Source organism: Scomber japonicus, chromosome 12 (genome assembly GCF_027409825.1).
Source record: "Scomber japonicus isolate fScoJap1 chromosome 12, fScoJap1.pri, whole genome shotgun sequence".
In the NCBI taxonomy this organism is placed as follows: Eukaryota; Metazoa; Chordata; class Actinopteri; order Scombriformes; family Scombridae; genus Scomber; species Scomber japonicus.
In genome coordinates this window covers 31,759,016-31,819,963 of record NC_070589.1, presented here as the reverse complement: position 1 = coordinate 31,819,963, position 60,948 = coordinate 31,759,016, and the positions used below count along the sequence as shown (strand labels likewise).

Below are 60,948 nucleotides of genomic sequence, written 5' to 3'. Positions count from 1 at the left end.
ACAAAAAGGCAAATTATTGACTGACTTCCTCATTAGAATTAGTTTGTTTGATGCATTTTCAACAGATACACCATCTGCAAAGTAGCAGTGGAAATCAATCACACCTGTTGATACAACCAGAAATACTGATGTTGTTTTGTCTTTTTTTATTACTTTAAGTTTTCATTCCTTTGCAAAACTAAAATAGCTGAATCATCAGTATATAAAAATCACATTTAAACAGATATCAATGCAAGTCATTCACATATATTAAGAATATATAATCGCACTGCAGCAGTGAAACATATTGTGTTAAAACTTTTTCACTAAGTCAGAAAGTACATTAACAAATTTAACAGCTTCTATCATACCCCTAATTAACCACTGTATTAATGAGGGGCTTTCCTCAGCTTCTCGTCTGGCCTGCTCTTCCTGTTTTTTTTTTGTTTTTTTTTTTTCTTCCTCCTTTTCTCTTTCATGAGCTTCCCTCAACTTTTTCTCCCTGTCTCTGTCAGCCTTCTCCTCCCTTATCTGTCGCTCATACTTTTCCTCTAGATTCTTTATAAGTTCTTCCAGCTCTTTGTGGTTTTGCTCTTCTTTTTCTTTGAGAATTCTTTGTTTCTCCATTTCAATCACTCTCTCTGCCTCTTCGAACATTTCAGTGGTGTAGTAGCTTCCTCCATTCTGCACATTTATTTTTTTAATCTTTTCGAGCAGCTTGCTGACCTGAGAACGATCCTCCATCTCATTATTGAACACGTGGTACTGGCCGTTACATTTGGCAACAAGTTCCTTCAGATCTTTACTGTCCTCCAAGAACTCCTCAATAGATTTCCCTTTGAGCCGGTCACCATGGGTAAAGAGAACCATGCTGTATTTGTAGGCTTCCTCACCAAAGATTTTCTGAATCTTGTGCACTGTTTGCGTTTCTTCCTCTGTGAATCTGCCAAGTTTGATGACGATTAGGAAGATATGAGGTCCAGGAGAAGCATAAGCAATGCTTTGGGAAATGTCTTTAACTGTTTTCTCTTCAGTGTTCCTGGTATCAAACAGACCTGGAGTGTCAATAACAGCAACCAATTGTCCATCCATCGCACCAAAAGCCTTTTCACACTGTGTAGTCAAAGATTTAGGGGAGAATTCAGATTTAAAACACTTTTGTCCCAGAATGGTGTTTCCTGAGGCACTCTTCCCGACTCCAGTCTTCCCCACCATCACAATCCTGATCACCTCATCATTGTTGTTGATTGTGGGACGGGTACACCTGAGGGCCAAAAAACAAGGACAAACTTCACTCAGCTGTTGTTGATACTTTTCCTCTATTTCCTTCCTCAGTTCCTCCCGTTCTTTGCGATTTTGCTCTTCTTTTTCTTTCAGGACTCGTTGCATCTCTTCTTCAATCACTCTCTCTGCCTTTTGGAACATTTCAGTGGTGTAGTAGCTTCCTCCATTCTGCCCATTTATATTTCTGATCTTCTCGAGCAGCTCGCTGACCTGAGAACGATCCTTCACCTCATTATTGAACACGTGATACTGGCCGTTACATTTGGCCACAAGTTCCTGCAGATCTTCACTTTCCTTCAAGAACTCCTCGATAGGTTTCCCTTTGAGCTGGTCACCATGGGTAAAGAGAATCATGCTGTATTTGTCGGCTTCCTCACCAAAGATTTTCTGAATCTTGAGCACTGATAGCTTTTCTTCCTCTGTGAATCTGCCCAGTTTGATGACGACCAGGAAGATATGAGGTCCAGGAGAAGCATAAGAAATGCACTGGGAAATATCTTTAAGTGTTTTCTCTTCAGCGTTGTTGGTGTCAAACAGGCATGGAGTGTCAACAACTGCAATGCTTTGTCCATCCACCTCACCAACAGCCTTTTCACAGTGTTGTGTCAAAGATTTAGGGGAGAGCTCAGATTTAAAGCACTTATGTCCCAGAATGGTGTTTCCTGAGGCGCTCCTACCAGCTCCAGTCTTCCCAACCATCACAATCCTGATCACCTCATCATTGTTGAAGACTGTGGGAGGTGTAGACCTGAAGGCTGAAAAAAAGGACAATCAATGTATATTAAAAAAATTGCTAAATGAATCCACATCAGGGATGGTACTATGACTGGGAAGGCTCAAGTTGTGCCTACACAGTACACAGTTTTAGGGTACATGAGTGTTTAATCCCTTAGTTGCTGAATATTCTCAATTCATTTTTCATCTTTATTTTTGGTATGTGGTTTCTTTGAGAATGGGTACCAAATCTTATGAAAATGTCTCAAAGAGACTTGTAAGAACTATGGTGGTTTATTATTAGTACTATTTTAATGTTCTTTTAATTCATCTTTGATGTTGTGAGTCTTTATGGTTCTAGTACTGAATCATTTATCAACACACCCAACTTATTCTGTATGTACAATGTGGAAATTTTGGTGTGTATGTTCATGATTATGAAGAAAACTGTACACACTGGTCCTTCTAGGTATTAAACACAGTGGATTTGTTTGGACTTACTGTGTATTATCTGTTATCTACAAAAGGTTTGGTAGATACAACTTGCTGCTACAAAGTAAGTATAAATATGGCTGAATTGTGATTTATAGGATAATCTATAGGATTATATTTAAACTCTGTAATTGTACTCTGGATATTTGAAAGTCATAATTAGTAGCATATAAGATTTTGATGCAGGCCAAACAAGTTATGGATGGATGGTGTTGGTAAGAATCTTCCTTAGAAATTGTGTTTTGATGAGAAAAAACATGTAGCAAACTGAGAGACTAAATTTAACAAAACTAATCGACTGTGTGTGTCCCTGCCTCTACCAAATGAAGCCATGAAAATAGCTCTGTGTCTGCATGTGTGAGAAAAGGTGGTCTGAGCAGGTTAAATAGCTCCATTTATATAGTTTGGAGCTATAAAAAATCTTGTTCAGCATTTGGTTGTAATTGTTGTGGTAACAATTTACGTTCAGTCCAGTTTGGTTTTCCAGTAAGTGCATGTTCTTTCAATACCAAACAATATGGGGTACATTATCTTGCCCAGAGAGACTTTGACTTGAAGACAGGAAGAGTTGGGGATTGAACTGCCACTTTCTAATTATACATAATACTTACACATAAATATGATGATCATCATGAATACAATGCATGCAACAGTCACACTCCACCTGCAAGGAAGAAATTCAAATTAGATTTGAATGTTGAATATGTGAAGTTGAATTCGAGCATTGACCACCTCACACATCAACTCTGTATCTTTTCCATGTTGAATTGACGTTGTTTCTGATCTCCTGGTTGGTTTTTAGTACGAAAGATCAAACGTTAATTAACTTTATCTGCAGCAGTTCATCTGACAGCCACTACAAGACAAAAGCAAACTCTGACTATTGAAACGAAAAACACAAACTGTCAGTTGTAAGCATAAAAGTAATTCCCATAGAGGTTCGGCTCTTAATGGCTAATTAGATGAATTTATAGATGTAGACACAACTGCCATTACTACTACTACTTCTACTACTAGTGCTAATTATAAGAATAATAACAATAATACCATAAATATATATTGATGTTTATAACAATAATAATGGTGAACTCTGAAATATGAACATAAACATGTCAGAGACAAACTGCAAAACTTTCTGATTAGTGGATGATCTGCTCTACCTCCTGAACCACAGTCACCTCCAAGGTTTTTATCACAAATGCAATTTCACTAACTGATCCAGGACCTGGGATAATTGACTCATTTACCTCCACCCCCACACTCCCCCGTAGGTCTTACCTTGTTTTGTTGTCACTGGAGTCATTCGTTGTATTTATGGAGTTCGTTGATGTCCCTTCTTTTGAGACCTTTCGCTGCCTCGTGTGTTGATCCATTTAGCTTAATGAATAATTCGCAGCTTGTTGTCTTGGATTTTGTTTTGTTTTTTATATGTGCTCTTCTTGTGATGTCCTCGTTCTTTTTATATTCACTGATGTACACAATGGCACCCTTTAGTTTCCTTCCTTGTCTGAAACGTATGCGCTTCCTTTCTCTTGGTGAAGCGGATAATTATGGCTGGTGGTGCTCTCTGTTTTTATTGGGAAAGGTGTGCCAAGTTTCGATGTCACTGTTGTGCCTGGTAGGCTGGGGTCATGAACCCTGCAGTTGTGAAGAAACAAAGACGCACAAAATCTGAGTTTGCATTTAACTCCACTGCAGGAATTATTCTGCAGCCCTTGAGTTAAAGGGTTTTAAATTTCTCCTAAGTGCTTTGTGCCATCTAGTGATGTGTTTGAGTATTGCACTAACAAGTAGATTGCAATGAAATAAGTATTTCTACACACAATAAAATAAAAACAAGGGTGTCTAACATATTTAACTAATTGTTTAAGAAATTACCTGTACCATAGTCCCATAATGAACTGTACAATAGACCCACTTTTCAACATCTATTTACGCCATTTGTAATAATTAGTACAGTGCCTGTTCAAAACGTTTGGAATGGGCTGATTTCTTATTATTTCTAAAGAACCACATATGTTTATCAATTAGTTTATCATTTAGCCATGCCCACACTGAAACAGAAGAAACTCAATGCAACCATAAATAACAGCAAAATGTTGTAGAGACTGTTTATTTATGTTATTCAAACAGTTTATGTGCACTCAGTTCATTTCAGATTAGTGTGAGTGTCCATTTCATTTTGCTGTTATGTATATGGGTGGCACTGAGCGCTCTGTGTTTGCTCTGGTGTGTCACAAAGCCTACATGACCTTATCTGCTCCCTATAGTTATCACTGGTAATAATTGGACTGTAACTAGGTAAATGGGAGCTTTTCTAGTAAGAGTTCTATTGCAAAAATGTAGTTGTAGATATCTGAAACTGCAAGACCAATATACATAAATGACAAAACTGATGTAATTTGTCCTAGGAAGAATGTAATCATAGCCATTTATACATCTGGCCTCTGGACCTAAAAGTGAAAGAAAATAATATAACTTTTACCATTCATTTTTATGCATTCACAATTTAGTCTTTAGCCTAGTGTCATTGCTGACTTGTGCCTGAAGTCAGTCATAACATAACATCTATTCCACGAGATCAATCAGTATTATGAGAATAATTATATATTGACTTACCTTGTTTTAATATGTTGTTTATTTTTGTTTTAAACAGGGAAGAGCAGATCTTTGACACTGCCTCTTTCTAACTTCATGCAAGAAAACCACACCCACATTTTCAGTTGTTATGCACCACAACACCAAGGCAACAGAGGCTACCAACAGAGCACAGCCTGTGGGGACACTCAGACTATCTGACGTCATCATAAGGAGCAAGTACAGGTAACTGTTCAAACTGAACTCCTGGATATAGACTCACAGGGAGCATTTGCTCATATGTTTACCTTTTTGGCCATTTTAACATAAACATCCAACACAAGGACTGCATGAAATTACAGAAAATCACACTTATGTTACCTTAAAAACTGTTGCCATTGACTCTAATGCCAGGTTGTAAAGAATTGCTTTTGGCCAGGTAGATTTACACTCAAACAAACAAGGCTGGGTGGAACATTTTAAATACAGTTTGTTTATATAGATATTAATAGAAATAAAGATGGAGTGAGAGGAGGAATTTAAAAAAAAAGTTATAATTTGCACAGAAAATCAATGGACAAGTAATAGGAAATCAATTATTGTACAAGAAAATTCACCTCCTGGAATTGTCTGAAAGCATTTTGTCTGTTGATGAAAAACTTCATCTCAGCAACGTGATCTCTTTATTATCACACTCCTCCATCTGAACCCAGACAAAAAAATGTAGAGAAAATAGTTTACTGACCTCTTGGAGAATTCATTGACTTACCATGTTTGGTTTCTTTGGTATTTCTGTTTGGTTCACAGAGGCAGGACAGGAGTGCAAATACACTACACCTCTTTAAAAAAGAAGGCTTTATTTACCAAAGCACACCCACTAGCACAGTGAAATCTAGGTGTGTATAGTTTGCTTATAGATCAGATCTAAAAGCCAGTAAAAGGGCATCCATATTAATTACACATTTACTGTATTTATAGTTTGAAAACTACATTACTGTAAAACCGCTTTGGTAGTATTATTGCACATAGATTACTGCAGGCACACATAAATATTGTAGTAGTAGTACTGTGCTTTATTTTATATATCATATATCACACTGCAGCAGGGTCTGTCTCTGTCTGTCTCCAGCACAATATCTGTAGTGTTTTGTTGTTGTTGTGTGTATTAAAATAATTTAGCAAAAATTAACTAAATACTAATGTAAATAAAATAAAATGTACACCAAATGTATGCCTCCACAATTAACTCGAAATTAATAATCACAGGAAAAATAAAATAAATAAATTCTAAATTAATTTATCAATTTAATTTACAAACATAAACATCCCTTCACAAGGAAAAATAAAAAGGTAAACCAAATATAGACCAAAACAATGTGCCTATTTCCTGCCATTAAACTACTCATTTAATGTCACCCCTCTATAAAAGTGCATAAAACATTACAAAAAAAATATTATCAAAATATCTTCATATCAAAACGCACCTATAGGAGCAGCACAGGACACAGTCAGCACACACACACACACACACACACACACACACACGCCGCAGCGGGGTCTGTCTCTGTCTCCGGCAGCGAGTCACACAATATGCAATGAGAAGGACCGTCGTTAAATTTAAATAGTTACAGCCGTTTTTGGCGAGAAAATACTAAATGGCAAAACACATTAATGTGTTAATAAAGGTCTACTGTTATGTTACATGCAGATTCGGCCAGAATAACTGACTCTTAAAGTGCTAGTTTAATAGAGAGCATCACAATACACGTCTTATCAGCGCTATAGCTGTTGTGGTTTTGCCGGGATTTTGGACCCCCCCCCCCCCCCCCCATGCTACAACAGGTGAACCGGAACTTTAAAAACTCTCAACAACTCACAACTCAACTAAAGCAATGCACAAAAATTTAAACTCTACATTAATGAAACACCACACCAAACAGATAGTGATATCAGCACAGAGGAAAGTAATGCACACGATCTTGCTCTTTGTCACCATCTGGTGGTTAAAAAATGTTACTGCTCAGCTGTCATTGCGAAAAGAAAGAAATAATTACTTCCTGCTCAATTCAAACCGATTACACCCAGATTGGGGCAAAAAACTCTTCACTGAAATGTTTTGACAAGCTCCTTTCAGCATGCTACAATACACAAAACTGGTGATAACCCCTGTAGCACTTTGTTGCAGATACATCTCAGCAGCGGCAGACGTTAAGTTAGACGGCTTCAGGATCGTATCTGCCGTTTCATGTCAGGCTTTTTTCTAATATCAGCACAAAGGAAAGTAATGAACACGGTCTTGCTCTTTGTCACCATCTGGTGGTTAAAAAATGTTACTGCTCAGCTTTCGTTGCGAAAAAGAAATAAATAATGGTTCCTCACTTCCTGCTCAATTCAAACAGATTACACCCAGAACTCAGGTTTTAATTTAGCTTGAGCAAAATTTATTTTCTTGCAAATATCTTGTTTAATTTTCCTCATTAAATTTAATGTATGGATCAAATATTCTTCTTCATGTAGCTCTTTATTGTTTGTTTGTTTGTAAGGGACATATCAACAGCAAACTAAGAGGTTGTTAGTATAAAAAGTCACAATGGCTGAAGAGAGAAAGAAAGTGCTGCCTGCAGAAACATTATGTCCTCTGACAGAAAGGGAAGGCAGGACAGTCCCGCCCACACAGTTTGATTGAGGTGTGATCTCTGAAAGACGTGCAGTGTAGAAACATGAATGTAAAAATCATGTAAACAAATTTGTGCATCAGAACTTTCTTCTTTTAGATATTTCAGCTCCACCTCCAGCACCTCGAATAGTAACATGCTGCTCTAACACTGATGCTTCTCTATAATAATCTAATGATGTCATATATAATAATACATCACTATTTTTCTACAAGACAAGCAACTTTCATTTTTACCACTTTTTGTAGATATAGCTGATAATACATCTGTACTTTTACTTAATTATGAACGCAGGACTTTTACTTTTAATTGAGTATTTTGTTGCATTGGTACTTTTATTAAGTAAAGGATTAGACTACTTCTTTCCAAAAGTGAGATTAGGTAAATGCTGCTTCTGCTATAAGATCACACAAGTTGCTTTGAGGAATTTGAGAAAAATACACAATAAATTGAAATAAATGTAATTAATGATTCTATTTTGTTATTGTGACTTTAAATCATGCTTGTATTCATACTTTGTCATAGATTAGATAGAGCTGTTTAATTTAACTTTCATTTATTTGCTTCGTGAATTAGTAATTTGTTTTCTACTGGATAATTTACAGGTCATAGTGATTCCTGGCCAGTAGAGGGGGCAATTGTACAATGTAGGAGTACATCCTGGTGGCAGCCAGGAACAGCGCCTCCCTCTCCTTTCTATTCAACCTCTGGTTCATAGGAGAATATTAGTTTTGTAATACTGACATTCCCCTAAAAGACACTTGTCATTACCTTCACTATAATTAATGGCCACTTGAATCACAGATCTAGGGACCTGCCTTGTATGAGGAAAAATAAATCTGGTAAATCAAGCAAAGTATCAGTGTGGCTCTATAACTATCTGCACCTACTGTAATGTTTTTAAAAGTTTTCATTCTAATGCAGAGCCAAAATTGCTGAATCTGTTGTGCATAAAAATAAATTTTCAACACAACTAAATCCAAGTCATTCACATTTATTAAAAATAATAAGGACCTAAAACATTTCCCTGTGATATCTTACAGTACATGTTACTTACAGTAGATATTCAGTATACCCCAACCTCAATGATACCCTACATCAAATACGATTTATTAAACACATCAGTATAACATCAGCCAATGAAATACATTTGATGTCAAACACACTTCAATAATACATTCTCCAAATAATCTTTAAAAAAGTATTATGACCTGAAGCACTACTAAGATTCAACATCTAAGAAAACTACAGTTTATTCAAATCATCTCCTACAATAAAATGCTCATCCTTTCCAAAGAGAAATACAAAAAGACAGAATGAAAATATCACAATCACTACAGTTCATTTTCCTGCTGTAGTGCATCGCAAATTCAAAATGATTATTTATAAAAGAAATATTCTATCGCTTTTTGGACAACATACTTAACACCATTAATAATTATAGTTTGGATGATGGTTCCATTTTCCTCAGCTTGTCGTCTGGCCTGCTCTTCCTGTTTTTCTATGAGTTTTTTAATTTGTTCCTCCTTTTGTCTTTCACGAGCATCCCTCAACTCATTCTCCCTCTTTCTGTCAGCCTTCTCCTTCCTCATCTGTAGCTCATACTTTTCCTGTATTTCCTTCCTCAGTTTCTCCTGCTCTTTGCGGTTTTCCTCTTCTTTCTCTTTCAGGATTCGTTGTTTCTCCTCTTCAATCGCTCTCTCTGCGTTTTGGAACATTTCAGTGGTGTAATGGTGTCCTCCATTCTGTTCATTTATTTGTTTTATCTTCTTGAGCAGCTCGCTGACCTGAGAAGGATCTTCCATGTCATTATTGAACACGTGGTACTGGTTGTTACATTTGGCCACAAGTCCCTGCAGATCTTCGCTTTCCTCCAGGAACTTATTGATAGGTTTCCCTTTGAGCTGGTCACCATGGGTAAAGAGAACCATGCTGTATTTGTTGGCTTCCTCACCAAAGATTTTCTGAATCTTCTGCACTGCTTGCTTTCCTTCCTCTGTGTGTCTGCCCAGTCTGATGACGACCAGGAAGATATGAGGTCCAGGAGATGCATAAGCAATGCTCTGGGCAATATCTGTACATGTTTTCTCTTCAGTGTACCTGGTGTCAAACAGGCCTGGAGAATCGATAACAGCAATTTTTTGTCCATCCACCTCACCAAATTCCTTTTTACAGAGTGTAGTCAAAGATTTAGCGGAGAACTCAGATTTAAAGCACTTCTGTCCCAGAATGGTGTTTCCTGAAGCGCTCTTCCCAGCTCCAGTCTTCCCCACCATCACAATCCTTATCTGCTCATCATTTATGTAGACTGTTGAAGTCGTAGACTTGGAGGCTGGAAAAAAGCACAAATAGATAATGTCTATTCATAAAATGTGTTCAATTAGTCCACATCAGCAATGAGGACCAAGTTGTGCCTACACGGTGCACAGTTTTAGTGTACATAAGTGTTTGCTGAAGATTATTCATTCTTTCTTTTATCTTCATTCTTCGGTATGTGGTTTCTCTGAGTATGCCAAAAGTTTTTGTTTTAAGAACCATGTACCATGAACCATTATAATATTTTTATATTTTTAATTGATGATTTTTGTTGTTGTACCAAAAGATTAATAAACACACTCAACTTATTCTGTTTAATGTGGGAGTTTCCGTGTGTATGTCTGTGAATTTGCAGAAAACTCTACATACAGATGGTCCTTCCTCTAGGTGTAAATGTAGCACATTCATTTAGACATACTGTATATCAGTGGTGATTTTAGACCCTTTTTAGGGGTGCTCAAACACTCCTAAAAATAAATAAATTATTATTGTATTTTTTTCTAAAAATTATTTTATTAATCAGTGAAATTACTAATTTAGCAGGGGGTTTGAACAGTTGCAGGGCATTAGGCTATATGTCAAATTCTCATTAGAAGCTGAGCTTCCCTAAAGGTCTGATCCTAGAATCGCCCCTGCTGTATATTATATATGATCCTCAAAATATTTGGGAAAGAATTGAAACCTTACTGAGACTAAATGAGTCTAAATATGGCTGAATTGCGGGTTATAAATGCAAACTGGCAATTTAACATAATGACTGTTGGTTTTTTTTATTGTAAAATGTAAAATTCGTGTTAACAGACGGAGGCACAATGACAGAATACGAAGAGAACGGATATTCTCCCCGTGGAATATTTGTGGTTTTACAGACAGCATTGACTTTGTCACAGATACTCTCCCATATAGCGTTTTTTTCCAGTAATATTCAGATATTTTTTGCTGTAACTCAATATATTTGTTAACCTCTTCCACCTCCATTCCATGTGAAATTTCATTTTGCGCTAGCGGGCTTTCTGCTCGTCCAAACTCTCCAAACAAAACTCTCATTTAAAAACTGCTGTCTGCACCTGTTGTCATCTACGTATTTAGTCTTTGTACATCACCAGTAAAACGAACGCTAACCAAACGCGCAATCCTATCGTTATTAGATCAGCTTGTACATTTTTTCCGGGTGATTTTAAGTTTAAACACGTTTTTAAACACGGAAACTTTAATAAATAAAATCCAGTATGTCAATTAATTTTCATGTTTTAATTATATTTTATTTATTTTTATAAATACCACGTTATGTTTAGGAAGTGTGAAACTGAGAGATATTATTATTTTTTCACTGACTTCTATATATTTTTGACTTATGCCTGATATCAGTCAAAACATTGTGAATACAGTTATATATTCGCTTACCTAGTTTAGATGTTTTGTTGTCCATGCTTTTAAGGAGAGAAGAGCAGATGTGCTGCTGAAGTGAATCTACTTTCAAAGTCTACTTGACAGCAAAACTCTTTATATAACTTCATGCAACAAACCACACCCATAAACACCGTTGACACCAAAGTACAATGTCATTCCTCCTTCATAAATAAAACTTTCTCACTATAACTACCACATACGATCTGACCTGTAGATATGATCACTATATCTGCAGATATGATCTGTGTGCTACAGAGTTGTTCATAAATATTTTAATTGTATTTTCCTTTTGTTTTTTTGCCATCACAAACACCCAAAAATGACAATAAAATGATGCATTTTGACAAACACTGACAGAAAAAGCATTTCAAATTGAATTTACATTTAACATTGGTCAACTTTGTAATAGCTTTTTGCACTAAGTTTCATATGTTTTAATTCAATCCTTAAATGATTCACTGTAATCTAGATAGTTTAACCATCCAGTCGGGATTTCTTCTTCCGTGAGTGATTTCACACCCATCACACTGTTGACAACTATCACAGTGGAAATCTAGGTGTGTGTAGTTTGTTTATAGATCAGGTCTAAAAGCTAAACTCTCAAAAAGGCAGTTCATTACACTAGTTACTGTATTCAGAGGTTGAAGACTAAAATACTGTAAAACCACTTGAGTAGTATTTACGGTACAAAGATTACTGCAGGTAAGTATTTTACCTGCATTAAATAGGATTAATATTTTAGTATTTGTGGATCCTTCACAAAATACATATAATGTTATATAAAATTGAGTCAAAGTGTACTCTTTTACTTTTACCTCAGGAATATTATTACAGTTCAATGTTGTATTCTGAAGTATAAGATGATATGATATGGTGGCTTCAGATTTTCCACATTTTAGTGTTTTAGAGATACATTAAAATATTTGACATTAAGGTTTTTACAAACAATTTTCTTGGGCTTCAGCATTTTGCCCAACTTGACCTGACACTCTCATCTTAGTTAACTGGTTGAGTTTCTTTTCTCACTCCCATGTATAATTCAGCTGTTAAATGAAAAATTGTGATTCAAACATATGAATGCACCATTTTATTTTTAGCACAGCTTGAATATCCAGTATTTCTGGTTCAGCTCTTCCAGATAAATGGTGCATCTTGTTCATTTCTACCCTCTGCATTTACAAGAAATGACACACCTTCTTTTAACTGCCAATGTACACAAAAATGGTGTGGCTGGCCTTTTCAACTTTACCATTTAGCAAGATATGCCAGGAGACCCCTATTAATAGGGGCCCCAAACAGCTGTACAGTAGATCTATTATGATGTGAAACTGTGGTGGCAGTTTCTGTAATAAAATACTCACAAACCAGAGAATGTGTTTCTAGTATCACACTTTAAGTGGGTACCAAAATCTCAACAGTCAGTCACCCTGTATGTGCACATGCAGGGTGAGGCCAGCCAACAGTCAGCTATCATAACTTCAGCAAATAGCTATGACTGGCCTCCTCCTGCATTTTTAGATATTATCAACCTCCTTAATACATATGGTGAAAGGTATCAGAGTACATTTACTCAAGTATTGTGTCTGCAGTTATGAGGTACATGTACTATACTAATATTTCCATTTGATATAAATCTTTACTTCTACTCAGTTTCTTCTGTTTCAGAGGGAAACACTGTACTAGTCATTCTACTACATTTTTCTGATAGTTTCTTATGGTTATTTTACAGATTGAAATTTTACAAATGAAATATATGATCAACAATTAAAATGTGATGCATTTTTATAGTGTAAAACTATCCAACAGTAAAGGAATTAAAACAAGCTTTATCTTGAACAGATGATCAAGATAAAGGTACTTTGTTGGTACATTGTACATTATAATCTAAGCAGGTCGGTACTGGCTTCCTCTTCAGTTATCTGTACACACACACAGTTTGCCATTGTTCGCTCTACATACAGGGAAACTGGACTTATTTTCATATCTCTACACACACACACTGTCACTGTCATTTCAACAGACAGGTGTGCCTGGCCTCTGCTATTTCTGTAAAGCAGTTGCACCATCTACAATCATAGAATATCACCAAAGGAAGTGTAAGTAGCAAAGTATAAGAATAAGTATAACATTTTGCATTTAAATACACATTCTATATTTTTTCATTACAGAAACATATACAATTATGTTGTATTTTAAATCATTACACAGAAATGATTTACAAAAGGCCAGGAGACCGGAAATCAGCTTGGCTTATGTGAGTTAAAAAACATCTTTTTCTGTTTACTTGTTGGATTTGAAGGTTGGAATGTACTTTACAGTTCCCATAATATCATTATACTGTATTAATTTTGTAATGACATTACATTTCATTAACCTGGACATGCACATTTTTCCGTACTGACCACTGAAAAAAAATGCAATGCATCCTCCGACCATTAGAGGTCTTTTATGCTGGCGTAAGGTGTCTCTACAAGCGAAGGGACCCAGCAGAGAGCTCTGAGGAGGAAGGCACTCAGGAAAAGAGATTTGAAAGTGGGGACACCCGAGGACATAGACCAAAGATGCTGTATTTGGATGCATTTGTGCTGTCTTTGTTTCCTTTATTTTCTTCTCCAGTCTCTTTTGCATTTTGCACCTTTGCTCTTCTTTCTCGCTTAGGATTTGTCTTTTCTTCTCTTTGATCGCCCTCTCTGCCATCTGCAACATTTTTTTTGTGTAATGACTTCCTCCATTCTTTTTCTTTTATATTCATGATCTAATGCACATGGTGTTACTCTTTGTCACCATCTGATGGTTAATACATGTCACTGTTTAGCGTCCATGGTCCTTCACTTCCTGGTCAATTCAAATAGATTACACCCAGAACAGGTTTAAATTTAGGCTAGTGTAAATTGTCTTTCTTTGCAAATATCTTTCCCCCATTCAATTTAATTAATGGGTTAAATATTGTTTACATGTAGCTCTTTTTGTTTGTTTGTAAGGAATACATAAACAGCAAACTAAGAGGTTGTTAGCATAAAAAGTCACCATGGCTGAAGAGACCGAGTGCTGCTGCAGAAACTTAACGTCCTCTGACAGAAAGGGACAGAAAGGGCAGCACACTTAGTTAAAAAATGCAGTTTTTCAAAAACTTTCACTTTTAACACTTTAAATAGATTAAGCTGATAATACCTCATTTTGGATCACTTATTGAGTATTGTTACATTGCTGTTTTGTTACTTTTACTAAAGTAAAGGATCTGAGTACTTCTACAAAAACTGCAGTTCAGGTAAATGCTGCTTCTGCTATAAGATCACACAAGTACACTGTTCACCGACAGACCTGAGAATAAATGTAATACTGTGTTTGCTACAGCTGTTTGTCACCAATTTGCCATGTGTGTAATGGCCCACAAGGTGTTGTCGTTGGCTCAGTTTATTTTTATTTACTCCTACAATGAAGAGTGATCTTTATCACCTGTTCAATTTCCTGTTTGTTCAGTTCAATCCATCCAAGTTTTCAGACGTGTGGTTACACATCTTATGTATTACATTACATTACATTCACTCTTTGCAACTTCCTCATAGTAATTTTATTTGTTGCGGTTGTTGTTTCTCATTATCTCCAGAAGCTCTGATACAATTTCTGAAATAAACACTGCACACTTTTTAATCTGTACAAAAGCTGATTTTATTAATTTTGCAAACATGCATCAACATTCAGAAAAACACTCCTGATCAAAGTTTTCATCTACAGATTCATTTCTATCACTCTGTTAAACTAGCATGTCAGCTCTTTGGAAGAAAATGATTAACGCTTTACTGACTTTAGCATTTAGCACATTTCTTAAGATTTAAAAAGTGGTGTACAAAGATTAAACATATTATCAGATGTGATGGAATAACAACTAGCCTCCATTTTGCTGTAATTAATCACACGTGTTGATACCACCAGTAATACTAATGTCTATTTTATATTACTTAAAGTTTTCATTCTTCTGCAAAGCTAAAATGGCTAAATCATCAATAAATAAAAATCTATTTTCAACACACGTGAATTCAAGTCATTCACATATATTAAAAATATATGTCATTGCACTGCGGCAGTGAAACAGTTTGTATTACAGATTTTTCAAAAAGTCTTTCACAAATTTAACAAAACCGTTAATTAACCTTTGAATTAAAAAGGGGCTTTTTTCAGCTTGTCGTCTGACCTGCTCTTCCAGTTTTTTTTTGATTTTTTTAATTTCTTCCGCATTCAGGTTCTCCAGCATTTTGCGGTGTTCCTCTTCTTTTTCTTTTAGAATTCGTTGTTTCTCCTCTTCAATCGCTCTCTCTGCGTTTTGGAACATTTCAGTGGTGTAGTAGCTTCCTCCATTCTGTTCATTTATTTGTTTTATCATCTTTAGCAGCTTCGTGACCTGAGAACGATCTTTCAGCTCATTGTTGAACACGTGGTACTGGTTGTTACATTTGGCCACAAGTTCTTTCAGATCTTCGCTTTCCTCTAGGAACTCCTCAATAGGTTTCCCTTTGAGCAGGTCACCATGGGTAAAGAGAACCATGCTGTATTTGTTGGCTTCCTCACCAAAGATTTTCTGAATATTCTGCACAGCTTGCTTTTCTTCCTCTGTGTATCTGCCCAGTTTGATGACGACCAGGAAGATATGAGGTCCAGGGGAAGCAAAAGCAATGCTCTGGGCAATATCTTTAACTGTTTCGCTTTCAGTGTACCTGGTGTCAAACAGGCCTGGAGAGTCGATAACAGCTATTTTTTCTCCATCCACCACACCATATTCCTTTTTGCAGAGTGTAGTCAAAGATTTAGGGGAGAAGTCAGATTTAAAGCATTTTTGTTGCAGAATGGTGTTTCCTGTGGCACTCTTCCCAGCTCCAGTCTTCCCCATCATCACAATCCTGATCAGCTCATCATTGTTGTAGACTGTGGAAGTCGTAGACATGGAAGCTGGAAAAAAGCACAAACAGATAATATGTATTCATAAAATGTGTTCAATTAGTCCACATCAGCAATGAGGACCAAGTTGTGCCTACAGAGTACAGAGTTTTAATGTACATAAGTGTTTGCTGAAGATTATTAATTATTTCTTTCATCTGTATTCTTCAGTATGTGGTTTCTTTGAGTACGGTTACAATATCATGTAAAAATGGCCCAAAGTTTTGTGTTTTAGGATAATTAAAAGAACCACCCTAGATTATTTATAACATTTCAATATTTTTTAATTGATTTTTGTTGCTGTCTATGGTATCTATGGTTGTTGTACCAAAAGATTAATAAACACACCCAACTTTTTATGTACAATGTGGGAGTTTCAGAGTTTAAAAATGCATCAATTATTATAATTTTTTTTTTTTGCAAAAAAATATTTAATACAACTTTAATTATTTTGCAAGCCCGTTTGTTAGAGGTGGGACAAACAATTGTGCTACAGGTGCAAATGGTTTTATTTTGGTTAACAGGTTTAATGTACTTTGGATCGTTCTGTCCTTGTCTTTCCACTTTGAGTCTGGTTCTGAAGTTTCTTCCTGTTAAAAGGGAGTTTTTTCTTGCCACTGTCACCAAGTGCTGCTCATGTGGGAATGTTGAGTCTCTTTAAAATTAAAACCTGATGAGTACGGTTTAGACCTGCTCTATGTGTAAAGAGCCTTGAGATAACTTTGCTGTGATTTGGCGCTATACAAATAAAGATTGATTGATTTCCCAGGGTTCATTAACTATCTTCGGCTCCTCTCTGTAGAAATCTGTGATGTTTTATTCTCAACCATTATTATTATACACTATAGTAGACCACTCTACTATGTATTGATGTAATTTACGTTATCCAGTGAAATTAGTAATTTAGCAGGGGTTTTGAACACTTGCAGGGCATTGTATGTCAAATTCTCATTAGGAGCTGACCCCCCCTAAAGGTCTGATAGAATCGCCCCTGCTGTATATTATATGCGATCTTCAAAAGATTTGGGAAAGAATTGAAACCTTACTGCGACAAAATGAGTCTAAATATGGCTGAATTGCGGTTTATAACTGCAAACTGGCTATTTTAACATAATGACGGTTGGTTTATTGTATTGTAAAATGTAAAATTCGTGTCAACAGACGGAGGCTCAATGACAGAATACTTTCAGAGTCTACTTGACAGCAAAACTCTTTATATAACTTCATGCAACAAACCACACCCATAAACATGGTAAGTACAATGTCATTCCTCCCTTACAAATGAAACTTTCTCACTATAACTACCATATACGTTCTGACCTGTAGATATGATCACTATATCTACAGATATGATCTGTGTGCCACAGAGTTGTTCATATGTTACATAAATATTTTAATTGTATTTTTTTTTTGCCATCACAATCACCAATAAATGACAATAAAATGATGCATTTTGACAAACACTGACAGAAAAAGAATTTCTAAATTAATTACTACATTTAACATTGGTCAACTTTGTAAGTTTTCATATGTTTTAATTCGATCCTTAAATGATTCACTGTAATCTAGATAGTTTAACCATCCAGTCGGGATTTCTTCTTCCGTGAGTGATTTCACACCCATCACACTGTTGACAACTATCACAGTGGAAATCTAGGTGTGTGTAGTTTGTTTATAGATCAGGTCTAAAAGCTAAACTCTCAAAAAGGCAGTTCATTACACTAGTTACTGTATTCAGAGGTTGAAGACTAAAATACTGTAAAACCACTTGAGTAGTACTTAAGGTACACAGATTACTGCAGGTACATAAGAATATTGAAATTACATTATATTGTCCTACTTTTGGGGGCTAGAATTGTACTCTATTTTGAAAAAGTATTTTACCTGTAGTAAAGAGTATCAATATTTTAGTATTTGTGGATCCTTCACAAAATATATATAACGTTATATACAATTGAGTCAAAGTGTACTCTTTTACTTTTACCTCAGGAATATTATTACAGTTCAATGTTGTATTCTGTCGTATAAGATGAGGGTCACATAGTAGGGTCACCTATGTGTACATAGAGTGCTGAACAACAAGTAAGGAAATGTTTAAGTGTAACTGTTTTAAAAAAAATACAGCTTACATGTCGTTACACATAAAAAATATGACATTATATAATAGTCACAGTATGGCAGCATCATCAGGGCATTTGTAGTTTGTGGTAATGGGTGGAGGGTTTGCCATGATGGTTTTTTCCATGGATTTTCCACATTTTAGTGTTTTAGAATTACAATAAAATAGTTGAAATTAAGATTTTGACAAAAACAATTTTGTGCTTCAGCCTTTTGCTCATGTTTGACCTGACACTCTCGTCTTAGTTAACTGGTTCACTTTACTTTTTTTCTCACTCTGATGTTTCATTTAACTGTTAAAAGACCTGTAGACTGAAAAAACAGGACAAACAATCAATGCCTTCTGTATTCATAAAATGTTTTTAATTAGTCCACATCAGGTATGAATAACTATAGCTGGAGAGGCTCAAGTTGTGCTCACACAGTTTTAGGCTACGTGAGTGTTTTGTCTCAGTGAAGTTGCAAAAGATTTTTAATACAATTCCTGTACAAGAATTTAAGGTTTCTTCTTTCTTTTTTCTACCTTAATAAAATATTGAACATAGGTGATGTAGATTCTGATATTAGTGTAGCTTTCAAATGGTTAACCATACCTGCCTGTCAGCCTATTGGTGTACATGATGTATAATACGGGGGGCATTTTCCAATTTTTTAAACATTCTGACCAACAGGCTTGGAGTGTTGCTATCATAAAACTTTTGTGGCATGGAGAAAGTGTGCAGGCTTTAACTGTTTGGTTAGACCACAACTGCAGGGACAGACCTATAAATGCCAATGTTTGTCCCTGACTGACTGATTGACTGAAGAAGTCATTGAGGTTCTCAAAATGCGGTCAGTTTATCTAAATAATGGCTGTTTAGAAATTACCACCAACATTTTCAGGGATGTGAGGAGCTGCTGGCCATATGAGACTTATGATTAGGATTCACATGGACATACAAGAAAATAAACAATGGAAATATAATAATAGGGTCAAATACATGATGTCAAATAAATACAAAATAGCAAAGATACATTAATAAAAACAATGAGTAGGATGGTAAAACAGACCATTTAAAAGACTAATACAAATGACTGCAAATGAGGCTCTGATTCGCATATTATGTGAAGAGCCGATATATGATTAAAATTATAAATGCAGTCAGACTTACCAGGCGTGGAAACTAGGCTTCCCATGTTTGAGTTACAGAGAGCAGATGTGCAGCTGAAGTCAAAAGGTGAGGTTTAGCCTGTCTGCGACAATGCCTCTTGATTAAAACAATATTTTCGCAACACACCACGCCCACAAAGACTAGATGTGTTTATGTCTGTAGTTCAGCTGGCTGTTGGAAAGTACTGAGAGCACAGTTTGTGTTCTCAAACTTTGTTCTATAAAATATATTAAATCCTGTCCTACAACAATAGAACAACAAAAGGACATTCATTTTCATAGTCTGTGCATTTTCCACATAGAAACATACAGATAACCACATAAAATCATACCAATATACACACATAACATTCATGCCCCCTCCTGTATCCCAAAACATATATTGTTCCTGTATATGCACACACAAATGATAAGTCTGACCCTATATTAGGTCAGTGAATCAGTTGGTTCAGTGCTGGCTGTAGGGAAGTAGATTATTTTAGAGGCAGCATGTGTGAGCCTGCTGAGTTTGTTTTTGTTGGAGATGGCTAACATGTTAAAGAAACAGGGGGAACAGAAGTATGGGTTTGGTAGTTCTTTTGTAAAACAACAACAGGAGAGAAAGTGCTCTGAGTTTGTGGGTGATGTTGAGTCAGCATTATTTTTGGATATCAGTAGTGTCTTAATCAAAGCTGACTTTATTGTCTTATTGAGAGCATTTAGGGTTATGGTTAGGGCTGATGATTTGCCTTTATGGCTTGTGACATGATGGCTTGAGATTTTCCACATTAAAATGGTTTAAGTTCAAGTTTTTACAAATAATTTTCTTTTTGCCCAACTGTGTTTGAGCTGAAACTCTCCTCTTAACTGGCTAAATTTACAAATGTCTTTTCCCACAAAGTTGTCGCTTTCATTTGTTCAAATCAACATTAAGATTTACATACAATAGCTGTAACTTTTTATTTTAGCACAGCATCTAACACAAGTCGAATATCCAGTCCACCCAGATATTCAGAGCTCTTCCAGATGAACAATGTATCTAGTTCACTTCAACCATCAGCATTTACAAGAAATGGCACACCTTCTTTTAACTTCAGTTATGCACATGAAGGGTGTGGCAGGCTGGCCTATTCAACTGGAGTGCAGCCAGCCTCATCAACAAAGCCCAGGGTCTGGAGCTGAACTTCATCATTAGCCAAGGTAGGCTGGGGACTCCTACTAATAGGGGCCCCAAACAGATTTATTATGATGTGTAGATATGAAACTGTGGTGGCAGTTTCTGTAATAACAAACCAGAGAATGTGTTTCTGGGTGTATTATCACACTATAAGCAGGTACAATACCAAGAACAGATACATATCTGAACAATCAGCTATTATAATCTCAACAGATAGGTACGATTGGTTTCCTCTTCAGTTATCTCTACGCACAATTCGCTATTCTAACAACCGTTGGACTCATTTTCCTATCTCTACACATTCACAGTCAGTCACTGTCGTTTCAATAGACAGGTGTGTATGGCCTCTGCTATGTCTGCAAAGTAGTTTCACTATCTACAATCATAGTACATCACCAAAGTATAAGTGTAAGTAGCAATGTATCAGAATAACTATAACATATTGTATTTAAATATACATGCTGTATTTCCCCATTACTGAAACATATGAAATCATGTATTCTAACTCATTATACCCAGAAATGTCTTTACTATTCACTTACTGGTTCAGTGAATCAAAGAAAAGCCTGATCAGTGACTGCATTTATAGATATATTATCAACCTCCTCAATACATATGCTGAAAGGTAACAAAGTACATTTAATCAAATATTATTTTTGCAGTTATGAGGTACATGTACTATACATTAATATTTCCATTTAATGCAAATGTTTACTTTTACTCTACTTCTACTAGGATGATTAAGTTCCTATAGTTGCGTCATGTCACCAATATAGTAGTTCCTATTGCTGGATCCTCACTGACAAAGACTCTAGACCACACGTTGACATCACATCACATCTTATATTATCATAAAAATGTTTAATGTTTTTAAGCAGCTCTATGAACACATCACATCTATCATGGAGGATAACATTAACACAAATATTGTTGTTGTTATTATTATACTGTAAATATTTTAACATTTATGGTCATCTTGTAAATAATTAATTTACATATTCTCTAATGCACAGTTATATTTACGTATTTATATCAAAAGTCTTTTGTGGTAGTTATATGTTAATACTTTGTACTTGTTTTAATACACAATCATACATTTCATATTCATATCAATTTGTATACTAACAGCTTTGTTCCTGTCTGTGACACTGCTGAATATTGGTTATCTTGCACAGTCATTGACGCCCATGAGTTTAATGTCATGACAATTATGTGACAAGCACAGCCTGAATATCCAGTCCTTCCACGTGTTCAGAGATCTTTCAGATAAACAGAACAACCTGCTCATTGTTCACTTCACCATCAGCATTTACAAGAAATTGGACATAATGTTTTAATTGCCAATGTGCACATACAGGGTGAAGCCGGCCAACTGTAGTTCCATTTGTCATAGTTCATAACATGATGACAAATAAACATGGGATCTACAAACTCAGGTAACAAAAGCTGCTTTCACAAGACTGTATGATTTTAAAACACTTTTTAAAACAGCTGAACAAGAACACATTGTTTAAAGGAATATTAAACTAAAAACTCTCTGTACCTTGAAATGGGTGGAAGGTTTGTAGCTGGGAACAGTCCAAAAGACAGTGTTGGTTTCTATTAATCAAAGATCTCTCCTGTAGCAGTTTTTAATCTTTCCTCCAAATATTGTTTGTGCCTACACCTAACCAAACTTTAACCTTACTGGAGAACTCAAAGCATTTATCAATCATTATGTAAAAAGGGTGATTAGAAATGATACTTTCCTGCTGAGAGAAGCATCAGATCTGCTTATGTGTGTAAAAACCAACATGTTTCTTTGTTTGTTTTTGTTTACTTGTTGGATTTGAAGGTTGGAATGTACTTTACAGTTCCCATAATATCATTATACTTTATCAGTTTTGTAATGACATTACATTTCATTAACCTGGACATGCACATTTTTCTGTACTGGCCACTGAAAGAAAATGCAATGCATCCTCCGACCATTAGAGGTCGTTTATGCTGGCGTAAAGTGTCTCTACAAGCGAAGGGACCCAGGAGAGAGCTCTGAGGAGGAAGGCACTCAGGAAAAGAGATTTGATAATGGGGGCACCCGAGGACAGAGACCAAAGATGCTGTATTTGGATGCATTTGTGCTGTCTTTGTTTCCTTTAGTTTCTTCTCCAGTCTTTCCTGCATTTTGCACCTTTGCTCTTCTTTCTCCCTCATGATTTGTCTTTTCTTCTCTTTCATCGCCCTCTCTGCCATCTGCAACATTTTTTTTGTGTAATGACTTCCTCCATTCTTCTCTTTTATATTCATGATCTTCATGAGCAGCTCAGTCACCTGAGAACGATCCTCCAGCTCATTATTGAACACGTGATACTGGCCGTTACAATTCGCTACAACTTCCTGCAGATCTTCACTTTGCTTCAAGAACTCCTCGATAGATTTCCCTTTGAGCAGGTCACCATGGGTAAAGAGAACCATGCTGTATTTATTGGCTTCCTCTCCCAAAATGTCCTTAATCTTCTGCACAGTTTTCTTTTCTTCCTCTGTGAATCTGCCCAGTCTGATGACGATCAGAAAGATATGAGGTCCAGGAGAAGCATAAGCAATGCACTGGGTAATATCTTTAACTGTTTTCTCTTCAGTGTTCCTGGTGTCAAACAGGCCCGGAGTGTCGATAACAGCAACCTTTTGTCCGTCCACCTCACCGTCAGCCTTTTCACAGAGTGTAGTCAAAGATTTAGGGGAGAACTCAGATTTAAAGCATTGTTTTCCCACAATGGTGTTTCCTGTGGCGCTCTTCCCAACTCCTGTCTTCCCCACCATCACAATCCTGATCGGCTCATTAATGTATCCGTCTGGTTCTGAGAGAGAGAATGGATATCATTAATTCTCAACTGTGTTTATCAAACAGTTTAGCTCTGTACTCCATTTGGGAGATTTATAGTGCAAAGAAAAGTTTGTATGTAATAAGCATCAATCACGTAAATTAAAGTTTAACCACAATTGACACTTTGGCATGAGTTCAAATGGAAAAAATGCATCATCAGTCTTCATTTAAATACCATGGGTAAGTGTTGCTTTTCTTCTTTCCTATAGCCTTGCACCTATTTGATGTGCTAATAATTATTCTCCTTCAACTCATTGACATATATAAGCCCGGTATCATGGGAAATTACATTCACATCACACAATTCTCCATCTCGTCTCAGAATTTAGGCCGAATGCTGTCAATCAGCACCTATGCAGTGAGTACTGTTCCTTTAATGTCAACCCCCAATAGGCCTATCTGTTGTAATTGGCCTTTTGGAAGCTCCCCTTTGGTAGACTTCTGACGGCTCAGGCAGCCACATAATCAAACAATAGTAGCAACCTCAGCCAACAGAGCGCAGCCTGTGGGCATACATGAACAATCAAGGAGGAAATACAGATAACTTTGCAAAGTAAGTGTTTAGGGCAAACTGAATCCCTGAATTTAGACTTGCAGGGAGCATTTTCACATATGTTCACCTCAGGTTGTTACATTTTTGACCGTTTTAACATAAACATCCAACATCAGAATGGTACATTACAAAAAAATCACACTTAAGTGCTCTTAAAAACTGCTGCCATTGACTCTATTGCCTTTGGCCAGATAAATTTTCACTAAACAAGGCTGGATGGAACATTGTACATACAGTATATTTATATAGATATTAATAGAAATTAAGATGGGGTGAGAGGAGGAATATTAAAGAAGTAATTTGTACACAAAGTCAGAGATCAAATATTGTACAAGTATGTTCACTTCCTGGAATTATCTGAAAATATTTGTCTGTGTATGAAGATCTGTCTACTTGCTGTGTGAAACCCTGATAATCTGTTCTGGCTGCTGTTCAAACTTCATCTCAGCAACGTGTGATCTGATTACTATCACACTCCTCCCATCTCTTCACTGAAAACTCCCTCTCCTTTGATGCCAACAAAGTGGCATTTGCTGCGGTTCAGTTCAGGTGAACACAGATGAAGAAATGTAGAGAAAATACTTCACTGACCTCTTGGAGAATTCATTAACTTACCATGTTCGGTTTCTTTGGTATTTCTGATCATGTTTGATTCACAGAGGCAGGACAGGAGTGCTGCTGTAGGGAAGCGTTGAGTGTCCACAAATACACTACACCTCTTAATAAAAAGGCCTCATTTACCAAACCACACCCACATCACACTGTTAACAACTAGCACAGTGAAATCTAGGTGTGTATAGTTTGTTTATAGATCAGATTTAAAATCCAGTAAAAGGACATCCATATTAATTACACATTTACTGTATTTATAGTTTGAAAACTAAATTACTGTAAAATTGCTTTGGTAGCATTATCGTACATAGATTACTGCAGGCACACATAAAATATTGTAGTAGTAGTAGTAATGTACTTTATTTTATATATCATAAGTATTATAAGTATTGTTTCTTTTTTTGTCAATATTTTAATATTTGTAGATTTTAAACAACACACAAATAACAGTATATCCAAATGTGGCACAATTTAGTAACAGCAAGTTAATTTAAAGTCTGCACCGAGACAAAGCCTGCAAACAGATACTGGTATCAACACAAAGTAATGTAATGCACACTGTGTTGCTCTTTGTCACCATCTGGTGGTAAAAAAATGTTACTGTTCAGCTTTCAGTAAAAAAAAAGAAAGAACAATGGTCCTTCACTTCCTGGTTAATACAAACAAACTAAACCCAGAACAGGTTCAAGTTTAGGCTACAGTTAATTACATTTTTATAAAAGCAAAAGTTTTTTTTTTTTAAAGATCTGCTAATGTCCAAAGCACATGTTGAAAGTAAAGTGGCGATGCAGCTTATCCGTTATATATTGCATTGCATTTACTCTTCGCAGCCTCCTCATAAAATCATCTTATTTGTTGCAGTTATTGTTTCTTATTATGTCCAGAGGCTTTGATAGAAATTCTGTAATAAACACTTTTAAATCTGTATAGAAGGCGCAGACTTTATTAATTGTGCAAACATGGATCAAAATTCACTCCTGGTCAAAGTTTTCATCTACAGATTCATTTCAATCACTCAATCATAAGAGTGATGATTACAACCTAATCACAATTCATGTTTCTTAACATTTAAAAAGTAGTGTGAATTGATTAAACATATCAACAGCTGTGATGGAATAATAAGCCTTCATTAAATCCCATGTAGACAAACAGAAGGAAAAAAACACTCTCATCAAAGATACAACACAGTTAACTACTATACATGACATCACAATCCTGTCCAGAGAGAGAGAGACAGAGTGAGATAGCTATAAGTAGCAAGCATTAAGCACCTGCTAAGCTAAGCTAACTGTTAAGATTGTGCAAAGTGCAATTTTCTTTTTTAAGTGAAGGACCCAGAATGGACATTTTCTTCATTTTATAGCAGATATGCTATTAAAGTTTTTGTTATTAAGCCCCCTTGCAATTTGGGGTTTCTTTCCTTTTTTGGATGATAGATCATTTGGCTGGCCATTAACAGCCTGAGCCAAAATGAGGCTCATGAGCTTCTCCTACAATTCTAGCTAATTCTCCTCAAAAATTACAGAACCATTCCCAAAATGAAGGGCCTCCTTCAGCTTCTCGTCTGGCCTGCACTTCCTGTTCTTCTTTCAGTTTTTTTTATTTCTTCCTCCTTTTCTCTTTTTACGAGCATCCCTCAACTCTCTTCAATCACTCTCTCTGCTTTTTGGAACATTTCAGTGGTGTAATGGCTTCCACCGTTCTGCACATTTATATTTCTGATCTTCTCGAGCAGCTCGATGACCTGAGAACGATCCTCCACCTCATTACTGAACACGTGGTACTGGCCGTTACATTTGGCCACAAGTTCCTGTAGATCTTCGCTGTGCTTGAAGAAATCCTCAATAGATTTTACCTTTGAGCAGGTCACCATGGGTAAAGAGAACCATACTGTATTTGTTGGCTTCCTCACCAAAGATTTTCTGAATCTTCTGAGAGGACTGTCCCCAGAAGTTAACAAATTGAACAAAAGCAAACAACTTGTAAATTGTTACTTTACACATTTAAAGACTTTATTTACCAACTGCAGTGTCCAGTTATACTTTTTGTACATATTATTATTATTATTATCCTTCAAAAATCATTTTTGAATGTTGTCATAATATCGCACTACTATCATTTTTTGACAATAAAATCTTTTAAGCTTCCTGAACAGTTATCGATGATGACCTTTGCTTTTTTGTTTTGAGAGGACAGTCTGCAAGTACAACAACTATAAACCATGCAAATATTTTTTCATGGACAAATGTTCAGTTATTATTGACTTAAACTTTACATTTAGATTTATATCTCAAAATGTTTTATTTTAAAGTAGGCCATTTTCTATTCAAAACATTTTTAAAGTTATAGACATTTGTTTCCCTAAAACAAATTATGGCACACAGGTAGGTAAAGTGTTAAGCAGTGTGAAACCAGGTGGCACTAACAGAAAATCTACCTTGATGACTAAGACAAACCTTGAATGACTTGTCAGATTTACTTGAGCTTGCAAAGCTCAGCACTGCTTCCCAAAATCCATTTTAAGAACGGATTTGAGATGTCTTTAAGACAAACTCCAACATAGAGAGGCTGAGTGAATGTGGTCTGGACTCTGTGGAGGAGAGTCATGGTTTCAGAGACGCTGTAGAAGGACAGAATACCTGCTCTGTGATCCAGGTACACTCCGACTCTGGAGGAAACAGGACCTGAGACAGGAGTTGAGACACTGTTGAACCAAAAGTTATAACTGTTAGTGTCACAATTTAAAGCCCAAGATTTATCATTGCTTCCAAATTTACATTCATTTGAGCGTCCTGCTCTGCTGATATTCTTGTATGTGACTGCTACACAACCTCTTACTCCTCTCCACTCCACCTCCCAGTAACAATGTCCAGTCAGACTCTCTCTACTCAGGACATGAAACCAATTAGTAGGTCTATCTGGATGACTAGAATCAGACTGTTGTCGACTCGTAGTTGTTGCTTTTCTGTTCCCGTCAGATAATAACAGCAGTGTGTGTGCTGTGTTTGGATCCAGAGTGATTTCACATGCATATTTTAAGAATCCAGCTCTGGTCTTGGGCTCTGTTTTTGAATCTGACAGTAAAACATCCACTTCGGTGACTGTCAGTGAGATGTTTGTCCATTTGTCCCTCAGGATGTCCTGTAGTTTATCTCTGAGCTCTGAAACAGCTGCTGCCACATCCTCAAAGTATCTCAGAGGACGGATATTGATGCTGGATGAGTCTGTAGGTTCACTGAGTTGTGACGCTGAGGGGTAGTTGTGTAGAAACTGGTTGTGATCCTCTGTGTGTGAGAGCTTCTTCAGTTCAGCATCTTTCCTCTTCAACTCAGAGATCTCCTGCTGCAGCTTCTCCTGAAGCTCTTTGACTCCACTCACTTCAGTTTCCTGCTGGGATCTGATCTGCTGCTTCACATCAGAGTTTCTTTTCTGGATGAGATGGATCAGCTCAGTGAAGATCTTCTCACTGTCCTCCACTGCTTTATCAGCAGAGCGACTGATGGCCTTCACCTCCTGTTGAAGCAGCTTTACATCTTTCTCTCTGTCCTGGATTCTCTGCTGGATGTTTAGTCGACTCACCTCGAGCTCTCTCTGCCTCTCAGTCCTTTCTGCTGCAGCTGAGACTGTGTCGTGGCCTTTATGTTCATCCACAGAGCAGATAGAACAGATACTCTGCTGATCAGTACGACAGAACATCTTCATCACCTCATCATGACGAGAGCAGATGTTCTCCTGGAGCTTCTCTGAGGGGTCGACCAGCTTGTGTTTTTTGAATGTAGGTGATTCATAATGAGGCTGGAGGTGATTCTCACAGTAAGAAGCCAGACACTGCAGACAGGACTTGAAGGCTTTCAGCTTCCTCCCAGTGCAGACATCACAGACCACATTGTCAGGTCCAGCATAGCAGAGATCAGCAGGAGCAGCTTGGAGTCCAGTCTTCTTCAGCTCCTCCATTAAATCTGCTAACATGGTGTTTTTCATCAGGACAGGCCTCGGTGTGAATGTCTCTCTGCACAGAGGGCAGCTGTAGATTTCATTCTCATCCTCTCCATCCCAGACGTTGTTAATACAGCTCATGCAGTAGCTGTGTCCACAGGGAGTAGTCACCGGGTCTTTCAGTAAATCCAAACAGATCGAACAGCAGAATTTAGCTCCGTCCAGCTGAGCTCCTTGTTGTGCCATTTCACCTCTCAGTAACAATGACTGTGTGAGTTTCACTTTCTGAGATATGAAACTGAGCTCTGATATAAAAAGCATGCATTACTTCAACTCAGCACATGTTGGTTATACCCATCTTCAAATTGTAGATCTGAAGGGGAGGGAACAAGGAAATATGTTGACAGAGTGGAGCTTGTTGTGTTTGAAAGCAGGATGAAGAGGGAGGAGTTATCATGATGATTAATTCAAGGAAGAGGAGCAGTTTTAAAGAGATACTGCATGTTTAAGCCTTGTTTACAGTATAAAGTGCTGTATATGACCAATAAACTTGGTGATCTTTATTTTGATAGTATATATAAATGCACTGGTAAAGCCAATAAAAAAGAAACCTGTATATGTGTAAATTTCACCACATTTCAGAAGAGATGCTTTTATAATGTCAGTGATTAAGAAATAATTAGAAGGCTATGAAAGGAGAAAAAATAATTATTTTACACAAAGTTGCATATTTAGTTTGACTACAATTCACCCCTTTCTTGTTTCTTTTTCTCCAGACCTTTAAAATGACTAATTAAACAATCTGAGAAAGATCATTCACTGTTTTTTGTTCAACAGTTAATTTTTGTGGGGGGTCATATGTTAAAAAATGTAGAAAAACATATGTACCGGTAATTTGTTTATTGGAATCATGTGCATGTGTTCAACGATATACTGTACCATAGATATTTGTCATCTGCAGCCCCTTCAGTACCTCGTAAACATTATTTGTACATATTTAACTGTTTGATATTCAATCTACTTAAGTTCTACATCACAACGATTCCACAAACTGAAATACAAAATAAAGCACAAATTGAATACTTTCAAGTATGATACAAACAAGTTTTTTCAAATTAAACTTTTTTCTAAAGCTATACACAACTCTCTGCCCCAACTTTTTCGTATGTTGCCAAGAAGTAAATTATGTATTGCTTTGTCTTAAATTACACCTGATCCATGGAATTTAAGTGAGTGTCACGAGTGTTGTAAACCCTGTTGCCACTGAAGCTGTGGCTGTCGATGTAAACAGAGAGGCAGACAACTTTAGTTTCTGTTTTTGCTTGGCTGCAGGATTTATTCTGCTTCACAAATAGATGATCAACAACTATACAGTTTTACAGTACATAACCACCAAACTCCACTTTAACTCTACTGCCACTGTACTGCTACACATTCACAAATCTACTTCATTTGTATGTATAATAAACGTACCAATAAACACACATAATATGAACAGAAAACCAGTATAGCCCAAATAAAAGTATGCGAACTAGCCCTTTACATCCCTTCGGTTCAGTTTACACAACTGAACAACCCCAGCATGTGTCTCATTAGCGTCCATTGTGTTACCTTTGTTGGTTAAATACAATCCAGTTAGTGGAGTTTCACTTCAGCCGTCATCAAAGGTCAGAGGAGAGAAATACAAGAAGAGCGAAGGTGTCAATAAAGAGGCTCATGGCTCTAAGCATGAAGCTTCTAAAAACCTTGATACAAGTTGAAAAAAATGAAGAAATTATGGGTTCATCTCTTATTTTTTAATAGTCAATGTGATTTTTTAAAAAACGTTTTATTTTTTATAAACACTAACAAATATAAATACATAAATAAAGCTTACTACATAAAGCTTTATATTGAGGAAGTGCCATATTGATATTTTTACACGCATATATACATCAAGCCTGTCTAGGCATAAAACTGAGAGCAATTATCCTTTTTCCAGACTTCTATACATTCTCAATTTACGAGCCTAGTGTCATTGACTCATCACTGATATCTATCAAAACAACAAAACAAGTTTTAGTCCGCTAGATAAATTAATATTATGAATACAGTTATATATTGACTAACCTTGTTTTAATGTTGTTTTAAAGAGAGGAGAGCAGCTGCTGCAGTGAACTGAAAGTGAACTTCTACCACTACTACTAAACCTCTATGTAACTTCATGCATGAAATCATCCTCTGTTGACACAACAGCACATGAGTTCTTTTGATTTGTCAGAACTACTGTTCACACGAATGCTTGTGTCAACAGTGACAACCATATTTTTTACACTAGATTATAAAACACAGTTTTTAAATAAATCAACAGATACTTATATACTTATGCTTCTTTGTACATGGTTTATATACTTTTTTGAATGATAAAGCTGGAGTGAGGGAAGGAATTATAACATGCAAGTAGTGATTGGTACATAAAATACTGTAATGGACTTTGTTCATGTTGATGTTATAGTTACTGTAGGAAATGTTCAGTGCAGACAGAAGGACTGTTGAGTTGAAATACTGAGGGGAGGGGGGCACAGGAACGGACACATAAGTTAGTCTTATATGGTCCAGGATGGGAACCAGTCATCCCGAAGTCCCCAGCTCCATCTGTGAGATGAGAGAGCACAAAGAAAACACTTGAGTAGTACTCATGGTATAAAGATGACCTTATGATATACTTCTGGTAACTAGAATTGTGCTCTTTTGTAGTATGAGGTTTTGTTTTTACCTGCAGTATGTATTATAAATATTTATTTTATTGGCTTTGATAGAAATCCTGAAATAAACCCCGACCACTTGTTAATCTGTAAGAAGAAACTGACTTTATTCATTTTGCAAACATGAATAAAAAAACACTCCTGTTTTCATCTACAGATTCATTTCAATCACTTTTTTGCACCCACCTTCAAAATGCAGGACCGAAGGAGAGGGAACAAGGTAATATGTGGACAAAGCGGAGCTTGTCATTTGAGAGCAAGAAGAAAAGGGATAGGTCATTCACCTGTGATCTATTCCAGGAGGAGGGGCAGTTTGAGAGAGATACTCTGTATTTAAGCTCTGTTTACAGTTTAAAGTGCAATTTGCAGCTGATGAATTTAAAAGAAAAAGAAAAGCTAGACCAAACCTATTGGTAGATAATGGACATCAGAAAAATCCTGTAATAAAGATAAATTAGCACCACATTGACACTTCACATGATCAACATACAGAATGTTACTGCAAACAAAAATTGCAAAAAATAAATCAATTATTGTATATCATAATCTTTTTTTCACATTTTTCACACCTTTTTAAAAAAAATAGTGTCAAACACAAATGTAATTTATAATGTCCCATAAAGTAAATGTAAATGTAAATGTAGTTTATTTATACAGCCCTTTACAACAGTCCTTGCGGTGTACCAAAGTGCTTTACAGCAGGTAATAACTAAAAAGAGGAATAAATAAAAAACAATTAAAACAATAAAATAAAAGCAATAAAATACAACAAAAACGAATAAGATAAAATAAGATAGGAACAAATGTAATGCCAAATACGTGTTTGTCTAAGATATTCTGTGTGAGTTAAACTTTCTAACATTGGTCTGTCAGTGAATTTAAAGAAATCATAGTTGATTTAAAAGCTTTTATTATAGTACCCTCTAGTGGCCAATCAATGTCGTTTTTAATACACTTGAAGTTGCTGGAGATGGAGAAGACACACACACACACACACACACACACACACACACACACACACAGCATTTACTGCAGTCACTACAAAGAGTCTTCTTTAAAGTTATGCTTATACAAGACATTACATGATTAAAGAGGATATATTATTCATTTCTGTGTCTTTATGATAAAAACAGTATCTTTAAGTGTACAACGCATGTTAAAGAAAGTCAAAGGCAGCCTCAGTCATCTCTTGCTGCTTTTATAATCTTTTGTTCCCTGAGTCATAATTACTATGACCACTAGATGGCGCCTGTAACTCAGAAGTGAGTGTAGCCACCCTGCCTCATATGTATGACAGATAAAGGCCCAACGTATGTATCCGTCCGTTTCAAACGATGTTACCGTCACTGCTCACGTACTTCCATGCATCCTTTACGTTGGCATGGATGTTAACCAATACATCCACCAGGGGGCAGCGCAGAGTCAAACATTTATAACAACAACAACTCAAAAACAAAAAGTTCCGCCATTGTTATTTCTTCTTCTTTTTCTCATTAGCGCTACGTATCGAGTAGTGACAGCAACACTGCCCCCGCATGGTTTCCGGTGGTACTGCTCCGTTTGGTCCGTATCCGTAAACTTTATGGAAACGTGCAGAAATACGGACGAAATGAAGGCAGAGCACGGACAGAAGGCTCCGTATCCGTATTTAACGTTGAGCATAAATGGGCCTTAACGGTCATTTAATGGGCTGATAACAGTATGTGACTTGATAAAAGATTTCTTAATGATTGTCTTATCAAATAATAGTGTAGATTTCTGGGTAATGTAACGAGGTAATGAGCTGTTAACAACTCATAGACATCTGAAATGTGAGCCGACTACACACTGCTTTTTGGTTTCATCTTTAACAATGTGTTGTATTGTAAAAGCTTGTTATATTATCCATTGTGCCAAATCTGCATCTGAAAAGTAACTAAAGCTGTTAAATAAATGTAGGGGAGTACAATATTTCCCTCTGAGATGTAGAAAGTAGCATCACATGGAAATACAAGTACCTAAGATGTTTTTGTAATTAAGTCCAGTTAGTTACTTTCCTTTTTTCCTTTTGTCTTGTAAACTTGAAAATGGGGATGATATGGGACTGGACTAAAAACCCTGCAGCTGAGGTAAAATTATCACTTAAACACAATAAAATATTACAACTGTTGTTTATCCATGTTTAAATCATAAGAGTTGACACGTATACCATTTACAGGGAGGGTCAAAGGTCACATGGGGGCATCAGCCTTAAACATACTAATATTGGTTATTTATACATATAAACATCTCTATGGTCTATCACATTGTATATAATAATGATATATATTTATTTGTTTGTAAATTATTTGTCATTCTCTGAGATGTGATCTGATTGGCTGCTCGTGCTGGAAAATGTTCTGCAGTCAGTGAATATTCCAACCCATGTTAAAGGAAACACACTATATTTATTTCTTTCCTCAGATCTTTCTACCTCCAACCATGTGATGGAAGAGTTTTTACTTATCTGATAACAGGGCTATCATTTTTTATCTCAATTTGCCGCACATTTCTCTTTCATAACTTCTTTGCTCCTCTATGCTAAATTCTTCCACTGCCACTAAGTGTGCAGAAGCCTATAGTGAGGCTCCCATCAGCACCAGTATTGAGGCCGCACCATCACATGTGAGTGCAGAGGAACTTGTCTCACTTTTTAACAATACTTTTTGGATCATCCTTGACTGAGACACACTTAGTCACTAAACATAAGGTTTTTTTTCATCACTGTGGCTTAATAACATTAATATCAGAGAAATAATGAGAGCATGCAGAATGGCAGATTGGAGATGGATGTGATATCTTATTGTAGTGCAGCTGATACACATTTTTGTACATGGAGGTTTTTGTGTTATTGCAGCTGAAATATCACCTTTTCTAGTTAGGTGAGAAAAGGAATTAAATACCAGAGACACAGTATTGCTTTACAGTCCAACTGCCTTTAATAAATTAAGCATACAGGCTCACTGAGCTCTGCATCAATAGAGGCCTCTCAATAGCTCACACAAAGATTTTGTACTTTCAGATTCGTCCCAACTAACCGTCAACACAGTCACCTTGAGCAGTTTCACTTCTCTGTCTGCACACACCTGTTTCCATATGTGGTGTCTTGCCTGTCTTGTAAAGCATTCTGGTCTTGCATTCAGTTCCCACCCTCACTTCAGATAAACTTTTCTCCTTTTCCTTTCACAATAAACAAGACATATACAAGGTGTGACACATCTTGCCTAAAACAAAAAAATGTGGTTGCTTTAATGAATCACATGTGTGTGTATTTAACCTGTTCAGACCACCTCTAATTGCAGAAGCAGAGCCATTTGTATTGTTTCATTTGGCAGAGGCAAACACACAGAGACATATCTCCAACATGACAGAACACTTCTGTAGTGAGCCAAGCAGCTCCAAAATATGTGATTCTTCACATGTAGACAATACGTTAACATTACGTATGTAACACATTGACAGCATGATGATAATTCATTCATTTGTTTTGTCCTTTTTGGTTTGCCACAGTATTTTTTAAATTTACTGCAGATTGACATGAGAATCATAACACACACACACACACACACACACACACACACACACACACACACACACACACAGTGAGGTCAATTAATTGAAAGTAAAATCTGCCTTACAACATTTTATTGACATTATTGAGTTAGTTAGATAAAAGTACATTTTGTTAATACATTTTGGTTCTGACTCATCAACATCTTTCTGAACCAGGTTCAATCTGTTTCTCACTTTAAGGCAACTGCATGTAAGCCACCTTTATACAGAAGGTAAACGAGAGAATGACTGATTTAATGAATATTTTCAAAATAAATCTGTTATTCAGTGAAGTCTGAATGTGGTTGGAACATTTGTCTGATAGTCATTACATGTGAGCTAGAAATAAACTGCAGTCACTACAAAGTCCTCTTAGGCACTGATAAACACATATTTCTATTATCTTCTTTTTAATCTTATTAATTTTAATTAATTCAAGAGGATACATTATACATTTATGTGTGTCCTTATGATAAAAACTGTATTTTTTAAATGTACAACACAGCTAAAGAAAGTGAACGTCAGCCTCATTCGTCTCCTGCTGCTTTTACAATCTTTTGTTCCCCAGGTCATAATTACTATGGCCACTAGATGGCGCCTGTAACTCAGACGTGTGAGTGGAGCCACTTTGTCTCATATCTCCCAATGACAGCTGATAACGGTCATTTAATGGCTGATAACAGTATGTGACTTGATAAAAGACTTCTCAATGATTGTCATTTAGTATGTTTTATAAAATAATAGTGTAGAATTCTGGGTAATGTAGTTTGATTAATGAATCCAGCATCTACATTTGCTTGAAACTAATTCTAAACTAAAAAAACAAAGTTCTGATACACAAATGTGTTTTCAGTTTTTGGACTTTTCCTCTAATCTTTGATTTTTGCTGAAATATTGGATCATTTGAACATTTATTGAAATGAAAGCATGTGAGAAGTTTAGAGGGAAAAATCACTATTTGGTGGAGCTGTTAACAACTCATAGACATCTGAAATGTGAGCCGACTACACACTGCTGACTGGTTTCGTCTTTAACAATGTGTTGTATTTTAAAAGCTTGTTATATTATCCATCGTGTCAAATCTGCATCTGAAAAGTAACTAAAGCTGTTAAATAAATGTAGTGGTGTAGAAAGTACAATATTTCCCTCTGAGATGTAGAAAGTAGCATCACATAGAATACAAGTACCTAAGATGTTTTTGTAATTAAGTCCAGTTAGTTACTTTCCCTTTTTCCTTTTGTCTTGTAAACTTGAAAATGGGGATGATATGGGACTGGACTAAAAACACTGCTGCTGAGGTGAAATTATAACTTAAACACAATAAAATATTACAACTGTTGTTTATCCGTGTTTAAATCATCGAGTTGACAAGTATACCATTTACAGGGAGGGTCAAAGGTCACATGGGGGCATCAGCCTTAAACATACTAATATTGGTTATGTATATATATAAACATCACTATGGTCTATCACATTGTATATAATAATGATATATATTTATTTGTTTGTAAATTATTTGTCATTCTCTGAGATGTGATCTGATTGGCTGCTCGTGCTGGAAAATGTTCTGCAGTCACTGAATATTCCAACCCATGTTAAAGATCTTTCTACCTCCAACCATGTGATGGAAGAGTTTTTACTTATCTGATAACAGGGCTATCATTTTTTATCTCAATTTGCCACACACTTCTTTGCCATGAACTTCTTTGCTCCTCTATCTTAAATTCTTTCACTGCCACTAAGTGTACAGAAGCCTATAGTGAGGCTCCCATCAGCACCAGCATTGAGGCCGCACCTTCCCATGTGAGTACAGAGGAACTTGTCTCACTTTTTAACAATATTTTTTGGGCCATCCTTGACTGAGTTGCACACATTTTTGTACATGGAGGATTTGGTGTCATTGCAGCTGAAATATCACCTTTTCTAGTTAGGTGAGAAGAGGAATTAAATACCAGAGACACAGTATTGCTTTACAGTCCAACTGTGTTTAATAAATTAAGCATACAGGCTCACATAGCTCTGCATCAACAGAGGCCTCTTCAACAGCTCACACAAACATTTTATACTTTCAGATTCGGCCCAACACATCCTTCAGCACAAACACCGAGTGTGCAGTTACACTTCTCTGTCTGCAGATACCATTTTCCTGCAAGATAACCATTAATATTTCCATATATGATGTCTTGCCTGTCTTGTAAAGCATTGTGGTCTTGTATTCAGTTCCCACAGTAACTTCAGATCACTGCTTTCACAACAGACAAGACACATACAAGGTGTGAGACATCTTGCCTAAAATTTAAAAAATGTGGTTGCTGCATATGAATCACATGTGTGTGTATTTAACCTGTTCAGACCACCTCTAATTGCAGAAGGCGCACACATACTGTAGACACATCTCCAACATGACAGAACACTTCTGTGGTGAGCCTTGCAGCTCCAAAATATGTGATTCTTCACACGTAGACAATACGTTAACATTACGTATGTAACACATTGACAGCACGTTGATAATTCATTCATTCGGTTTGTCCTTTTTGGTTTGCTACACTATTTTTTTTAATTTACTGCAGATTGACATGAGAATTATAACACACACACACACACACACACACACACTGAGGTCAAATAATTGAAACTAAATTCTGTATTACAACATTTTATTGACATCATTAACATCTTTTTGAACCAGGTTCAATCTGTTTCTCACTTTAAGGCAACTACATGGAAGCCACCTTTATACAGAAGGTAATCAAGAAAATGACTGATTTAATGAATATTTTCAAAATAAATCTGTTATTTAGTGAAGTCTGAATGTGGTTGGAACATTGATTTGTTTGACAGTCATTACATGTGAGCTAGAAATAAACTGCAGCCACTACAAAGTTAGGCACTGATAAACACATATTTCTATTATCTTCTTTAAAGTTTTGCTAATACGAGACATAACCTAATTAATTCAAGAGGATACATTATACATTTATGTGTGTCCTTATGATAAAAACTGTATTTTTTTAAAAATATACAGCACATGCTAAAGAAAGTGAACGGCCTCAGTCATTTCCTGCTGCTTTCACTATATTTTTTCCCCCGGGTCATAATTACTACTAGCCACTAGATGGCGCCTGTAAATCAGACGTGAAAGTGGAGCCACTCTGCCTCATATCTATGGGTCCCAATGACAGCCGATAACGGTCATTTAATGGCTGATAACAGCATGCGACTTGATAAAATACTTCTTAATCATTGTCATTTAGTCTGTCTAATCAAATAATAGTGTAGAATTCTGGGTAATGTAGTTCTGATACACAAATTTGTTTTCAATTTGTGTACTAATCTTTGATTTTTGCTGAAACATTGGATCATTTGAACATTTACTGAAAAGAAACCATATTTGGTGGAGCTGTTAACAACTCATAGACATCTGAAATGTGAGCCGACTACACACTGCTTTTTGGTTTCATCTTTAACAATGTGTTGTATTTTAAAAGCTTGTTAAATTATCCATTGCGTCAAATCTGCATACTAACATAATAACTAAAGCTGTCAAATAAATGTAGTGGAGTAGAAAGTACAATATTTCCCTCTGAGATGGGCCATCCTTGACTGAGTTGCACTTAGTCACTAAAAATAACTTCTTTTTTTTCACCTCACTGTGGCTTAATAACATTAATATCAGAGAAATAATGAGAGCATGCAGAAGAGCAGAGTGGAGATGGATGTGATATCTTATTATAGTGCAGCTGACACACATTTTTGTACATGGAGGATTTTGTGTTATTACAGCTGAAATATCACCTTTTCTAGTTAGGTGTGAAAAGGAATTAAATACCAGAGACACAGTATTGCTTTACAGTCCAACTGCCTTTAATAAATGAAGCATACAGGCTCACTTAGTTCTGTATCAACAGAGGCCTCTTCAACAGCTCACACAAACATTTTATACTTTGAGATTCGGCCCAACACATCCTTCAGCACAAACACCTTGTGTGCAGTTACACTTCTCTGTCTGCAGATACCTGTTTCCTGCAAGATAATCATTAATATTTCCATATATGGTGTCTTGCCTGTCTTGTAAAGCATTGTGGTCTTGTATTCAGTTCTCACAGTAACTTCAGATCACTGCTTTCACAACAGACAAGACACATACAAGGTGTGAGACATCTTGCCTAAAATTAAAAAAATGTGGTTGCTGCATATGAATCACATGTGTGTGTATTTAACCTGTTCAGACCACCTCTAATTGCAGAAGCCGCACACATAGACACATCTCCAACATGACAGAACACTTATGTGGTGAGCCGAGCAGCTCCAAAATATGTGATTCTTCACACGTAGACAACACGTTAACATCACGTATGTAACACATTGACAGCATGTTGATAATTCATTCTTTCGTTTTGTCCTTTTTAGTTTGCTACACTATTTTTTTTTAATTTACTGCAGATTGACATGAGAATCATAACACACACACACACACACACACACAAACACACACACACACACACACACACACACACACACACACACACACACACACACACACACACTGAGGTCAAATAACTGAAACTAAAATCTGCATTACAACATTTTATTGACGTTATTGAGTTTAGTTACATAAAAGTACATTTTGTTAATACATTTTGGTTCTGACTCATCAACATCTTTTTGAACCAGGTTCAATCTGTTTCTCACTTTAAGGCAACTGCATGGAAGCCACCTTTATACAGAAGGTAATCAAGAAAATGACTGATTTAATGAATATTTTCAAAATAAATCTGTTATTCAGTGAAGTCTGAATGTGGTTGGAACATTGATTTGTCTGACAGTCATTACATGTGAGCTAGAAATAAACTGCAGCCACTACAAAGTTAGGCACTGATAAACACATATTTCTATTATCTTCTTTAAAGTTTTGCTAATACAAGACATTACATGGTTAATTAAAGAGGATACATTATACATTTATGTGTGCCATTTATGTGTGTCCTTATGATAAAAACTGTATTCTGCACGTAGATATCTATGACGCAGATGTATACGTGGTGTTTTTCAGCTTAAAGCATGTTGGGACAAGATGTGTGTATGTGTGTGTGTGTGTGTGTGGGCTCAATGAGCTCTGCATCAAGAGAAGCGTCCGTTGAACAGTTCACACAAACATTTGCTACTTTCTGTTTCAGCCCAACTAACCGTAAACACAAACACCTCATGTGCAGTTACACTTTTCATTCTGTAGACACCTGTTTCCTGTAAAAGATAACCAATTACATTTCCATATTTGGTGTCTTGACTGTCTTGCATTCAGTTCCCATGGTCACTTTAGATAAGCTTTTCAACAGACAAGACACTCAACTTGTCTACATAAACAAGAAGTGAGGCATTTCACTTAAAACAGAACAATGTGGTTACAGCTTATAAAAGGTCTTAAATAAAGAGTGCATCATGTTCCTATTAAAGCAAACCTGGTTAGTTGAATACATTTCTACACCGGATTAATCATCATCAAAGTATTAATACAATAACATATTAATTTCTCCAACAGGACACTTCTAATATCATTTTTTCCTCCACAGTGCTGGAATAAATATCGTAAGGGTAAAAAAGTGATAAGTAAATATATAGTACATGGTTATGAACAGTACAGCTCACTGTGATATGTAGTAATGAATGAATGAATGAATTGTATGTTATTGCACATTTTGTATTTTAGACTATATATACATTGTCGGTTGAAATAAGATGAACTTTTCAAACAGTGCAGTAAAACATAAAACATTCCCCAAATGCAATTAGAAAAAAACCTGGCAGAAGTAAATGCAGAACATCATAGTATTAAACTGGATTTAATCTTTATGAAGATAAAACTAATGTGTGTAATGAATTAAGGTATCCACGCTGTCCCAGCTGTAAATAAAGTGAACAACATAAAAACATCTACAGTTAATAAACAAATAGTGAAGCAAGCTGTATATGTGTGAATCACATATTCTGGAGCTCTGCAGGCGAGTTGAACAAAGATGTCTGAGTGATTTAATACAAATCAAAGTTTAACCCAGAACATTCTCCATGTACAAAAATGTGTATCAGCTGTACTATAATAAACAAGTTGAATATTTCCATTTTTGTATTTTCCAGGTCACACAAAATGTCAGAATGAAGGAATATGGTTTTCTTTTATTGCTCTTAAATGTACAAATAGGTCAAATTTGATCTGAGCAGTATACAAAGGTTACAGTCCAATAAGCTCCATGCAGCTTTGTGCTGCACAGTAACTAAATGATGCTTCTCCGTGTTCATTATGAGAATATTTATTTTTGATATTTAAAACACTTTAACTTATATTTGGTTTCTTCAACGTTAATACTTTTATCCTGCTTACAAAACACTGAAAAGCAACAACCTAGATAATCAAATTACTGATCATAATGCACACAACCACATATTTAAAAAATTATACTTTGTCTTTACATTCATGCTGTTTTTTAATAAAGTGGCCAAAACAGAAATATCCTCATTAAAAAGAAGCAAAACAAGCAGGATTCCTAATAAATACTAATATTTTTTTTAATGAATTTGTTGTAGTTCTAGTTTATTGTTTCATTAAAATATGTAAATGATGAATGAAGGTATTCATACTGTACCAGCTGTAAATAAAGTGAACAAGATTTAGTTTAAACTTGTTTTAAAACGATTTCAATTTTTATTTGTTCACAGCAAAAAAACATGAATTGTATTTTGATTCTCATTTCAATCTGCAGGAAATGAAAACAATTCTGAAAGAGACAAAAGGTTTCATAAATTAATGATCAACGTGCTGCTTATGTGTTGTCTACGTGATGTGAACATGTTGTGTACGTGTTAAGAATCACGTATTTCAGAGCTGCTAGACTCACACAGAGACGTTTCTAAAACCACAGAGATATTCTGTGGTTTTAGAAACGTCTCAGTGTGAAAGCCTTTGCAAAGTGAAACCATGAAAACTGTGCTGCATCTGCAGTTAGAGATCTGAGCAGGTTAAATAACATCATTTATATTACAGCACGTTTATCCAAAGTGCTTTTTTTCTGCTGCTTACTCACATTCACACAACGATGGTCAAAGCTACTGTGCAAAGTACTGATTCAAACATCAGGAGTAATTTTGGGCTCAGTAGTGTTGAGGGCAACGCGCTACAAAAGTAACGCAGTACAGGTTCATGTTACGTTTAGTAATAATGAAGTTATTATAACACGTTGTAGGATTTGATAATAAAATAACATAATAAACACCCAAAACACAAAGTCTGTTGCACTGCCACCAGAAGAAAAGAAATACCTGAAGAAGACTGTTGCAGAATCTGAGTTACGCTCTGTATTTCTAAAACGGGTTTACTCAAATTACTTACTCAAACAACATAATAGTCAAGTGCAATGTGAAGGGAAACCGAGGGAAGATAGTAATGCAGACTGAATGAAAATCAGTTCATTTTAACAGAAAACATAATATGATTATGTTTTCTGTTAAAATGAACTGATTTTCACTTTTACACTTTTCCTAAATAGATGACTTGAACTCCCAGATCTTCTTTTAGTTTAAGCAGTTTTGATTGTCTGTTAGCCACTTTAATTAACTTATTATATTCTTATTAAACAATCTGAGATAAAAAAATCACTGTTTTTGTTAACAAATCAAAAACAGATGCAGCATGTGGATGCAAGCAGATAAATCTTTTTTTCAGGGTGTCACATGTTAAAAATACATTAATGATGTGCAGCACAGGTGTGAATATTTGGCTGAATACAATATAAACCTCTGACTTTATACTTATTTTCAGATAAAAAGGAGAAATTACATTTGATGTTGCTGGAGATGAAACACACACACACACACACACATACACGCACACACTGAGGTCAAATAACTGAAAGGTCAAAGGTCAGAAGTCAATGATATCAGAGCTGCACAGTGATTCGCTCTGCTAAGGATCCAAACTGGGTATTTTCAGTGGAAGTTCTGCGTTAAAGTCTCTGATAAAGACAATGAGCTCACAATTAAGGAAATGATTTTAATCAAGTCCAAGTTTTATCCAATTGGAATAAAATAAAAGTTGTTTCCAAGAAAATCAAGTCTCATGAATGACTGTTTAATTTCTGGGTTTGGCGGCTAGATAAGTGACGATTGGTCAGCAGGTCACAATGCACTGTGGTTAATTTGTATCATCTGGTGTGCAGGAAAACTGAACACTTAGCAGAACTGGACAGCGTCAGCTATAACCAAAAGCCCAGTGGGGAGTAAAAAAAGGAATCGAAAGAACCGGCTGCAATAAAAATGTCCTGTGAAAAAAGTCGTATTCACAGTAAGGAGGTTTTCAGAGCTCACTTTGTTATCTGAAGTCTGAGCCTGTGAAGGAGCTGGACTTTGAGCACCTGATGTCTGACTTTGAAAAGAAAAAGGCGAGAAAGAAGAACCTCTAATAGTAAGAACCATCATTCTGTGTGTGTATTTAGCAGTATTATCTGTTGTGATTGAATGACCAGAAAAAAATATAATATACATAACATGTATATATATAAATATTGTGGATGAGTTTATTTGATAAGCTGTTTACTTAACATGTTTTGCATCACTGTGGTGTGATGCTGCTATAGGCCTACAGTATGTGTGGGAGTTGAGTTGTCAAATACATTACAGTATATGTAGGCTTTTGCAGTTTGTGAAGTTGCCTCACTCACTAAGTGATCCTTATTTTGAAACCTGCATTCAGCTGCTGTGTGTATCTCAAGATGGCATTGTTGTACTCAGTCACATGTATCAGTCATTGTCTTGTGTTTTGTGAGTGAGCACTTGGTTTACTCAAGAGAAGGCAGACCTGCTTCCAGCTTAGTTCAATTACTTATTCAACTTTTTACCAACAGCGCCCTGTGACTCCTTGGGGTACTAATCCAGCCTTTTCTGAACCTCATACGTTTCCTCTGTTTTTTTCTTTCAGGATTCATTGATTCTGCTCTTTAATCTCTCTCTCTTTGCCTTTTGGAATATTTCAGTGGTGTAGTAGTTTCCACCATTCAGCGTGTTTTTATTTTCATTTTCTCGAGCAGCTGACCTGAGAACGATCCTCCACCTCATTGTTGATCACGTAATACTGACCGTTACATTTGGCCACACATTTATGCAGATCTATACTTTTCTGCAAGAACTGCTTGATAGGTTTCTTCCTCTGTGAATCTGCCCAGTTTGATGATGATTAGGAAGATATGAGTCCAGGAGCAGCATAAGAAATGTACTGGGAATGTGCTTTAACTGTTTTCTCTTCAGTGATCTAGGGCCATGTTCCATAAAGCAGGATTACTAAATGAACCAGGTTTATTTAGTTAATCAAGCTCAGCATAGTTCGAGCTCAGTTACCACGGCAACCAGTGGCCTGCACAGACTTTTTGAAGGGCAGGGACGAAAAGAAAAAGGCACATACAGCGTGTTTTTGCCACCTGAGTTGTATTTTTGCCAAACAGGAGGGCACTTTAGCGTGCGTCTTTCAACAATTGCCCCACCCTGTGCACACCACTGATGGCAACCTGAATTGCTGTTTAGGCTGAAAGAAAAGAGATTACTTAAATCAGTGGAGATTTTAGACCCTTTTTAATTTGATCTCAGCACCCCTAAAAATAAACAGTCGCAGCCTATTTTGGGGGGTGTCATGCTGGAAAAACGCTTTTCTAGTAAAGACTGGTTTATTTGAATGCACCACTAGTTATTCATTTATACACACATATGTTTATACTGAAGAAACCTTCAATTTAATTGTATTAGAAACACAATTAAAACACATATATTACACCTGAAACAGTGAGTTAGGTTAATGGTTAATGATCCGGTAAGAATTTTACTGAACTGGACCGCTATATGAACTCAGACTGGGTTCAATTAGGTTGAGTTTCAATTAAACCTTTTAAAAGAACACAGTAACTTCACATATTTAATACAGTGTGTAGCTGTGTGCTTACTTGAGTCCCAAAAACTCTTCATCAGTGCTGTTACTGTGTGTAAATAGACTACTGCACCCAAGTCACAAGACAAGTATGTTACAATCACAGACTCATTTTAATTCAATTGTCCTGAGAATGATTTTGTTTGGTCAGAAGATATTTCATTAAGTTAGACTTAAAGAATTTGAAGGAGGATAATAACTTAAGGGATCTTTTTAATGAGTTCCAGAGTTGGGGACCATGAAATTTGATGAAAAATGTATGACTGTATGACTGAAAATGTATAACAGAAAGAACTTTTGAAAAGTGCCTGGAATGTCTTGTTTGTAATGAATTAATTTAAACATAAACAGACATGTTTGCAGCTTCTTAATAGCAAAAACTGACAAAATGAATGTCATGTATTAATGTATTAAGAGTATCTGATTAAGGTGTGAGGAATATGAAGTAGCCCAGACAATGTTACAATATGTCAAATATGGAAATATTAAGTTATAATATAATGTCATGAGACAAGACTGATTAAGACTCTTCTTCATATGACTTCATAATTTTTTGCATACATACTCAGTATGGTTTCTCCAGGACAATCTTTCATCAACTAATATACCAAGAAATTTTGTACAAGAGACCTGTTTAATTTTAATGTTATTAAGTTGCAGCTTTGAATCCTGCTCAGGAAAAGTTTTATTTTTGTTTCTAAAAAGTATATTTTATTTGTTCACATTTAAGGAAAGCTTGTTCATCTGAAACCATCTTGAGGCATATTCCAGAGTGGCATTGGCATTTCTGATTAGACAGCCAAAGTCAGAGTGAGACATGGCAATATGAGTATCATCTGCAAATAGAATGGGCAGAGTCGACTCAATCATTTATGAAAATTAGAAACAGAAGGGGCCCAATAATCGAACCTTGAGGCACACCACAGTATAGTTTTGCTTTCTTAGATACGTGACCATTTAAACACACATTGTTCTCTGTTACTAAGGTACCGTAATTTCCAGACTACAGAGCGCACCTGATTAAAAGCCGCATGCTCTAATTTTAGAAAGAAAATCAATTTTGTACTTGTACAAGCCGCACCGGATTTTAAGCCGCAGGTGTCCCACATTCTAATATGAGATATTAGCTAGGGTTGGTCCGGCGATGGCTGTCAGGCATCGCCGGACCAACCCTAGTCCGTCCATCCATCTCCCCCCCCCCCCCCCCCCCCGCGGCTATTCTGACTACACACTGTTCATTTAGGGCGCACTAGGCAATCGTACCGTGCCCAAGCACGTTTGCCCCCTAAAGTCCGGATTATTTGGCTAGTGTGAGTGCAAGTGTACCCTGCTTGAGGGGAATGAAGCCAATTTTCCAGGGAATCCCGGGAAATCGACGATTTTTTAAAAGGCAACACTAGCTGAGCCCTGGTCATTTCAAGCAACACTAATGCAACACAGAGACATTATTCATATATGGGTTCCCAATCCGACCATTTTTTGTGTATTATTTTGTCATTATTAAGGCAAAATAATTTATGTCCATGGACATTATAATGAATAGACTATAGGCTTAATATTAGTTTGCATCCAGCGTGCTGTGTGGACTTCATTACATCTGCTGCACCGCTGCTACCACACTTATGAAATGCTAAGTTTATACAGCCTGTGACTGTGACCCTCATAAAAGTAATAGTTTACAAATCTGCATTATATAAACTAACGAAATTCGTTAAAGTAAGTCATTTGGCGACTTCTAAGTCATTAAACTAAGTCTTACTTTTACTGGAGTAATCTACCTCGTTCGCACCTGTCATTGTACGTCTTGTATTGGAAAACTTTGAATTAAAACCTACTGAGCGAACTCTCCCGTTCTCTCCTGTGAACGAGTCGGACAACAACAACGTGTATCAAACATGAAGCAAAGTGAAAAAATAATAAAGTACGTAACAACAACACCCACGGAAAAAAAACATGCATTAGCCGCACCGTAGTAAAAGTGTGTTCAGTGTTCAAAGTGTGGGAAAAAAGTAGCGGCTTATAATCCGGAATTTACGGTAATCACTAAACCATCTGATCACAACATCTTGAAAACCATATTGGTGGAGTTTTGACAGAAGAAAATCGTTAACTGTGTCAAACGCTTTTGAAATATCCAAGAACTGTCAATTGCAAACATATTTCTATCCAAGGCAGTAGAAATGTTATCTATAAATTGCAAAACAGCCATATATGCTGAGTGCTTTTGACGAAAACTATAGTGGTGTTTGTACAGTATGTTATTATCATTAAAGGGGTTAAATGCGTTAAATTTCAATTTCACTGCTAGACGTTGCAGCTCTGGACTGCATGTAACCAAAACAAAACTGGCTCAGGGGTACACTACTCTCCGTCCCCCTCTACCTGCATGTTTTCAGTGAAGCACTTTCCATCCGTGATGAAACAGCTGACTCAGGATAAAACGGGGAAGCGAGAGTAATGCAAGCGAGTAACGTATTAGTAAAGTAGTGTAACAGTTATTAGCTTTCTAGTGTTCCGATGCTAACGTTAGCTAACTGCTACTAGTTGAAAATTAACAAGCTGAACATAGTAGCCAAGCTAACAACTTCACATTGATCATTTCTGTTGGATTTTATGAGCACTGCTGGCAAACAGACATTTCAGTCCCTCCAGGATTTCACAGGATTTTTTTCTGATTGTTGCGGCCTAAAATGCCTGATTTTGCGGCAGCATTTTAAAAAAATTGCGGTAAATGTTGCAATGTTTTAAGCAATTTTGTTGCAATTAAATTGCGGGAGACAGTGAAAATTGCACACACACCATCTCTGATCTCATTGCACATTCAACTTCATATTTTGAAGACAGTTTTCACACCGTTTTTAACATTTTATTTGACAATATTTATCTCTCTCACAGACACATGCACACACAGCACAGACACACATACACAGACAGAGACCAGTGATGCGCGGGTCGGCTTTTTTTAACACCCGCCCCAACCCGACCCGCCAGGAGATCCAACCCGCCCGCCCCGCAAAAATGCGCTGATCATGACCCGAACCCGACCCGACCCGAGGAACAAAAAAATAAAGCCAGTGAACGTATTGCCATGGATCCTACCGATGAGAACTCATTTGTGACACTGTAAGCCACAGATAGACAAGGATTTGCACTGGATTCGCAGTAAAGATTATGATACAATGTCATGAAAGATTAATTGAATACCAAACAACAACAAATACACTGTAAGATTGATTTTCGTTCTTTATTGAACGCCCTGCGCACAAATACAAACACACACAAATGTGCACACATGCCAAACATGGTCAAAACTGTAATATCTGCTATCTGAGAGCTTACATTTTAGCGAACTGATCTTTGATCACTTGAAAAAAGTTTAAATTGAAGTAATAGATCATATACTGTAGGTAACAATGATATTTCGACAGAACGTATGTTTAAATTGAAGAAGCGCAGAGCATATAATGATATTTATAGCTGATGACTCTCACAGATCGAGAGGTGAATTAATCTTCTGATCACAATTTAACTTTAGCGTCACTAAGCTATTAAACACATCCGTGTAGGTTATTATTGATTGAGCACAACCATAATGTTGATTCGGAGTGACACCCAACTGTGTTAGGACATAGCGTCAGGTTTGATCTGAAGAGATTGTGGAAAAACGGCACCATCAAGCTTCAGCTCTCTCCCGTTGCCATGGAGATTCAAAACAAAGCAGACAGAGACACACACAATATTGATCTCCCTCACAGACACATGCACACAACACAGACACACAGATACAGACACACAGAATTAGTTGAGTTTACCGTCGCGGCAGACGGTATTTTTTGCCGACCTCACTCCTCCAATTTGCGGAAAAGTTGCTGTAAAGTTGCGGTGATTGGACAAAATTGCAAGGCCCGCACATAATCGCGCGGATTGGTTGAATTTGCATTAATTGTTGCGATCGCGACATCACGAATTCCTGGAGGGACTGACATTTGGGTTTTTGAATTACACTCTCTAGCCAACAGGACCACATCCTCTGCAAAAAGCAGTGACCCCCGAGCCCCACCCCCAGGCCTGGCCCCAGGGGTCGGCCCCGGTGACCCGCGTTAGGGCGAGGGACACGAAAAATCATTTATAGTACTCATCATCAGGGTCTTGTGAGCTACGTTTTGTCTGGCCCCTCCCCCTGGACCTGTTTGCCATGGGAGACCCTACCAGGGGCATGAAAGCCCCCGACAATTGAGCTCCTGGGGTCATTGGGACGTGCAAACCTCTCCACCACGATAAGGTAGTAGCTCAGGGAGGGGAAGTTAATTTCCAAATATCAATAAATTGTTAAAATGGTGTTGGAAGCAAACAGACCATTACTGCATCTAAATGACTGAGTTAAGTTGTCACAACTCTCCACCGCTGTGTCTGTCTCTGCTGCTCGGAGGACTCAGCTCTGCCCCTGAGATGAAGGAGAGGAGCAGCTAACGTTAGCCTCTGCTGCTGTTTACTGTCATCCTGCTGCTCTCTGTTCACGGCAGGAATATTACTACTCTATTCCTCCTCACTGTTCTGTAGAAAAGGTCCGGACACTAAATGGAGGACAGAGTTGCTCCATTAGTAAGCGGCTACAGGACGCTGTTGTGTTAGCTGTGGTTGAGCGAGCTAGAGAGTGAATGAAGAGAGGGAGCGCTGACAGTAAAAAAGTCGGTGAATCAGATCAATAACACATTATTTTCAGATTGTTTCACATTGGTTACGTTCAACAGCACAAATAAACTTCTCCACACACCTCCACTCAACCTGCAGCTCAGCCTCAAACCTCTGAATCACCTGCGTGCTGTTTAAAAGCACATGACAGCGACATTATGCTAGTTTTGGTTGGTTCAATGTAAGAAAGAAAGAAATGTACTTAAGTACAAAAGTAAAAAGTAAAGAATTTTTATTGTCAACGATACACAATACCTCTCCTGATAACTCAACAAAGTAAAAATAGGATAGTTTTCCTCTTTTATTAACAACCTGCATGGAAAAAAGAATCACAGGATACAGTCTGGTTTTGCTGCAAGCCAAATTTCAGACAGAAAATGTAAATTAAAAAATAATATAAATATATATTATATATAAATTATAATATATATAATAAAAAGCGTCAACACGTTAATCGTGATGCGATTAAGGGTTGAGCATGGGGGTGCCAAGTATAACGCATTAATGTATTTTACTTGCGTATCACTGTCACAGACTGCTGTTATAATCGACCTCTGTAAACTGTGCACAGTGCACAGCATGTGTTTGACATATTCCTGCATATTCCACATTGTTGGCCTTTCATTCCAGTAGCGGATCTCAATGTGGGTGGCATCTTACTGGAGTACATGGAGCGGCGCACACACCAAAAGAAAAAAAAAGATCAGTTTTCTAGTTCTTATTTGCACGTCATGTCTTTTTTTTATATTGTCACTGAGGTTGAAACAAATAACTTGCCTGTTTTGACAATGTAAGGAGTAGAATGTACAGATATCTGAGTTCAAATGTAGGTAGGAAAAGTAAGAAGTTGTCAGAAAAATCAGAAAAATAAATACTCATGTAAACTACAGATACCTGGAAAAATCTACTTCAGTATAGTAACGGAATACCAGTACTTTGTTACTTCCCACCTCTGTATCTTTTCCTTCAGTCATGCCTCCTCTCCTCTCTGTATCACACACTTACAGTAACTAGCTCAAACTAACAACTGAGTATTAATTTATGTAAGACTTAAAAACAAACAATTAAAAAATATGTATGTGTACATTTTTCTTATTTCTACTGATATCATGATTGTTCTGTTTGATACTGATATGTATACAAAAATACATAGATTAATTCATTTTACTTTGAATTTGTGTGAGAGAGAGACAGACAGAGAGAGGTTTCAGGTCCTTCACTTCCTGCCCTCATGTGTTGCACCTGTGTCTCATTGTCTCCTCTCCCTGTAGAGTATTTAGTCTGTTTTCTACTCCTTGTGCCAGTTTGTCTATGTTCCTCTGTGACAGTGTTCCAGCCTTTTATTGAATTTTCCCTCGAGTCTTGTTTTTTGACCCTGCCTTTTTGCCTGCAGTCTTTGTACTTTTGCCCCTGCTGCTTGATCACCGGTGTACTGACTTTGGCTTGATTAAAGACTGTTTTTCTGATTACTTCTGAGAACAAATCTGCTTTTGAATCCCTGCTCACGTCAGCCTTCACAGTACGAACTGGCCATGGACTCAGCGGACTCAGAATCTGTCAGTTTGATTCCCCAAGTGCAAGATCCAAGACCAACAGATCAGTCTCCTTCACCATGAGGTGACAAAGCTCACAGGAATCCCACTTGGCTGGCTTCGGTACACTGAATCTGCTAATAGAGGAGATGCGGCAGCTACTGTACAACACTCTCCAGCCCAGCCTGAAGCCACTCAGCTATGCTTAGACATTTTTGCCATAATCTTCTAATATATTCTCTCAAAATGGATTAAAAGCAGAAAAGTGTGTGTAAGTTATCCATACGTTTACTTTCACATTTTAACCCCTTTTTTTAATTCTTAAAATTTGACTAAACCACATAGACAAAAAGTAGGGTCAAGCCACTGACCCTTATAAAAACTCATTTTCAACACACATGAATCCAAATAATTCACATATTAAAAATAGTTCATAATCACATTCAGCAGTGAAACAGCTTTATAGAAAAGCCAAAAAAGTATGTGAACATATTTAACAGCTTCTGCTGTGACTGCCGAGCTTCTTATAACAAGGGCCTTACACACTGATTTAAAAAAATACTTGTAGAAGAGGGGATGATAAAAAGGGGATATTAAATAAAAGGTCCAACAACTCCTCCTAGGATTTAGGTATGAGCCTTGGACTCTATTAAGTTAGTAAGTTATTAAGCTCACTTTAAAAAACAAACAGGGAACATAAATTCACAATAAAAAAAAGGTTTATTATCATAAAATAACAGATGCCTTAGCAATTAAAAAACAATAAAATGCTACTTAGCAACTTGCTCCTTCTCTTGTTATGTAGTAGTGTGGTCTGTCCTGCACATTCATTTTTCCGATCTTCTCGAGCAGCTCGCTGACCTGAGAATGATCCTCCATCTCATTATTGAACACGTGATACTGGCCGTTATATTTGGCCAAAACATTGTTCAGATCGTCACTGTCCTTCAAGAACTCCTCGATAGATTTCCCTTTGAGCTGGTCACCATGGGTAAAGAGAACCATACTGTATTTGTTGGCTTCCTCACCAAAGATTTCCTGAATCTTCTCCACTGATTGCTTTTCTTCCTCTGTGAATCTGCCCAGTTCGATGACGACCAGGAAGATATGAGGTCCAGGAGAAGCATAAGAAATGCTCTGGGAAATACCTTTATATGTTTCCCCTTCAGTGCTCTTGGTGTCAAACAGGCCTGGTGTGTCAATAACAGCAACCCATTTTCCGTCCACCTCACCATAAACCTTCTCACAGTCTGTAGTCAAAGATTTAGCGGATAACTGAGATTTAAAGCACTCTTTTCCCAGAATGGTGTTTCCTGAGGTGCTCTTCCCAGATCCAGTCTTCCCCACCATCACAATCCTGATCAGCTCATTATTGTTGAAGACTGTGGAGGCTGAAGAAAAAGGCTGCTCCTGATCTCTCTCCTGCTCTTTGTTCTTTTTCGGGATTGTTTTTTTCTTTTTTTCTATTGCCCTCTCTGCCTTTTGGAACATTTCAGTGGTGTAGTAGCTTCCTCCATTCTGTTCATACATTTTTCTGATCTTCTCGAGCAGCTCGCTGACCTGAGAACGATCCTTCACCTCATTATTGAACACGTGATACTGGCCATTACATTTGTCCACAAGTTCCTGCAGATCTGTGTTGTCCTCCAAGAACTCTTCGATAGGTTTCCCTCTGAGCTCGTCACCATGGGTAAAGAGAACCATGCTGTATTTGTTGGCTTCCTTACCAAAGATTTCCTGAATCTTCTGCACTGTTTTCTTTTCTTCCTCTGTGAATACGCCCAGTTTGATGACGATCAGGAAGATATGAGGTCCAGGAGAAGCATAAGCAATGCTCTGGGCAATATCTTTATGTCTTTCCTCTTCAGTGGTCTTGGTGTCAAACAGACCCGGAGTGTCGATAACAGAAACCTTTTGTCCATCCGCCTCACCAAAGGCCTTTTCACAGTCTGTAATCACAGATTTAGGGGAGAAGTCAGATTTAAAGCACTTTTGTCCCAGAATGGTGTTTCCTGTGGCGCTCTTCCCAGCTCCAGTCTTCCCCACCATCACAATCCTGATCAGCTCATTATTGTTGAAGACTGTGGTGGCTGAAGAAAAAGGCTGCTCCTGATCTCTCTCCTGCTCTTTGTTCTTTTTCGGGATTCTTTTTTTCTTTTTTTCAATTGCTCTCTCTGCCTTTTGGAACATTTCAGTGGTGTCAAAGCTTCCTCCATTCTCTTCATTTATTTTTCTGATCTTCTCGAGCAGCTCACTGACCTGAGAACGATCCTCCTCCTCATTATTGAACATGTGATACTGGCCGTTACATTTGGCAACAAGTTCCTTCAGATCTTTGCTGTCCTCAAAGAACTCCTCGATAGATTTCCCTTTGAGCCGCTCACCATGGGTAAAGAGAACCATGCTGTATTTGTCGGCTTCCTCACCAAAGATTTTTTGAATTTTCTGAACTGTTTGTTTTTCTTCCTCTGTGAATCTGCCCAGTTTGATGATGATCAGGAAGATATGAGGTCCAGGAGAATCATTAGCAATGCACTGGGCAATATGTTTTGCTGTTTCCTCTTCACTGTTCCTGGTGTCAAACAGGCTCGAAGTGTTGATAACAGCAACCCATTGTCCATCCACCTCACCAAAGGCCTTTTTACAGTTTTTAGTCACAGATAACTTAAATTTAAAGCTCTTTTTTCCCAGAATGGTGTTTCCTGTGGCGCTCTTCCCAGCTCCAGTCTTCCCCACCATCACAATCCTGATCAGCTCATCATCGTTGTAGGCTGTGGGAGGTGTAGACCTGGAGGCTGGAAAACAAAAGACAATCAATGTATATTCATAAAATGTGTCCAATTAGTCCACATCAGGGATGAGTAGTGTTAGTTGGAAAGGCTCAAGTTGTGCCTTGTTGTACAGTTATATGAGTGCTTCATCTGTTTAGTATGTTTAAACAAATATTAAACAAAGCTATTGTTATAATTGTATATATACTTATATACATATCCTTTGTGGAACATAAAGGTTAATATGACCAGCGCGAAGCCCTATTGTATCTGTAAACTGACATGCATGGGGTGGCGAGGGCCCGTTCATCGCTGCTTGCAGCTTTAATTTTGACTTGATATTTGATCTTGTCTGAATCATTATGGATTTAGTAGTAAAAGACTCATTGACACCTGATTTATTCTGTACAATGTGGGAGTTTCAGTGTTTATGTCTGTGATGCCAGAGAAAACTGTACAAACTGAGGAACTTCCTTGAGGTCTAAAACACAATAGATTCATTTGGATCTGCAAAAAAATTGTAGGCAAAACTAAATATGGCTGAATTGTGGTTCATAACTGCAAACTGGCTAATTTAACATAATGACTGTCATAAAGACATTTGTACAAATCTTTGCTCACATTTATGATAAAATGACCATGAAAATGAAACATTGATGAAGTGATAGATTTTGATCTAATTTATTAATTTATGATGCTAATTAAAGGTGCATCATAAAAAAATGTACAGTAGCTTTAAAATACCTAAAAATCCAATAATTCATTTAAAGGAGAAATGTTACTCAAACATAAAAAATGACATCTGTGAAATATAATTATTTACATTCCTGCTATTTCATTACTAATACAAACAAAACTAAAACAATCAAACTAAAGAAATGAAATGGATTTTCCCATTACATGCCATCTTCTAACGAGGGAAAAGTGACTCATCACAGAGCATGTGTGAATGCTAATGCTGCTGCATGAAACTGCTCTTGCCAACCCTTATTATCACTGACCTTTATGTATGTATGTATGTATGTATGTATGTATGTATGTATGTATCTATCTATCTATCTAGTTCACTGAACCTTATTGATTTTCAGTGTCCATTTTTTCAACAATGTGTTTGACTGTAGAGGGAACATGGTCAGGAAGTGTATCAGATTTTTATGAAAAATACCAGTTATTCTTATGAACGTTTTTCATGTTGTTAAGAGCTTTTAACCTTGTTAGGCAGCAGTTGTGATCATCAGAGGTCCTTCTCTGTAAGACCACTTCCTGATATATGGCCTTCTTCACAGTTTTAACAAAATGGCCTTTGAAATGGTGGTTACACTTTGATTCCCAAATTATATTTAATATAGAACAATAGTATTCCATTAGCTTTATTTAATATAAAAGTTATAATATAAGATCATGCCAAACTAGTTGATATGGTGTTAGGTAGGAAGGAAGGAAGGAAGGAAGGAAGGAAGGAAGGAAGGAAGGAAGGAAGGAAGGAAGGATGGATGTAAGATCATGCCAAACTAGTTGATATGGTGTTTTATTGACTATTTACTGGTTTTAAGCAATGTTCAATTATTGTGTACAAAGTTTTTATGGTTACATCACTTAGACATTTGTGCCATAATCCTCTAATACTAGTGCAGAACCTGTGCAAAATCTGTTTTTGCGTGTGTTTTTACTACAAAGTATCCTGGGCTATTCGAAGTGTTTTCAGTTTCAGCCATTTTTTTGAGGGTCTGAAGTGTATTTCACATGTTAGCTGCCAAAGCTCTGCTGCCTAATAATTGAAGCCACCATCTCTCCTGACATCTAGTTGCACTGTAAATTTTGACAAATTACATTTACTTAAAGTCAACTTCAATAAAGTTGACAGAACTCTGAATTAGAATAAGTCACATGAGCTTGATATATGGTAAAATAATTAGTAACTTAAAAATAAACTCACAAATTGGATTATGAAAAGCATAATTTATTTTTAGAAAGACAATTTATGCATAAGAAGTCAAGTTATCATTACATGTTTACACTGTTTACTTGATACTCTTCATACAATAACAATGCTGAACATGCTGTTCATTCTGAATCTTAACACCATTTCAGTTCATTTAGACCACCGAGGGTCGAGTGTGGCTGAACCATATGGGAGAAGTAAACAAATAAAACTAATGAAACATGAAACAAACAGATGGAAATAAAATATAATGAATTCAGTAAAAATAAATGCATATTTAAAATATAATACACACTCATGAACAGCCGTCCATAGCCAGGACTACATCCACCTCAAAAGGGCTTTTTTTTTTCCTTTTCTTTTTTTTAATGTTTACAGTTTTAGGGCTGAGGCTTTGTTGTCCGAGGTTCAACAGTATTTTCTGAAACAGTTCAAATGTGTTCTTCATACCTTTTAGCTAATCCAGGTGGAGTGAATATATTAAGCCTAATAGAAGTAAAAGTGCTTGACAGTGTGTGGGAATGTCATCCATGACAATGTTTCCTTCAAGGTTCTAGCTGTGGTGCTTCAGTCATGACTGCAAGAACCCCAACAGGCCCCTTAGTGAAGCTGAATATAAATCCTGCATTCAAAAATAAAAGAACACAATGAAATACATTTTGATTGGATTTTACGACATACAGCTGTAGTGTGTTCACTGTAATCAACATGCCTGCAAGAATCATGGTGAAAAGTCACATAGAACAAACCTGCACTCTGGAATATTGTCTTGCAGAGCTCTTCTGAAAAGCATACAAGCAGCAAAAATGTATTCATACTCATATACTCAATTTTGGAGCTAATTTTCCTGAAGGCTGCTACATTTTACCATCTCAGACCTCAGCTTCAGTTCAGCTTCAGATAAAATTTAATTTTCCTTTAGATTAAAAGACTTCAGGTCTCAGGAAAACAATGTGCCAACCCAAGCCATACGGGCTTACAGACCAAACTGTGTAACAGCAAATTCTCAAAACAAACAAAAAACAAGTACTACTTTGGGTAGTGATATGTCAAGGAATAACAAAACACAGGAATCTCTGGAAAAACAATTGTAGGTCAGAACAGTATTTTCTGACCTAACAATCAATGGTTCAACACCCCAAAAGCCAGTAAGTGCAAATTCAGTTCTTGCCTAAAATAGAAATAGGACACATGTAGCTATACAACTTCATCTGGGAGGCTCAGATTTAGCTAAAACTGTGTGTAACCCCCATGGATTTTAGGGCTACAAAACCCATATATGATTTAAAGGTGTAATTACATGTTGTTCCCTCAAGGGCCGCTTATACACTGCGTGTCTGTTATATTGTGGGGGCTACGAGATCTCTTCCCTTTTCACCGCAGCCAACACAGCAGATGTGTGAGCATGCAAACAAGCATTTCCTGGTATGAAACACCCCAAAATAGTCAAAGTCAGATTATTGTCCATGTAACAACGCTAATAAGTTGCTCTTTTAATAGAGGTCCAACTGTGAGCGAGAGGGACACAGCTTCTGTCAAGCTATTAATGTTGAGAAACTCCGGTGAGTTGTCAAAGTGTATTCTAGTCATCTATCAATCAATCAATCTTTATTTGTATAGCGCCAAATCCAGAGCTGGTGACTCAGACTTGCGACTCGTACTCGAGTTGCACTTAAGTCGCACTACACATTGACTTCAGACTCGACTCGGACTCGACCTCAAAAGACTTCAGACTTGACTCGGACTCGAGGCTGGAGACTCACAAATGACCATTATTTTCATGTTATCATTTATATTCTCATTATTTATTATCTGTCATTCGTCTTCTCTGTTTGCATTTGGGAAGTGATCTTTGGCTGTGACTGAGGCTGACAGTAAACACCAACATCACGCATGCGCCGTGTGTGTATGCGCGCATTTCGAGCAGAGCCCGTCTACTACTGTATACTGTATTAGAAACTCTTTGATTTCAAGACAATAGCGAGTGAAAGAAGCCCATCGTGCAAGTCTGTCAGCAAACACACTGTCGAATTTGATGTTTTTTTAAATGTAACCATTCTGTGGTGTAAAGATTTTTCAGGGAGGTGAAATGAGTTTTATACAGCCAGTTTTTCATTTCCATTTTTAAGTACAACTTTTGATTTACTAGCACCATGGTTGGTGTGTTTTTTCATTTTGTTATCATTTACAACATTACTAAGACACAGTTATTTCTTGTTAAGGAAAATATTTGTTTTGTTTTTTTTCAGGAATGTGAAAGAGTTTTTAAAGAACCAGTTTTTCATTTTTAAGTTAGTAAGTCAAATGAGTACAACTCATAATTGACTTGCACCATTGCGGGTGTGTTTTTTCATTTATTGTTAAAATGCAAAATATTGTGTGCTGCGTGCCTGTTATCAAAATACATTGTTGGTGCGATATATTTCTTTTATTGTATTTTACAGCATTGTTAAAAAAAACTCTTGTTAAAGAAAAATATAGTTATGAAATTGAAACAATCCTTTGTATTTTTCCACATCACATTGCTGTAGATTCTAGTGAAACAATCATCAATATTGTCTTATATAGAGGATTTTACAGAGCTTATAGAATTTGAATTTTGATTTTTGGACTTGCAAAAAATGACTTGTGAACACCTCTGGCCAAATCACAACAGAGCAGGTTCTAAACCGAACTCTTCAGGTTTTAACTTTAAAGAGACCCAACATTCCCACATGAGCAACAGTAGCAAGAAAAAACTCCCTTTTAACAGGAAGAACCCTCAGAACCAGACTCAGAGTGGGAGAACATCTGCCTCGACTGGTTGGGGTTGAGAGGAAAGAAAGGAAAGAAGGATAGAGGAGAGAAGCACAATGAAAAGTAGCCAACTAGTCTATTGTTAGCCATAGTGTGGGAAGCTGCCAAGATGTTTCTCATAAAAACCAACCGGTGATTGTGAAATGTGGTCTTATGTTTATTAAATGCTTTGGTGCAACTGTATCATTGTATTTATAGTCTGAAACGATCGCTAACGGCTAAGTGCTAGTTGCTAACAGCTAATCGCTAATGGATACGCTAATCGCTAGCTCTGGCTAATAAACTGACTGACACTGTGTCAAAACTTTAAAGGACAATTGCGCTTTTTTCTAACATTACAATCATGTTTTAATTGGATTTGTGCACTTGAATGCTTTGTAATGCCATTGAATGGTAATTTAAGTGATTTTGCTTGCTAGAACTACATGTTAAGAGAATTATAAAGGATAATTTAGTTCATTCTCATGATTAAGTTAATAGTACATTGAAGTGGTGCATAAAAATGTAACAATACAGTAAATAATGTATGTGAATATTAAAATAGTTATTGTTTTGACATAAGAAATGCATAATAAGCAATCTCTTACTGTAAGAATACAAATGTTGATATGATAGAGGGAAAATTCATGCTTAATAATTTATTATTAAAGTTAAAAAAGACAATTTATGGGAAATGCTTCATGTTAAAATTACCAGTTGTTAAAATAAGGTAATTGTAGTACAAGTATATCCTTAATTGTTGGTTATATGACATATGATATTCTGAGAGAGAAAATACTTTAATGAGATCTCATCTAAGACACATAAAGAGAACCAAATAACTTATTATCCTGTGTATCTGTGTAGGTTGGTTTTTTGTGACCAGATAGAATCAAAGATGGCGAGCCCAGCCGGGACCCTGTGGATGGTTGGAGAAACGGTGTTGGCCAACCGTAAGAACTGCCCACAGAAGACATCTGATTTAAAGTGATACCCATTTTCAGTGGATTACAGATAAGACACAAACACTAATTATCCTACCCGGGTAGTAGTAGCAATAGTAGTGAACACTTGGAACAGATACAACACAAGTAACTTTGAACTGAACTCTTGAGCTCTTTAATCACAAGGAGCTGTGGATTAAAGGAACAATTAGTGAACTAAAGGACATTTCATTTGAGGTTTGCCACTTCCATAACGTACTATTTCTGTTGATGTTCTTATTTTATTTATTTATTTTATTTGTTATTTTCCATTTTTTCAAAAGAATTGCAGTACTATGTATTTTTGTGTATACGGTTTGAGGCAATAAATTGTCACTGTTCAACCATACATTAATTCACTCCCTGAATCATTCAAGACAGCCACTCATCTGACCTAGATAGATGTTAGTGTCTTATTACTACCTTTGATTGACACTGAGGACGCTACATGTGCATGCATACATGGTAGTGTTTGTTTAAAACTGAGAACAAAAGCTGAGATCTGACAATGAAATAAAACACTGTACGATGGACATGATGTGATTATGAATGACTATACTTACTGAGCAGCTGAGGAAGAACTCACTGGAAACATCTCCAAGATACAGGGTCAGACACTGTAGAACAGCAGTATGTGTTGTGGTGATGTCTTGGGTCTAATGGAAAAGATGGCAATAAAGGGAAAACGTAATTATTGGAATAATATATTGTGTGCGTAAGTTACAATACTACACTTTAAGTGCAGGAGTAGAAGTAGTAGTTGTTATACAATATTAAACCAGCAGCTGTAGGCCTAGTTGAAGCAAGCAATCATACTAGTAGTGTTTCCCACAAACTTTTGAGAGACCATGGAGATGGACCTCAGTCCGACCCTCTGGGTGGTCTGGGGGCAGTCAAATGCATCATTCTAGTTCTCTCTGGTAGCAAAATGAAGATGTTATAGCTATAAAAAATACAAAAATATGTGCTCTAAAGAATTTTGTGATTTAGTAATTTAACTACTGGTTGTATAGGTATGAGTGATAATGACACATCCACAAAGCATGGCAAAGAAATTGTACCAGTTAATAAATGTTCCAAACAAACATACAGTGGATGTATATGATGTCTAGTTTATCAGTTATTGAAAAGTATTTTTCAAGTGTTGCCACAAAATTGTAGGAATTGACGTACTTCATGTAACCAAAACTTTTGTTTTTTATTTATGAAAT

The 60,948-nt window shown here is 36.7% G+C and overlaps 5 protein-coding genes across 5 annotated transcripts; all 5 read right to left on the bottom strand.

The window, feature by feature from the left end:
* Window positions 1-291: 291 nt before the first annotated feature.
* LOC128369768 (GTPase IMAP family member 8-like) lies at window positions 292-11,466 on the bottom strand. The gene is made up of 4 exons (XM_053330845.1): window positions 11,442-11,466; window positions 9,416-10,053; window positions 1,360-1,986; window positions 292-1,209 (listed from the first exon to the last, which is right to left on the bottom strand). The coding sequence occupies exons 1-4, from the start codon at window positions 11,464-11,466 to the stop codon at window positions 292-294; spliced, it is 2,208 nt and encodes a 735-aa protein (XP_053186820.1).
* A 3,004-nt stretch (window positions 11,467-14,470) lies between these two features.
* On the bottom strand, window positions 14,471-19,673 carry LOC128369767 (GTPase IMAP family member 4-like). Its single transcript, XM_053330844.1, has 3 exons — window positions 19,649-19,673; window positions 15,640-16,391; window positions 14,471-14,518 (listed from the first exon to the last, which is right to left on the bottom strand). Exons 1-3 carry the CDS (start codon window positions 19,671-19,673, stop codon window positions 14,471-14,473), a joined length of 825 nt encoding a protein of 274 aa, XP_053186819.1.
* Window positions 19,674-22,773: 3,100 nt separating this feature from the next.
* On the bottom strand, window positions 22,774-26,704 carry LOC128369766 (GTPase IMAP family member 9-like). Its single transcript, XM_053330842.1, has 3 exons — window positions 26,530-26,704; window positions 22,881-23,640; window positions 22,774-22,834 (listed from the first exon to the last, which is right to left on the bottom strand). The coding sequence occupies exons 1-3, from the start codon at window positions 26,702-26,704 to the stop codon at window positions 22,774-22,776; spliced, it is 996 nt and encodes a 331-aa protein (XP_053186817.1).
* Window positions 26,705-27,306: 602 nt separating this feature from the next.
* On the bottom strand, window positions 27,307-29,013 carry LOC128369765 (tripartite motif-containing protein 16-like). The gene has a single exon (XM_053330841.1). The coding sequence runs from the start codon at window positions 29,011-29,013 to the stop codon at window positions 27,307-27,309; it is 1,707 nt and encodes a 568-aa protein (XP_053186816.1).
* Window positions 29,014-52,040: 23,027 nt separating this feature from the next.
* LOC128369764 (GTPase IMAP family member 9-like) lies at window positions 52,041-52,616 on the bottom strand. Its single transcript, XM_053330840.1, has one exon. The coding sequence runs from the start codon at window positions 52,614-52,616 to the stop codon at window positions 52,041-52,043; it is 576 nt and encodes a 191-aa protein (XP_053186815.1).
* Window positions 52,617-60,948: the final 8,332 nt, after the last annotated feature.

What these genes read in the sequence shown, in the direction of transcription:
- LOC128369768 (XM_053330845.1), bottom strand. Translation starts at nt 11,466, where the DNA reads ATGGACAACAAAACATCTAAACTAG. An exon ending in CAACAAAACATCTAAACTAG is followed by an intron (nt 10,054 to 11,441) that starts GTAAGCGAATAT and finishes GCTTTTTTCCAG; the next exon opens with CCTCCAAGTCTACGACTTCA. An exon ending in TCCAAAACGCAGAGAGAGCG is followed by an intron (nt 1,987 to 9,415) that starts ATTGAAGAGGAG and finishes ACAGTCTTCAAC; the next exon opens with AATGATGAGGTGATCAGGAT.
- LOC128369767 (XM_053330844.1), bottom strand. Translation starts at nt 19,673, where the DNA reads ATGGGAAGCCTAGTTTCCACGCCTG. An exon ending in AAGCCTAGTTTCCACGCCTG is followed by an intron (nt 16,392 to 19,648) that starts GTAAGTCTGACT and finishes GCTTTTTTCCAG; the next exon opens with CTTCCATGTCTACGACTTCC. An exon ending in AAAAAAAACTGGAAGAGCAG is followed by an intron (nt 14,519 to 15,639) that starts GTCAGACGACAA and finishes CCTTTCTGTCAG; the next exon opens with AGGACGTTAAGTTTCTGCAG.
- LOC128369766 (XM_053330842.1), bottom strand. Translation starts at nt 26,704, where the DNA reads ATGGTGACCTGCTCAAAGGTAAAATCTATTGAGGATTTCTTCAAGCAC. An exon ending in AAATATAAATGTGCAGAACG is followed by an intron (nt 23,641 to 26,529) that starts GTGGAAGCCATT and finishes TCTCTCTCTCAG; the next exon opens with AACCAGACGGATACATTAAT. An exon ending in TCTTTGGTCTCTGTCCTCGG is followed by an intron (nt 22,835 to 22,880) that starts GTGCCCCCATTA and finishes CTTCCTCCTCAG; the next exon opens with AGCTCTCTCCTGGGTCCCTT.
- LOC128369765 (XM_053330841.1), bottom strand. Translation starts at nt 29,013, where the DNA reads ATGGCACAACAAGGAGCTCAGCTGGACGGAGCTAAATTCTGCTGTTCG.
- LOC128369764 (XM_053330840.1), bottom strand. Translation starts at nt 52,616, where the DNA reads ATGGTGGGGAAGACTGGATCTGGGAAGAGCACCTCAGGAAACACCATT.